Here is a 70,620-nt window from a genome sequence, read left to right on the forward strand (position 1 = left end):
CAGGCCCACAGCCTCCTGGGTGCTCAGCTTCTGGCGCCCTGCAGGCACCCAGGAGGGAGCGACCCAGCCAGCTGTGCAGAGGCCCTGACATGCCAGCGGGAGGTCTTCTCCTGCCCGCCCTCTCCATTGTACCCCCACCCCCAGCCCTGAGTGAGCTGGAGGGGACTGGGGGCAGCTCCCTTCCTGAGGACGGAAGAAATGGAGAAAACCCGGGAACCAGAGGTCGTGCTTTCTGGAGAAGGGTGGCTGGAAAGATCCATTGCCCCATCACCTCGTGACCTTCTTCAGAATCCTGGTTCCCTGGGGATTTCCCCTGAGAGTGCTCAGGGGCGACCACCTGTTTGTACCCGCGTGGGGAGGGGACACGACTGGAGCCGCCTCCCTCTGTCTCCACCGCTCCCCACTGCCGTGCGCGCCGCGCAGCCGCCAGCTCAGTGGAGGCGCGAGGAGCCGGGAGGGCGCGGGCGCGGCGGGAGGTGTGCGGGGCTGGGGTGCGCGGAGAGCGCTAGTCGGGAGAGCGAGAGCGAGTGCGCCCTGCTCGGTGCCACAGGCTCGCTCTGCGAAGCCTAAGCCCGGCTGGGCGCTGTCCTCGGGGGACCGCGCTGCTGCCCAGGGGCCCAGGGACCCGCAGAGTCTGGAGATCCGAGGCAGCCCCATTCGGGGCTAGGCGCATAGCTCGGAGGGAGCCGAAAGAACCGCGCAGTCTGGAGCAGGAACCCAGACCCGGGAATCCGGAGGTGAGCGGAGACTGGAGCTCCAGCGCTCCGGGGCGGCGCGGTCGCGGTTCGGTGCTCTCGGGCTGGACGGCGCGCCCCCTCGCCTTCCCGCACCTCATATCTGCACCCCATCCCCAGGCACGCCCACCCTCACTGGGACTTCCAGCCCCGGAGGCGCGGGACAAAGCCTCCCAGCCCGGCGCCGACCATGCGTCTCAACAGCTCCACGCAGCCCGACATCCCCGGCGCGCCAAGCGCAGACCCCTTCCCGCGGTCGCAGTCGGGACTGGAAGCGGTGCTTCGGGCCCCGGGCTTAGGCAACGGCTCCAACGATGAGTCGGAGCGCTTCCTCGCGGCGCCCAGCAGCGACCTGGACGTGAACACTGACATCTATTCCAAGGTGTTAGTGACTGCTGTGTACCTGGCCCTCTTCGTGGTGGGCACAGTGGGCAACTCGGTGACAGCGTTCACACTAGCGCGCAAGAAGTCACTGCAGAGCCTGCAGAGCACCGTGCACTACCACCTGGGTAGCCTGGCGCTGTCCGACCTGCTCATCCTGCTGCTGGCCATGCCCGTGGAGCTGTACAACTTCATCTGGGTGCACCACCCCTGGGCCTTTGGAGACGTTGTCTGCCGGGGCTACTACTTTCTGCGAGATGCCTGCACCTATGCCACAGCCTTCAATGTGGCCAGCCTGAGCGTGGAGCGCTACCTGGCCATCTGCCACCCCTTCAAGGCCAAGACCCTCATGTCCCGAAGCCGCACTAAGAAGTTTATCAGTAGCATCTGGCTGGCCTCTGGGCTATTGGCCGTGCCCATGCTCTTTGCCATGGGCCAACAGAACCTCAGCGCTGATGGCCAACACCCTGGCGGACTTGTGTGCACACCCATCGTGGACACAGCTACAGTGAAGGTCGTCATCCAGGTGAGAGCCTCTTCCTGATAGAAGGGCTGTGGGGTGGGGGCTGTGCTCAGGAACCACTTCCTCTTCCCTTCTCCCCACAGTTCCCCACCTCCATGCTGGGAACTGAGAAAGACCATTCCTATGAGGTTGGGGAGGATGGAGGTTCCTTGGGGGCAGCCTGACCCCCTTCTTCTCACCTTTCACCCTGCCTCATCGGCTCCTTCTGTCAGTTCCTCCCTGGGGTGCCAACTCCCTAGGACCTAGTGTCAGCCTTAGCATGCTCTCAAAGCGGGTGTCTCTTCAGCAGCTTCTCAAGAAGCTGTCGCCAAAAGCTGCACCCTGTCCTCTGTACAGAAGCCCTCTGGCTGGTCTCCCCCAGTGCCACCTGGCTGCCCTGCCCTGGCCTGGAGCTGGGAGTTGGTGCTGAACCTAAAGCTGTATTGGGCTGGTTTAGCAGTTTCCTGTCTGTGATGTGGAGTGACCATGACTTTGGCCTGAGAATGAAGAACGTTGCAGGGCGAGTGTGGAAGCACCAAACCTCTCACTGCTGCTGCTGCTGCTGCTGCTGCTGGTGCAGATTTGTCTGCTGGGAGTGAAGTGAGGTGTCTGGGCCAGGAGGTGAATAAAACTGGAGCCAAGTGTCTCAAGGTCCTCCTGCCAAGGGCTCCATAGGAGTTCAGCACTGGAGGGAGTTTGTCAGGCAAGCGTCCTGAGGTGGGAGGAGGGTATCTGCAGAGGAAATCCAGGCAGAAATAACACTCAAGCCGGGCATGGTGGTGCACATCTGTAATCCCAGCAATTGGGAAGCTGGGAGGCAGGAGGATGATAAATTCAAGGCCTGCCTCAAGTTCAAGTTTGAGACAGGGTATGCAGTAAGACCCTGTCTCAAAAAAAAAAAAAAACAAAAACAAAAGAGAGAGAGAGAGAAAGGGAGGGAGGGAGGAAGGAAGTTAGTTTAAGTAGTATCCTGGTCCTAGGACCTGAGCAGCTATGGAGATATGGGGTCTCTTCCACTCCGGGGTTGGTAAGCAAGGCAGAGAATGGAAGGGTCTAGGCAGGGTCTTTGCGCTATGCCTCATTAAAGGGGATACCAGGGCAGCTGGCTGCCCATTTGGCTGTCCCTTCTGCAGTCACCTCTGGAGCCCCAATATGATGCTGCCACTTCAGGGAGACAGCAGTGCCAGGATGGAGGCTGTTGTCTACCAGACTCTGAGCTGTGACAGTGTCTCCACCGGCCACTTCCGAAGTGGGCCAGTCCCCAAAACTGTGTAGAACTTGTGATACAGGTGTCCCCTCATGGGACTCTCCTGAACGGCCAGTCATTGGAAGCAGGGGGTGAGTCAGAGCTTGGCTTATTCCAGCAAGATCCCTCCCCACACCAGAGATGGAAGCAAACAGGGCGCCGTGTGTGGTAAACAGTAAGAAATCACGCTGAGGTCTCATTTTTCTTTCCCCAAGCTCCTGTCTTTGATCAGCTTTGCTGGGAGAAGGGCGGAGAGAGTCTAGCCTGTCCTGCCTCCTGAACATTTCACCTGACAGGTTGGGTCAGTGACTGCCTCCCAAAAGCCCCTGACTCTGGCCCCTGGCTGTCAGGAGAAATGTGGCTGTTTGCAATCATCATCAACAGAGCAGGGGAGGGGAGGACAGCTGGCCCTCATCCCCCAAGAAAGTGTCCCCTCTCTCCAGATTCCTGCAGCCCCTCTGTTAGGTCCACAAAATTGGACTCCTTTGAAACATCGCTTGACTCATAAAGTGCTGTCGTCTAGTCTCGTTGCTTGGCAGCTGTGAGGCCCATTTTGTTAGTTCCTGGTCATTTGTCCACTCAAGGATGCCTGTTGAGCATCAGCCCTGGGACAGTCTCCTTTCTGTATCAGATGTGGTGCTGGCCGAGCATTCACCAAGTGCTTGCTGCCTTCCTTGGCACACTTGGAGAATGTTACTCCCATTTTTCGTTAAAGGAGGGACGATTAGAAGGACAGTCTTCCAGAGGTAAGAGCTCTGACCAGGCTTCTCAGGGTCCAGACCACAAACTACTCGGAATGCTTGACAAGAAGGTTCCCACCTCCCCCTCCTTCCCGCACTGCCGCCAGCCATGTTAGGAGCGGTTTTGGGGGGAGGGTGTCATAATGGACCAGCTTTGGTCATTCTGGGTGAGCACCTCTGCTCTCAAACATCTGGCCTGAGGAGCTGGGCACCCTCATTCATGGTCGCCCTCCTGTTGTTCACATTTGGAAGTGTTGAAGTCTTGGCCAAAGTAGGGGTCTCCCAGCCAGCCCAAGCATCCCTCACAAGGTCTGCAGTCCTCACACTTAGGAGACTGCCCCAGGCACTTACAAGCAGAAGTTCTTTGAATTAGCTGAGTGTTGGTGGTAACACTTCTGAGTAACACAGAGCAGTCACCGAGGAAGAGATCAGGTGTTCTGAGAGCGTAGCCCGGGGAAGGGGCGGAGGAAGGGACAGAGGGCAGCAAGTGGGACCAGATGTCCAGCTTTCTCCCAATGGTCCCAGACCCCAGACAGCAAGGTAGAGGAGGAGCCAGAGGTTTGGGGACCTCAGGTGCTGGAAGATTCCTCGGAATTGTCACATGTCCCTGTCCACATGGATCAACCTCCAGCCATGTGTGGTCCTGCTGCAGCCCGGGCCAACCTACTGCTCTGACCTCAGGTGTCACAGCTCACTGTTTTTGGCCTTAGGGCTGGCAGTGGACTATAATTCAGGCAGGTCCTGTGTTCACAAACTCAGGGAGTGAGGACTGAATGTGTCCTGCATGGGGAGATGGACAAGCTGGGAACTAACAGTATAGAGGCTGGGAATTTGGGGTCTGGTTCAGGTTGATCTAGGTCAAGCTTGCTTCACCCCAACAGACCCCAGCCACAACCCAAGACCCAGAAACATCTGTCATGTACTCAGGGCAGTCACAGCGTGGCTGCCAGCTCTAACATCCAGGGCCATACCAGTCCAGCCTGGGCTCCAGCCCTACCATCCTGGAAACAAGTTCTGAGGTGGGTACCAGTTGCAGAGGGAGAGGCATCTCTCCAGCTGTGTTCTGAGGCCTGGGGGACTGTGTCCACATACATGGTGTACACTCACAGAGACACACAGATACACTTGCTCCTGGAGGTGCATAAACATGCCTGTGAACACACAGACAGACACATATACGCACATAGAGAAGCACACACAGAAGCATGTGTACACACGGACACATGCACACACACATGGAGTCACACCCACGTATACTCAGAAACACACATGCACACAAACACGTGTGCAGTGACACACAGTGTGTGCCTGGCCGTGGTCCTGCGTGGCCTCCCGTCCTGTGGGAGGCTGTCTGCACAGCTCAGTAGACAGAAGGAGATCAGGGTTGGAGAAGGCTGTTGTCCCAAACCTAACCTTTCCCTCAAGAGCATGAGGGTCTGTGCCAGTGGGGCTGCGGAATATTGGGTGCTGTCCTTGAAGTGGGCCAGTGAAGGGATCAGAGTCCAGCCCCTGAGGCCATGGCTTGACTTCTCTAACCAGAGGCCTAGAGCAGAGACCCTGCAGGTCAGGGCGCCCCCGTCCTCTGCGCAGAGTGCACACAGGGGCTTTGAGCAGTCAAAGCCGGGTTCTCGGAGCCTCTGGCTCCCCTCCTGCACACTGAGGTGGGATGTTTTTGCAGCAAATTCAGTCAGTGTGCTTTTCCTCCTGAGAGTCTGTTTGCTGTGCTGGCAGGAATGGAAGGGTTGGAGCAGGCGCCCTGTACACAGCCATGCTCTGGACACTAGAAGGGTGGAGTGGGCTGGGGGAGGGCACTCAATTATAGTTGCATCCTTTCAAACTGTTTCCAGAAATCCCATGGTCACACACTAAAGTAAACTCTTGCCTGGCATGGTCAGGCACGAGGCCGGGCTGCAAGGGCTCCTTTCGTGGTCACTACTTCATTATCCGTGTTTTCAATGCCGAGGGACCCTGCTCCTGGATCTAGCCTCTGCCCCACTGTCTGCTTTCTCAGGAAGCATCTTTCTTAGCTGATGCAGAAGTGTTCCTCATTGGGGTTGTTCCTGACTTCAGAGGGAGCAGCAGCCTGGGTGGGGTGCAGGCTCCCTCCCAAGGGCAGGAGAGGCCAAGACCCGTGCAGGGGGAGGTGGTACCTGCAGCCACTGCCCGGGGTCCGTGAGAGATTGATGGTATGGTATGGTGATGTGGTCTCCAGGCCATTAAGGGTTGACAGGATCGCTAGGAGGGAGAAGCAGCTGAGCCCTGCTTCCACAGGAAGAAAATTGGTTCCAATAAAGTCAGGCCGCGGATTACTTTCTCAGTGTTTCTGTGCTGCGCACAGAACGATGTCCAGCAACCCTCCACAAGCAGCATCCTTGTTCTTAGGAGGTCACAGAGCAGGGTGTCCGTGACTTCCTCGCAAATGGATGAGAGAGAAGTGTGGCCGAATTGTAGGAGAGTAGGTGGATGATATGTGTGGAGCAAAATTCCAGCAGGCGCTCAGGCAAAGCAGGTGGACTCGTTAGATCTGGAGAAAGGGTGGGGTTTCTGCTGTTGGGAATTTTTTCAAATTAAAAAGTTGCAAAAGAGACAGAGATGATTCCAAGGAGGCAACAATGGCCCTGCCCAGGCCTGACCTCCTCACAGAGGCAAGAAGGAGTCCTACATGGTGGGGTTCTGAGGCCGGGGGTTAGCAGACCTGACAGATGACTCCATAGTCATGATGCAGAGACCCGACTCCGTGACACTGGTCCTTTTTCCTGCTAAGAACTGTTAAAATTTTGAGAGCTGTTAAAAAGTTGAGAGGCAACAGGGATGGAATACCAGATGGGGGCCAAAGGCTGTGAGTTTACCCCTGCTGTCAAGAAGCTACTCAGATTAGTTTCTAGGTAGTCCATGGAAACATTTACTGCAAAATGAGTCACAAAAACGCAGAAACACAATTTGGGGAAAGGGACAAAGGTGGGGTGTGGGTGAAGCAAGACTGACCACAAGTCAGTCGTGGTGAAGATTGGCTATTGATTTTTTTTTTTTTTTGTATGTTTGAAGTTTTTCCATGGTTAACAGTTTTTAAAAGACTGAGATGCTGGGTGTGGGTGGCACATGCCTATAATCCCAGCACTTGGGCATCTGAGGCTAAGAACTTGTGAGTTTGAGACCAGCCTGGGCTATGAAGTGAGACTAAAAGCAGAAACTCCACATATCAGGAATATAGACTTTGGCTTTTGAAATCTGACATTCAAACTGGTCTGGGATTGAAATCATGAATGTGACTCTGAGACTGTGGAGAGGGAGAATAACCAGGAAAGGGTTCCAGGAAGAGGCAGACCATCGCCACGGGAAGGAGTTGAACTTGGCCTTGTAGGTGCTGGTCCTGTCCTGCTGGCCTGCTGGGGCCAGGTGGGAGACACAGGGTAAGACTGTGAGTCAGCGGAGTGGGATCCACACCTGTATCTTCCCAGAAGGCCAAACAAAGGGCAGCCACCTGTGCATGGCATGTGGCTGGAGAGAGACAGGGCCCCAGGAGCTTGACCAGGATGTCCAGTCTGAGTGTCTGGTGCTTCCCCTGGGGACAAAGGTTGTGATCTTGGGTGAGATGGGTGAGGACTGAGGGAGTACGAGGTCCACAGCTGGCTAGGGCTGGCTCAGGCAGCCCTCAAGGAGTGGCTTGTCCCAGAACCCAGAACGGCTCAGGGGGCACGTTTGCAGCTCTGCATCAGGTCCCAAATACCAGGGCTTGTCCTGACTCAGACTGAAGGCATTCTGTCACAGTGCTTGGTCTGCAGCTCTGTGGTGGGCCGAGGGCAACTAGGGAATTCTCCCAGCAGAGCCTCTCGTTTTCTGTCATTAAGCCCTGCAGAGGCACTGAGACGCCAGCCGATGAGATCTGATGACGAAGCGGCACAGTGACGTCACTAGGCCAGGCTGGCAAGGGGGGCACAGCAAGTGCGTCAGACCTGTGTGCTGAGATTGGGAGGCCAAGGCTGCCTGCATTTCCCCCAGCTGCAGAAACACAGTCTCCTGTGGTTATATAGCTGTTAGCGTTTGAGAAGAGAAAAAAAAATTCTCAAGCTTTTTTTCTCTTAAATTGAGATAAAATATACATAATCTAAGATTTGCCTTCCTAACTGGAAGTGCACAGCCACGCTGCTGGGCAGCCATTACACCGTCCATCTCAGGAGCTCTTCATCTTCCCAGAGCACCACTGGCCCCATCAGACACTGGCCCCCCGCCCAGCCCTCGCCTCCCTCCAGTCTCTGGATTAGAAATTGCATCCTGCCTTTGGGCTTCACGAAGGGACATTTCATGATGAGTGCAGGCCAGGCTCCGAGGCTCTGTAAATCCCAGTCATGTGACGTTCTGGAAGAGGAAGAGTCAGGGACAGGAAGCAGATGGGGGCGCTGGGGGAGTGGGAATGCCTGTGATCTGGCCGTGGTGGGGACTGCAGGACTGAGAAGTTATTAAGACTCATCACACCATAGGCTGAGGAGGTTCCGGTTCTGGGTGAGTCCGTAGATAACAAAAGTAGCATGAGCCCCTGGGTTTCCCTGTTCTGAGAAGGAGAAGCAGGGCCTTTGTCTACCTCATGGTCCCTTCTGCACCAGATGACTACAAAGGCTCAGTGGCCAAAAGGACCAAAGAAACCTCCTTGCCACTCCATGCCACTCATGGCTGCTGTCAACAGCCAGGGCACAGCTGTGGGTCCGGCCAGCCCACCTGAAGCCACTCCCACCTGCTCAGGGCCTGACACCCCGGGCCGTGGGAGCTGCTTCTTCAGTTCAGAGCTGAGCCCAAAGGTGGGCGGGGGTGCAGGACGGAGACTTGCGACTGCTCCAGAGCCAGAGGCGTCCCTCGGGATGGGTGGCTTGGGCTTATCCTCAGGGTCCAGAACAGCAGCCATGAGCCAGGTTCAAGTCTCAGCCTCATGGTTGGGCAGTTGCTGGACTGGGTACTGTGTTTCCTCACCTTAGTCTCTTCACCTCCAGCTGGACATGATGGTTGCTCTGTGAACTAATGAGTTCATTCACAGTAAAGGGCTCAGTTCCCACATGTAGGATTCCTGCTGCCGAGTGGACAAGAGACAAGGCAATGTGCAGGACACAAAAGCTGGTCCCCTTGTGGGAGCCAGGGACCACTTTCATCACCACCCTCAATGCCCCTACAGGTCCCACACTACTCAGTTAGGGAACCACGGCCAGCTGGCCAGCGCCTGTCCACTTCCTTTGAGCAGCACCAGTTGCCTGAAGTGCAGCTGGACCAGGTGTCTCCAGCCCAAGGCCAAGGAGTCTTGAGAGTCTGGGACCCTGTCTTTTCCATCTTCTCCACAATCACTCATTAGTCAGTTGCTGAACATCTACTGTGTGTTGGGTATATATTAAGCAGTAAGCAAAACCGGTAAGTCTGCAGTCCATCAGAAAGACAGAAAGGCTGACTGTCATAAGGACAGCGAAGATGGGATGGAATGTGGGGACACCCCTTGGCAGGTCGGAGATCTCTCTGAGGCTCTCAATGCAGTGTTGGGAAAGAGGCCTCCGGCTAGAGGGAAGAGCACGTGTACTGGCTCTGGGACAGGCCTGCACTTGTGTTTGAGGAACTGTGAGGAAGCTGGAGTGGCCAGAGATTGGCCAAAGGGCCACTGAAAAGCAGCAGGCAGACTAGAGAGGGCTTCTACCCCTCACCATAGCTTCTATGTTAGGAAAATGAGTACCCGTGCGGCTTCTGAGCAGAGCAGTGATGTGACTTGTGTTTTAAGGGGGTGGTTCTGACTGCCTTTGGGGAAACACTGTCAGCAAGAATGGGTAGGAAACTTCAACCATATTCCAAGAGTGACTTAGATTAGGAGGCAGGAGTGATAAACAGGAACCAGATACCAGATCTGTGGGTTTCTCTCTCTCTCTCTCTTTTTTAAGCTTATTTTTTTCAGTTTCTACACAGTAGCATTCGTTTTGTCTTGCTCTTTTATATCTGAGCTTTCCCATCCCTCTTCAACTGATGGAGACGTCCTCCCCAGTGTTGCTTCTCCCTCTGCAGTCGGCCACCCCCTCCCAGTGCCTAGCAACCGCTGACCTGGCCCCCCACCCTCCCGGCTATGGTCCTTTCTTTTCCAGGAGGCCATGCACGTGGAGCCATGAGCACATGGACTCTCGAATCTGACTTTCCGCTTCTACCTGGCGTCTGAGGTCCGGCCGTGCTGCGCCTTCCTTTGTGTCGGGGAGGAGAGTCCCTTTGTGTGGCGGTGGCACAGTCCGTTCATCTATTTGCCGGTTGAAGGACATTTGGGTTGTTTCCAGCTTTGATGGCTATACACAGCCGCTCCAAGTGCAGGATTTGGAGGAATGTGCGTTTCCTTCTTTTGAGTCAATTCTTAGAAGCCACACTGCTGGCTCCAACGGGAAGTGTGTGTTCGACTTCAAGGGAAACGGACAGTGTTTCCAGCAGGATGTATCCACTGGCTTTATGCAAGTGCTGCTCTCTCTGCAGCCTGGCCAGAACACAACACGCCAGTTTTTTGGCTGTTTTTCTTTTCCTGTACCCATTCTGTTAGTCATGTGTGGTTTGTTTGTTTGATTTTTTAGGACTGCGTTTGAACCCAGGGCTTTGTGTTTCTAGGCAGGCACTCTACCACTTGAGCCTCACCTTCAGCCCTTTTTACTCGGGTTACTTGGAGATGGCATCACACTTTTTGCCTAGGGTAGTCTGGATGGTGATCTTCCTATTTTATTCTTCCCATGGTGGCAGATACATGCCACCACACCCAGCTTTTTTCCATCAAGGTGGGGTCTCATGAACTTTTTTTTTTTGGCCCTGGCTGGTCTCAAACTGTGATTCTCCCAATTTTAACCTGCCAAGTAGGCTAGGATTACAAGCGTGAGCCACCGGCGCCCAGCTCTAGGTGGTACCTGATTGTGGCTTTAGTTTACGTCTCTTGACTAATGACATTAAGCATCTTTCATGTGCTTGGTTGACATTTGTGTGTCTTGTTTGGGGAGGTGTCTGCTCCAGGCAGGCCTTGGCTGGGTTTTACATTGAATTGTTTATTTTCTTAGGGTTGTTTTGAGGGGTTCCTAGATACTCTGCACACAGTCCTTATCAGATAGATACAGTTTTCAAATGTTTATCCCTATCTTTGGCTTTTCCATACCTTCTCCTAATGTTGTATCTCATGGAGCAAAAGCTTGTCACTTGTCATAACATCTCTTTTGATATTATGTCTAAGAAGTCAGTCCCTAACCCAAGGTCACAAAGACTTTCTCTGTTATCTTCCAAAAGTTTTGTACTTTTATATTTCTGTTTATGACTTGACTTTTTCCTGCCGGATAGGCGGTATGGATTTCACATATGGACATTCAAATGCCCCAGCATCTCATGAAGAGATGGCCTTTCCTCCATGAAATTTCTTCGTGCCTTGGCCAGGACGTCATCCGTGCACAGCTGAGCACACTGTACCCAGTCACTCCTCTGATGTCCCTAGTGTCTCCAAGTCTGGATTCCTGACTCTCCCTGATTCCTGGAGCTATGTAGAAAATCTTTTAGGTAACCTGGGCCTTGTAGCTTTTTCTTTTCCAGATTTGTTTTGGCTATTTTAGTTCCTTTGCTTTTACATAGTTTTAGAATCATCTTTGTAGAATATCTACAAAGATCCTTCTAGGATTTTCATTGGGTCTGTACTAATCTGTAGCGTAGACTTGCAACTTAACATTGAGCCTTACAAATCCATGAACGTGGTTCATCTATCTGTTTATTTGGGATCCTTTGACTTCCTTCATCAGTACTAGTTTTCAGCATGCAAATCCTACCCAGATTATGTTAGATTTATACCTGAGTATTCATGTCTTGATTGCTGTTATACATGGTACATTTTTCTTAAATGTTCAATTTCCAGCTTCTCACGACTAGCATATGCAAATTTCATCATTTCATGTATATTAGCCATGTATCTTACAACCTGACAAGTATAGTTATTAATTATAGAAGCTCTTCTAGGTTCCTTGGGGTTGTCTGAGCATTTTACCTCCTTCTTCCAGTGCTTGTAATTCTTCTTTTTCTTGCCTCCTTGTTCTGGCTGTGACCTCCAGGTGGTGGTGACTGGGAGGGGCAGAAGCAGACCTTACCCTGTTCCTGACCTTAGGAGAAGGTCTTGAGTCTTCCTAAGTATAAAGTCCTTTCTAGTCTTAGTTTGCTGAGCATTGTTTTTATCATGAAAGGATGTTGAGTTTTGTGCAATGATTTCTGTGTCTATGGACGTGATCATGTTATTTTTCCTCATTACTCAGTTAATATGGTGAATTATATTGATTACTTCTTATTGTGGGAATGTGTATGTGAAATAAACTTTACCACTGTAACTGTCGTAAGTACACAGTTGGGTGGCGTTAATCACACTCACATTGCTGGACAGTAATCACTGCCATCTGTCTCCAGAACCCCTCTATCATCCCCGGGGAACGAGGCACCATGTTCCCATTCACCCATTGTCCCAGCCCCTGGCAGCCACCATTCCATTTGTCTCCATGAATTTGACTACTCTAAGTGTCCTGAGCGGGAAACATTGGTTAATTTTTGAGTGTTAAACCAGCCTCACATTCCTACACACTAGTCATGGATTAGCGGGATTTGATTTTTTTTAACATTTCATTGAGAATTTTTGTGTCTTCATTTTCAAAGAACATTGGTCCAAGGTTTTACTTTCTTGTCTTCGTCTAGTTTTGTGATCAGGATAGTACTGGCATCATAAAATGAGTTGGGCAGGTTTTGTTCTTCTTGTGTTTTCTGGAAGAGCTTATATAGCATTGGTATCTCTTGTTTAATGGTTTACTAGAATTCTTCAGTGAAAACATCTGGGCCTAGAGAGTTGTGAGATTCTAGTTCCTTTAAAAGATGAAAGAATAGTCAGATTACTTCTTCTTGAGTAAGTTTGTATCTTTTGAGAAATGTGTCCACTCAGTCTATGTTGTCAAATTTGGGGCTTAAATATGCTTGTGGTACCTCCCTTAGTCCTTGTAGCACCTGTGGGGTCAGTGCTGATGGTGTTAGCATTCTAGGCTTTCTCTCTTTCTCCCTGGTCAATGTGGCCGTGAGTCTGTCATCCTGGTCCCTGGTTTCATGGAGTCCCTCTATTGGTCTTCTGCTTTCGATCTTATGTGTTTCTTCATTTCCTTTTCTACTTGCTTGGAGTTTAACTTGCTCTTCTTTCCCTAGATTTCTTAAGGTGGAAACTTAGATTATTGATTTGAGATCTTTATTCTTCTCTAAGATGAATAATTAAGGCTGTGAAATTCTTCCTAAGTACTTCTTTAATTGCATCTCAAAAATTTTGAAATATTGTATGCCTTTTAATTAAAAATACTTTCTCATTTCCCTTGAGAGTCCCTCTTTAATTTTCAGATTATTTAGAAGTATGTTTTTTAATTTCCAAATTTTGGGAGATTTTCCAAATATCGTTTTGTTATTCATTTTTAACTTAATTCTTTTGTGTTGAGAAAACACACTTAACTGACGTGGACTTTTCAGGTTTTTAGCAATTGTTTTATGGCTCAGGACAACAGTCTATGTTGGTGAATAGGGTGCGTACTTGGGCAGGATGCACTATTGCTCATGGATTAGTGTATGAAAGTCAATTTGGTTGACAGCATTGAGTTATTCACTTCTACTGTTTTTATTGGTTCTTTTCATGCAGTTTCTTTTTCTCTTTTAAGAGCGTTTGTCTTTCCATTCATTTCAAGAGGGTGACCATACCTCGTGGAACATGGTCCCAATGCCTGCTTTTTTGCTTTTGTTTTTGTGCTTGCGTTTGTTTGAGACAGTGTCTCACTATGTAGCCCAGGCTGGCCTTGAACTTGCAATCCTCCTGCTTCAGCTTCCTGAGTGCTGGGACCTTAGTGCGTCACCACACCTGGCTCTGAAGTTCTTGGTCTTTCCTTCCTTGGAGTCATCCTTGGGTAAAAGGGGTTGTCTTCCCTTAAAATTATTGTCTTTCCCTTGTTCTGTCAGAGGAGAGTAACTTTGGGCTGCTTCCTGAGCATTTCAGTTCTGTCATGGTGTTTTAGGGTATGCTAAAATCCTCTGGAGAACCTTGGTGTTTTTCTTACAGCAGGCAGTCTGCCCAGTGAGAACTGCCACTCTGATTTACAATCTGCCTCTAATGTTTCCAATGTCAGTACCATTTTCAAGTCCTCTGCCAGGCTGTGAGCTCCTCCTAAGCTCCCTAACATCACTCACAGTTGTTTGGGGTCTTGCCAGGGGCAGTTTCAAACCCTTTGCTATGGTCCTTCAGCTGTGTCCCATACATGGGCCACTCAAGCACAAGCCCAGACTCATATGGGTTCATACTCAGAATTAGGAGTTCCCTTCCCAACTCTCTCCTCTTGGAGGTGCCTCCCCCCACCCCCCCGTACTCCTCACTTTCCAGGATCCTTTACATCTGTGTTCATCCTTTTTTAATTTTTTTTTTTTTTGGTGGAGGTACTGGGGTTTGAACTCATGGTCTTGCATGTGTTAGGTAGGTACTTTACCACTTGAACCACACACTCAGTCCTTTTGGCTTTAGTTATTCTTTTCCAAGGTCAATCTGAAACTGTGATCCTCCTACCTATGCCTCTCACTTAGCTGGGATGACAGCTGCCTACCACCATGTCTAGCTTATTGATTGAGATGGGGGTCTCCCTAACTTTTTGCCTGGGCTGCTCTCGAACCACAGTCCTCCTGATTTCCACCTCCTGGGTAGCTGGCATTAAAGGCATGAGACACTGTGCCTGGCCTCAGTGTACATCCTCATGTGATTGGAGTCATGAGGGTCACATCTGGCACCACATTACCCACTGCTTCACTTTGGGGTCCATTCTGCTTGCCTGCTTTATTTTTTGTCAGTTGGCCACATCTCCTATTTCTTTGCATACGTGATTTTTTTTTTGGTGATACTGGGGCTTGAACTCTTGAGCCACTCTGCCAGCCCTTTTTGTGAAGGGTTTTTTGAGATAAGGTCTCGAACACTATTTACCCGGGCTGGCTTCAAACTGCGATCCTCCTGATCTCTGCCTAGGTAGAGGCCTAGAGTCGGGAGCCATCAGTGCCCAGCACAATTTTTAAATTTGTGCTGGTCATTATGAATGACACATGATAGAGGACTCTGGGTTCTTCAGCTCCCACTGAAGAGTCTCAGCAGGCACTCAGTGGCAGACTGAGCCTGGTTTCATGCTGTATCCCCTAAGGAAGATCCTGTGCTCCATCTCCTCTGTGAATTTGGGGTTTGCCGCAGGGTTATTAGGGTGGGTCTAGGGCAGGCCCGACTCTAGGCCTGACTCGTAGTGAGCCTTAAGCTGTAGACTTTCTGCGTTTCTGCTGGAGGCCCATGTGTCCATAGCCCTCTCGCCTCCAACTCCGTAAGTCCTGCATGGCCTCTGTTTGCACCCAGCCCAGCCAGCGATAACTCACGGGAAACCCCTCGTGGGCTGCTGAGGAGGCCCCAGGCAGGCCTCCCTCTCCAGCATCTTGCTCTGCAGATTTCCAGCCCAGTCTCTGCCCTATTAGCTGGAATAGCCATGTTCTGCTTTGACCCCAACTCCTTATGTCTCCATCCAGAAAATGCCATCAAGGTGAGGATGGGTGAAGGGAGCTCGCCTTGCGACCCTCCCTGCTGCTGGGGAGCATGGTCTGTGTCTGAATACATCACCTGATACACCGTGTGCAGTTTTATGGCTGTTTATAGCAGGAGAGCTAGTCCAGTGCTCCAAATGATAGTCCTCTGTAGAGTTTAAACACTGCCTACTTTCAAAAATATCTGAGGCAGCTTAAGATAAAAGACTTTGGCTCAAAGGAATTATTAAAACAATGTTGCAAAAGAGAACATAACAAAGAAACATAATTGCCTTAGAAACAGTGGAGGATAGTCACTGTGTTTGAATAAACCTTATGCTAAGGCTTATAAGAAACAGCAGCTTTATTTGGACTTAAACATTTTTAGCCCGTTGTCTGTGAAAAGGTGAATTTATTGTAAATTTCAATAACTCTTCTTTGACATATTTAAAGGTTAAGAGCATTCTTGAGAGAGCTTGGTGTTCTTGTATCTCAAAAACAGCTCCTCTATTTAAAAAGATGCCACACTTCTAGCCCCTGAAGTTCTGAGAGCCCTGAGCTGTTTAGGAATTGTCCAGTTTGGGAATTATGAAGTTGTAAGTACTCGTGACAAACTGTGGGATACTGTCATCGGGAGTAATGTTGTTTGATAGGACCATGCAACTCCTAGCTCCTGGGGACCACGCAGGGATACAAAGCATGTCTGTGTCTTGTCATTCGGGAGCTGAGCGTTGGCTGTCCAGAACTTTGAGCTGGTCTGGAGCCAAGCAAGGGCTGGCTCATTTGTAAGTCTGTCTGCCTCCAGCTGTGCCTCCAGCAGGATGTGCACTGTAGGAACTGGCTGTCGAGGGTCACTATTTATTGCCTGGAGAAAAGGGAGGAGGATCACATCTCATCTGAGCTGACCCTGTCCTCCAGGATCTGCCTCTGGGATCCCTGCACCCCCTTTCACTGGCAGCCCCACAGCCGCTGGCCCCTCCTGGGCACTTTTGAGAGACAGAAACAGCCCTCGTGGGCGGGGATCTCTCTCGATTAGGGACCTTTCTTGGACAGTCATCAGCATGGGAGCCCCAAACATTGCCCCACTATTTCCCCCTCCACTGATGAGCCTAGGGGCTGGACCACACTGAGGGAAAGCTCTCAGATTTCTTCAAAGCCAGCTTCAGATGGCCATAGCACTCCCTGCATGGTCTGTAGGGAATCAGGAACAAGTATGTTCTTTGTGAGAGATAGTAACTAAAGGACGGCTGGAAAGCCCTGGACAGGAACTGGGTGGTACCAGGTCCATGATCCAGCAGCTGTGCTTGTAGGAGGCAATGAAAGGGATGGCCATCCCCAAAACCTCCTCTGTCCCCACAGGTCTGGCACAAGTTTGAGATCCCAGATTCTACCCAGCCCCAGGGTCCATTTTGCTGAGATTGACTATCCTCCCAGTGACCTGAGGACTCAGGGGTGGACTGTCCACCAGGGGACCTGAGCCCCCTGGGCTGGGCTACATTCACAGACATGGGTCAGGTGAGGTACCAAGGCCCTGGCTCAGAGGGCTGGAGTTCTGACCCAGGCCCCTAAAGACAGTGGGAACCTCTGCACCTCAGAGGCCCAGAAGGCTGGGGAGAAACACCAGATAGCCACTCAGACATTCAAATGGTGATCTGAGGTCAGGATGGGTACCCCGAGTGAAAGAAAACCTTTCTGGAACAGTGAAGCACCTCTGAGGCTCCCATGCTATCAAATGTGTCTGCAGACTGGAAGCCGGTAATTGCGGGGCTCTTAGGGCTTACTGCCTGTTAAACTTCCTGCAACAAATTTTCCTGACAGCTTGTTTAAAAGGAACTCTCTAATGTATTAAAAATACCTGCATTTGTGTCAGATCAGCCAAGCGACACTCAGAGAGCTTCCAGTTAAAACCATGTTTTGAAAAGCCTAACCCCAAACACCTTTGCACCTATCCTCAAGGGCCCCAGAAACCTCTGAGGGTCTATAGAGCACACATGTGAGTCTAACACATGTGGTGTAACAAAGTGCCTCACACCAGGAACTCCAAAAATGGGAATTTATCCTCACAGTTCTGGAGGCCAGAAGTCTAAAATCAAGGTGCTGTAGGGCTGTGCTCCCTCCAACGGTTCTAGGGGAGACTCCCTCCTGCTCTTCCAGCTCATGGTGGCTCCAGGACTTGTCGGCTCCTGGCCGCACCCCTCTAGTCTCTGCCACCTTCTCTTCTGTGTATCTGTCTTCTGACATTTATCATTAGATTTAGGGGCCACCCCGAGCCAGGATAACTGCATCCCAAATCCTTAACTACATCTGCCGAGACCTAACTATTATCACACCCACAGGTTCACAGGATGTATCTTTTGAGGACCACCCCCTCCCCAGTCACTTCACTGCAGAACACTTTAAGGCGAGACACAGAAAGTGGGACCAGCCATCCCTGCCCGGGGCATGGGAACTTGGAAGCTGCTCTTCCCGAGCACGTGCCTGGGCCCACAGGTCACAGTGCAGCAGTGCTGGGAACCTTGATGACTGCAGGAAGAAACAGAAAGGGACCCAGTGTAGCCCTTGAGCCCCAGTCCTGAACACAATTGCCTATTACAGCCATGGTGGGTTAGAAAGGGACGAGGAAGGACACAGGTCCAGCAGGCTGGGAGTCCCTGTCATACACTTAGCCCCTGTGTGACCACGGGGAGCGGACGACACCCTCATCCTACTGTTCCATGAGCACTGGCAGCCCGCCAGTGAGGCCCACAGGAAACACAGGAAAAACTCCAGGAGTTCACCTTTCTCCTCCCCACTGCGCCTTCAGTACCATCTTCCCACAGCTGCCTCTGGGTGCCATCACTGCCCACATATCTTACTCCTTGGGCCTGGGGTATAAAGGGCTCCCCTCAGTTTGAGCCTCAGAATCCTATATCAGACCTAACCAGCTTCCCTCCATGCCCATACCTAGTCAGCGGTCCTGTGGCGGAAGGCCCTTCCAGTTGTCAGTTGGAATGTGCTAAGTGGTTCCCATGGGTCCTGTCCCACAGTATACCAAAGTCCAGTGCAGACTGATTTGGTGACCACACAGGAGATTGTCAGCCACAGCAAGGAGGGCATGAAGACGGCTGTGGCTTCAATCCTTCCTGCCCACTCCTGCTGTCCTATAACCTGAAACACATCCCAGAGCAACCCTGTGCCCCAGGGGCACCACAAAAACCAACAGCCCTGGGTGTCACCAAGATTGGCTCCCACCATGGGCTTCACCCTGAGATCTGGCAGAAGGAGTGAGGAGTGAGGTCAGGCTATGGTGCACCCTTAGGTACTTGCTAGAGTGCCAAGCCCCAGGAGGGTGTGCCCTGGCCAGGACACCAGAGCCTCTACCTCGCATCCCCAAATCCTGCCCCATCCGCTTCACATTTGTTCACAAAAGAGCCAGGACATCCACTGCCCTCTCACAAGGGTAATAAAATGGACATGCCTGACCTTCCCTGGCCTGGGACCTGCTGAATTACAGGCAGACTTGAGGAATTGCAATATCACTGCACCCCAGCCAAAGGCAGAGCGGCTGTGATTGACATCAGAACTAATTTCAACCCTTTCTGTGGGCCTCTTGCCGAGTTTTAATGGCATTTTCCCCTGACCTTTGTAACTAATTCACAGAACACAGGGCATCCCTATGGGCCACTCGTGGGCACTTGTCTCAAAATTGTCACCTGGGTCACCTTGTAGACTCTGCAATTAAAATGCAAGCACAGGAATGGAGGAGTCAGAACTCTCATGGGCTCCAGTTTCCAGGCACAGTAGACCAGCCTGCGCCTGTGCCTGCTGAGGGAGCTACCATGTCTGTTGCCAACAAGTGAACCCCAGTTCATCCCTCCTGCCTTGGGAAGCAGCCAGCATCAGAGAGCAAAGCCTGGAGGATAAATGCCTTCATCCTTAAGGACACTCCAGAGGCACCATGGACCCCACTCTGCCCTCCCTATAAGCTGGAGTCAGAATCTGCCATCTACCTGCATGTTCCCGGAGAACCAGCCACCCATGCACTGCAGGCCTTCACGACACAAAACCACCTCACGCTCAGGGCTTTCTTCATCGCTTTGCTGTTTGGGGGTCAAGCAGTACTCCTTTTCGCAAATAGCGGGGTGCCCAAGGCAAAAGCTAAGCTCCCTGCTGCCTCAGGGACAGCATCTTTCAGGCCCAGCATCCAAATGCTACCATTATCACTGGGATTGTTTTGAAAACCAGATCCCTGTACATGTGTCTGTCCCTCCAAGTTCCATTGAGGAAACCAGGTTCCATGGGGAACAGGTAGGTCTAAGTGCCAGAGCTCAGCAAGGAGCAAACACTGAAAATAAACAGAGCTGCCTTCCCTGGAGACAGGGCCCATCCAGCAGGCGGGTCTGGAGCCAACTTACGCAATGCACGAGGCTGCCAGCACTCAGTAAAAGTGGCCCTGACAGTGTCCACTGCAGGCTGGCAGCTGGGCAGTGGCTGAGTTCCCAACTTCAGCATCGCAGTGACTAGGGCAGCTGGTGACTAGGAAACACCATTGCCCTCACCCATGCCTAGCAGAACCAGAAGAGCGTCATCCCAGGTTCCAGTGGCAAAGCTGGCCCTTGAGGGACCTGCCCGGCACACCCAAGCAGGCCAGGGCCTGAGACACAGCAGTCTTCATCAAAAATCTGGATGTACAGAGTGGTTGGTTCTCTAGGAACCATAGGCAGGCTACTGCCCCCATCTCATAAGAAGGGCAGGGAGGGCATTGGGGGGTATCTGGGATGGAAGCAAGGCCCCTGGCTACATTTTACATTCAATGGTCTGGCCTCCAGAATCTCCACTGACACAGCCCTGGTCATACCTCAAATTTTAGGAGTTCCCCCTAAGGGCCAGAGTAAGAGCAGTCACCAAGGTAGACAGCTGTGGGTGCCCAGTGAGGTTAGAACAGGGGAAAAAGGGATAGGTCCTGTACCCACACTTGGCCAACCCAGCACTCAGATGCCTGTGTGCACTCACCTCGTGTGACAACAAACCCACCAGCAAGGCCAGAGAACTGAGCGGCCAAGGCAGGACAGTCTGAGCCTGGCTCCCACACTGGCTCTGTGCACCTCCCAGGTTCCTGATGAAGAGGAGGAAGAGCCAGATTGACTGATGAGCCCTGTGAGCTGGACAGCATGGAGGGCTTTGTGGAGGAGGTGGAGGGGCTTCTCTGAAGGCTGGAAAGGCTTCAAGGACCCCAGATTACCCCGGTGTCTGAGCCTTGACCCAAGAAGAGGGATCTAAGCTCTTTGGGGTTCACGTGCTCCCCTTCTCCCAGACACCCATCCCCTCACCTGCTCAGCTGGGCCCCAGCTTCGCCTCCCCCCAAAGTTCCCATTTTCCCAGCATATGGTCAGTGTGCTCCTGGGCTCCTCACATACCTCTGACTCACCCAGTGCTCCCAGGACTGATGTTCCTCACCAAAGGAACAAACAGGACGACCCACCATGCAGGTGAACACAGTTCTGTTTTCAACACTGGCCTCACTGATGGTCCTTACTGCTCTATGTCTAAAAATGGCAGAGAGCTCATTTCTCAATGTCCCCTCACCAGACCCTTTTAATTTTGGTACAAACTAAAGCTATTTGTGGTCTTAATTGTCTGCTGGTCCTGGGCCATTTCCACAAGGTCAGACAAGTACCCTACTTGTGCCGCTGTGTGAGTCTTGCTCACAGAGGTGAGCTGGTACCAGGAGACCGGGGTCTCCCATCAGGCAGATTCCAAGGCAGTCCCTTCAGTCCAATGAACATCAGCTTCTCACTGAAAATGGAGGCAAGTCCAGCAGGCCACCAGGACAACCTAGCCAGGTGCTTGACCAGATGCCCACCTGGGCTCTGTCACCTGCAGTCAGAATCAGAACTCGGAAGGTCCTCAGTCAGGATAGAGATGCCCTTGGGCACTAAGGGTCTTGAGTGGTTTCTGTTTTGATGGAACCTGGAGCTGCTCAGTTGAAGAGGGACCCCAAGGACTCTGCAGACAAACCCCATTCCTTCCAACTATAGCCAGAGTAAACCAGCTGCAAGAGCAAGAGATGGGTGCTCGGTCCTTGGTCCAACCAGGGTTGGGGGCTCAAGACAGCAGAGTTGACCTTGAGATGTTGGTTGGTCCTGAACACACACACACAGTGCATTCCAAGTGCACTTCCCTGGCTGGTTGACCAGTCACCCAAGCTTCTTTGCTGTGCTGCTGCACTAGGAGTAGCTGTTTGGGTGGTCAAAGCGGCCAGTTTCAACTCAGGATGCTTGGGGAGGGGTCAGAGTGGGGTTGGGGTTTCCAGCCCTCAGAGAGGAAGAGTACAAGGAAGCACAGAAAGAGCTGGGTTCCCTCTGTTCATGTCTCAGAGCACGGGGTGTATTGAGGGGGGCCTCTGGGGTGGGGCACTCCAGATGAGCTAAGAGCCTGAACACCAAGGAGTTTCACCCAGGACACCTTGCAGTGTTCCCAAGGCTGAGCACAGACCAACTGGGCCAGCATCTCCATGGCAATGATCTGAGAATTCTGGGACCTGGAGTTCAAATTATTAATAGACTAATATTTAGGATAGTTTTAAATGGAGAAAAAACTGAGCACATAGTTCAGAGTTCTCTTAAGTCTGTGCCCTCCCAATTTTCCCTTATCACTAACATTCTGCGTTTGGTGTGGTGCGTTTTTACAACAAATGAACCAATATTGCTGCATTATTATATTAACAAATGCCCACAGATGAACACTAGGGTTTATGCTTGCCATTGTACACTTACTTTTCAGGTTTGGACAAATGCATGATGGCCTTATCCACCATCACAGTACCGTGCACAATAAAAAACACCCTATGCTCCACCTGTTTACCTTGTCCTCCCTCCTCACCCTACAACCGGTAGCAACCATGTATCTTTTTACTGTGTCCCTAGTCTTTCCAGAATGTCATAGAGTTGGAATCATACTGTATACAGCCTTTTCAGATTGGCCTCTTTCACTCAGAAATTTCAGTTTCCCCTGTCATTTCATGGCTGGAGATCCTGTTTCTTTGTCTTGCTGTATTAGAGTCCAGTGTCTAGATGTCCTACACTTGTTATCACTCACCTCCTGGAGAACAACTTGGTTACTTCCATTTTTTTGGCATTATGCATAGAGCTGCTATGAACTTCCCTGTGCAGGTTTTTGTGTGGACCTGAGTTTTCAGCTCCTTTAGGTAAATATTAAGGAGTGTAATTGCTGAGTTGTGTGGTAGGAGTAGAGGTGACCGCCAACTGTCTTCCGAAGTGGCTGGGCCGTTTGCATTCCCACCACATTCTCACCTGCATTTGCAGCAAGTTTTTTGTTTTTGTTTGTTTGTTGCTTTGTTTGATTGTGGGGGGGTTGTTTGTTTTTATCTGGGGAAGTACTGGGTTTTTGAAATCAGGGCCTTGAGCTTGTTAGGCAAGCGCTCTACCACTTTTTGCTTTTACTCATTTTCAGATAAGATCTCATGCTTCTTGCTCAGGGCAGGCCTCTGACAAAATCCTCTCTGCCTCAAGTTTTCTTGTTTTATTTGATTGTTCTTTTAGTATATAATTGTGTAATTATATGTCGAGTGAAGCATCATTGCGTGTATTTTTCCATCTATGTATCTTTTTAGATGAAGTTGCTGTGGAGATTTTCTTAACCTTTTTTTTTTTAATTAGGTTGATTGTCTATGTATTGTTGAATTCTAAGAGTTTTTGAATATTTTGGATCACAGTCGTTTATCAGATGTGTCTTTTGCAACTATTTTCTCCCAGAATGTTTTCCATCTTCTTTTTCTTTTAACAGTGTCATTCATTTTAATAAAGTCTAGTTTATAAGGTCTTTTTTCCCTCCCAAGCATCATGTTTTGATGCCTCTAAGCACTCATGGCCAGGCTAAGGTCACCTGTGCATTTCTCCTGTCTCGTTGTCTAGACGGTTCATTGCCTTGCATGTTTGGGTCCATTCTGAGTTCGTTGTTTTTGAAAGCTGTAAGGCCCAGTTTTTACACATGGCTGTCCAATTGTTCTAGCACCATTTGTTGAAAAGATGACCCTTTCTCCATACATTGCCTTTTCTCTTTTGTCCAAGATCAGCTGAACATACTTGTGTGGCCCCATTTCTGGGCACTCTATTTTGTTCCATTGACTCCACCATCTTGATTCTGGAACCTTATGAATCAGTGGTGTCGGTCCTCCAACTCTGCAGTATTGTGTTGACTGGTCTCAGTCTTCCGCCTTTCCACAGGGACTTCAAAATTGCTTTGTTGATACCCACAAAATAACTTGCTGGGGTTTTGATTAGGATTAAGTTGAATCTATAGACCAAGTTTCAGAAGAATTGATGTTACTTAATGATACTGAGTCTTCCCATCCATGAACATAGAACAGCTATTCAGTTATTTAGAGCTCTGTTTTTATGTCATCAGAATATTGTAGTTTCTCTTCCACATAGACTCTACATATTTTGTTAGATTTATGCCTAAAGTGCTTCATTTCATTGGTGCTAATGTAAATGGTATTGTATTTTTAATTTCAAGTTCCTATTGTTGATAAATGGGAAGTCAGTTGACTTTTGCATTTTAACCTTACTTCTTACAACTTTGCTATAATCGCTTGCTAGTTCCAAGAGTTTGTCTATTTTTTTGTTATTTTTCTACACAGACAATCAGGTCAACTACAAAGATCTTTCTTTCTTCTTTCCCAATATGTCTTCCTTCGGTTCCCCTTTCTTACATTATCTCACTGGCTAGGAGTTCCAGTATGAGGTCAAGGAGGCAATCCATGCCTTGTTCCTCACCTTGTGGGAAGCTTGGAGTCTCTTGCCATTGGTGAGATGTTGGCTGTAGGTTTTTGCAGATGTTCTTCGTCAGGTTAAGGAAGTCCTCCTCTATTCTTAGCTTGCTAAGAGTTTGGTCATGAGTGGGTGTCAGTTTTGTCAAATGTTTTTCCTGCACCTACTGCTAAGACTGTGTGATTTGTCTTCCTCAGCCCATTGATGTGATGGATTACAATCAGTTGTAGATGCTGACCCATCCTTTCATATCTGGAATAAATCCCAAACGGTCAAAGTGTATGTATAACTCTCATTGTGTTGTTTGAGTCTGTTTTGTGCTGCTGTAATAGACTTCCACAGACTGAGTAATTTATAGTGTTCAGGAATTTACTGGGCTCGTAGTCCTGGAGGCTGGGAAGTCCAAGATCAAGGGGCCACAGTTGGTGAGGACCTTCTGGCTGTGGCAGAAGACATCACATGGTGAGATGGAGCACAAGAGAGAGGGCAAAGGGCCAAACATGCTTTCGTGACAAACTCGCTCTCGAGACAATGACGTTAAACCTCATGATCCAGACACCTCCCCTTAGGTCCCACCTCTCAACATGGTTGCATGGAGGATTAAGTTTCCAACACATGAACTTTGGAGACACGTCCAAGCATATACACTGTTGGATTTGATTTGCTAATATTTTGTTGAGAGGTTTACGCCTGTGTTCATGAAGGATGTTGATCTGCAGTTTTCCTTCCTTATGTCTGGTTCTGCTGGCTCACTGGTTGAGTTTTAAGGTATTCCCTCAACTTCTGTCTTCTGAAAGAAATTGTAGAGAACTGTTATCATCTGCTCCTGAAGCGTTTGACAGGATTCACCAGTGGGTCATCTGGTCCAGTGTTTTGTGATCTAGGTTATTAATTATCAATTTATTTAATAGATAAAAACCTATTCTGATCATCTGCTTCTCCTTTGTGAGTTTTGGTAGATTATGTGTTTCAGGGAACCAGTTGGTCCATTTCACCTAAACTATCATAACTATGGGCTCAGAGTTGTTCAGAGATTCCTTCGTCGTCCTTTCAATGTCCATGGGATCTGTAGGGATGGCACATCTTCCACTTCCAATTCAGAAAGTCTTTCGTCTTCTCTCTTTTCTTTAAGCCCGGTTAAAGGTTCATTCATTTTATTGATCTCTTGAAAGAACTGGCTTTAGGTTCTGCTTGTTTTCTCTATCAACTTCAGTTTCAACTTAACATGCTCCCCAGGTGCTCTCCATCAGGCAGGCCTGGGGACAGCAAGTTGCTGACATGCCTCCTGCAGTTGCACAGTTCCAGGGAACACTGCCCACTCCTGTTGGTCACCTCCGGGGGCACGATGGGTCCTTCCCTCTCCAGGCGGGGAGCTTGTGCCCTGGGAATTTAAGAGGAGGATGAAGTTGTGCTCACCAGTCAGATCGGTGTGGGACCTGCCAGAATGCAGCCTCTGTTACTCAGAGTCTACAGAAAGCATCTTCCCCTGACACTGAAGGAAGCACCATGTGCTGTGAATGCCCTGCATGTGCCCCAGCAGCTGCAGGGGCTTCCTCAGGCTCATTGGCAGAAAGTGAGCTCCATCCCTGCATTTGGGGAGCGTCACCTCCAGGATTCATGGGGCACACCCTTCTGAAGAACTGAAACTGGAAATACCCACTGGTTCTACTGTCCACTTGGCCTCAGAGCCTGGCACACAGGACAGCAACCCAGGGACCAGACCCTTCCCCATCTTCCCTCACCACAGCTGGGATTCTCTATACTAAAAGGAACCAAATGAATCTGGTAGAGCAGCTGGGATGTTCTGGCTCTGGGGCTGCCCAAGACTCTGCAGGGAGGGAGTTTTACTCCCTCTCCCCCAGATGGACTTGAAAATTGGATGGGTTGGCATTTGCGGAGCTCTGAGGACCACATGTGGCACCATGTGGGCACCATGGCCGCATTTCTAAATAAAGATCCACAAGCTCCACGGGAGACTTCCCAGCGTTCTCAGCTTCCTGTCTAAGGAAGTTCGCCTCGGGCTCACCAGTGCCCTTGCTTTGGATAGAATGGAACATCTTTAATTCCTGGTAGCTGAGGTTTTGAACTGGAAACACATGCCACTGTGACCCTCACGGACAGGACAGTTTGGCCCTTTGTTGGAGCCCATAACATCTGAGGAGAACATCTGGAGTTCCCAGGGAATCAAGAAGGAACTGGCACAACTTACTATGTGGGTAGTGCCCTGGGCAAGCCCAGGCCTCATCCCAGGGCCACAGCCAAGGGGAGGGAGCCTTCAGACAATACCAGATCCCAGAAGAGCCACCTTTGGTTGAAGAAAAGAGCCTAAATCCAGCCAGAGGTCCTGCTCTTTCCTTTCCAGGTTTGCTTCTCTCCTGCTGGCTCCTTCATGTCTCTGCCCAAGCCCTGTGGGGTCACCTCAGGCCCAGAAGGCTGGTCCAAGCCTGAGTGTCTGGGACAAAGGCAGCTTTAAGGTTCCAGAATGCTCTTTGGTGAGAAGCCAGCACAGGAGTCTTTGGGACTTGTCACCTCATGGCTGAGAGGCATGGCACCCCAGGCAGGCCAAGGCTGGTGAACTGCAAAAAAAGAGTCCTATGCTTCGCAGAGGAGCCGTGCTGTGAATATGTAAATATTCACGAATATTCACGTAAACAGTGGACTTGCAAATGCCAGCAATTTGAATGCCACAGGGGCCTGTGGCCATCTTTTAGAGAAGACCTGTCAGAGAAAACGCATCCCTTATACAACAGCAGCAGAGGAAGGCAGCACCCAGCCCTAGGCACGCCCAGCCAGGGGGCCTCTCACCTTAGTCACAGCTCTGGAAGCGTGAGAGCTAGCGCTAATTAGGTGAGAACGGAGCTGCTGGTTCCCTCCAAAGCAATTGATGTTGCTGCCACCCTCCTCTCTGCATCTCAGGGACTCTTGTGTTTCCCTGAGCAGTCGGCTCCTCCATTTTCAGGAACCCCCAACTCCATCCCATTCCAAGTCAGAAGGAAGTTCTAGGAGGCTTGCTGTGATGGGGCTCCCAGGGCTCTCACCTGCAGCTCAGGGTGGGCCTCAGGATCGGGCTTCTGAGGAGGGAAAGGAAGAAGAGAGAGGAAGAGTATGAAGGGCACCACCCTCAAGGCAGGATGTACCCCGGTCGGGACTACTCACTAACTGGAGACTCCATGTAGCTCTGGGTAGCTCTGGGACAGGCCCTGTCCCCAGACAGCCCTGGGGGAGCATGGGCAGTGACTGAGATTAAACCAGCCTCCATGGTACATGTGAAATAAGGAAGAAACTCAACTCCCTCTCCTGCTCTGCCAGCTTGGTGCAAATCCCTGCAAAAACGCTAGCATGGTGGGGTAGAGGTAGATACCCCACCCTTCCTCTAGGTACTCAGGTCTCCACCTGGCTTGCAGGGGGCCTCAGCAGAGCCAAGAGCCAGCATCAGACTCTCAGAAGAGACCATGCAGGAAGGTCAACCTGTCCCCACACAGTCGTGCCAAACAGCCCCATTCACAGTCATGTAAATCCTTGATTGTGAGGAGGTGGGGTGGGATGGAGGCCAACAGGGGAGGATGAATGCCTCATTTGCTTCCCTTAAAGCTGGTGGCATTTGGTTTGTGCGTGGATTGAGCGTCTCTACAACAAAACCCCAATGTACAGCCTGGAAACACTCAGCCAAACAAATGAATCAATTATGTCTTTGCGACAAACTTGTTATTAGGAGAAGATCAGATTCCTTTTGTAGGTGGGGGAGGAAGCAGAGGGAAGGGTCCCAGCTCCAGGGAACAGCCATTCTTCTGGCTCTCAGTCCCACATGGCAGGCAACCGGGTGGGCACAAGGCCAGTCCCCACCTGCTGCATCACTGCTGAAGGTGGATAATGTGGAGTGTCGGCCCCTGCAGTTGGAGGGTAGAAGAGGTAACAGGCAACAACACAGGACAGAAGAGACACAGGCTGCAGGTGGGGGAGTAGTCCTCACCCTGAAGGCCCATGGTGAGGGAGTGAAAGAGCTCCATGACTAGTCTGAAGTTTCTTTCAAAGGGGTCTGGTCTGAATCCCAAATCTGGATCCTGTTTCCGGGCATTCCTTCATCACAAACAGTGCACGAAAAGGTCACAGGCGTGGTCGCTGTCTAGATCTGCTAGTTTTCATCCCTCCATAGGAGTCAGTGTGTGATGAGGACAAAGGCCAGCACTGACTCAATGGAAACTTTGCTCCGTGTCTCATCCCTGCAGTGCTGGGGTTGGGACTGAGGTGCTTCTCTTCAGCACCAAGCCCATGTGGAGCCAGGTAGGAGGGGAGACCTGTAGTTATTCCCAGCCCAGGTCTGGGTGGCTGGGCTTGGCAGTGGGGAGGCCCTGACAGCCAGAGGCAGGTCTCACTCCTTGGACCCAGTCAGTAGGAGAGAGCTGCTTTTGTCCTCAGGAGGCCAGACTCCCTCTCCTGGCTCTGTTCCAGCCCCACCTGCAGTGTGCATCCAGAGTCTCCTGTGTGGCTGTACCTTGGGCAGCCAAGGGTGAGGGCTGGGAGAGCAGCAGGGATGAGGACGGGCCCCAGTTGCTGAGGAGACTCCTTCCCATAACGAGGTGGGGGACCCTGACCTGAGGCTCTCAGGGAATGCCCTCATCAGAGGGGTGCGTCATATACCAGGGTGAGGACCGCAGTGGATGGGGGCTGAACCAAATGTCCTCCCCATGGCCACAGGTTGGGGCCCCAGGTCCCAGGACCTCTCAGGGTCCAGCAGCTACAAGCATGGCAACAGTGGTTGTCATGGTTCTGGATGAGTCAACAGCAAAACAGAAGCAAAAATGGAAGCTGCACACACGCTCACACAAAGAGGCACTCATATGAGTGCACACAGACACACACACATACAGAGATGCACACACGCGCACACAGACACAGGGGCACTCGAAACAGAGACACATGTGCACATGTACACACAGACACACTCATGCCAAATGAAGCGAACTGCAGCTGAATGGCACTTGCTGATTATAGTGACCAAGGAAAAGCGTGTGGACTCCCTCCAGGAGCAGGAACACCCTGTTACCCAGGGCCAGGGCCCAAAGCTCACTTCTGTCTGACTCCACTCTTCAGAGCCAGCTCTTCCGGCCTGTTGGTTCTGCAAACAGCTGGACCTGAAGGCTGGGCTCCTGACCTGAAGGCTGAGCCTGAGAGAAAACTGCCCTGTGCGCAGGAGCTGCAGTGGTGGTCAGTCCCAATCCTCAGGCTAAGGAAAGCAGGGACTCCTGCCTGTCACCTCACTGTGGCCCCTCCTGCCTTGTAGTACTTCTTTTCAGCTCTTGGGGTGAGGCTGTATTTTATTTGGGCAAAGGGCCTTCCTCTCCAGGGAGAACAGGGAAAGGTGGGACAGACAAGTAGGACACCGTACTCTGTTCCAGGGCAGTGGTCCATCAGTCTTTGGCATGTAATGAAACAGCCCAAACTACATTGACTTAAAATGGAGGCAGCAGATTTGCTCAAGTGCTTCAGATGGCAGCTGTGCAACTCAGCTGGCCTCCTCCTGGGTCTCTGTGCAGCTCCACTCGTCCCAAGGTCGTCTCCATGATGGTTCAGAGGTCCTCAGCACCCTGGGAGCTCCTGGTGTTTGGGGTGGGCTTGTGACTGCGTGCCCAAGTGTGTCCATGTCTCTCTGTGTGTGTGAGCAAGTGGTGTTTGCAGCTTCAAGGACATGTGCCATCACAGTGATGTGAGTGAGCGAGCATGCCACTAGCAGCATGGAGGGCCCATGTACGGCACCAGTCAGGGGACAGGGCAGGTATAAAAGGACTGGCGTGTTCCAGTGTGATGGGGAGTTGGCCAAATCGATCATCTCCCTCCCCACTCACAGCGTGACCTTGACTGTCTTTCAATCATGAAATTTGCTATCAGCACTCGGTCCAGCATTGTTGTGAATTTTCCCTTTGTAGCCACTGTGGTCCAGGAAAATTCATAGACCAAGGCCTGAGTGCCTTCAAGTGGCCATTTCAGACCCATCAGAGGAAATTCATCTCTCTGCACAGGCATGGTATTGACAGGGCAGGGCCTGGCTGTACTGAGGGAGCCTGACTGGATGTAGCCAGTCCATTCCCTGCACTTGGAACAAAGCTTCCTGGGGCTGCACTTAGCATCCAGGCTGATGGTGGAGACACAAGTCAGCAACATGGAGCGCACACGACTGACACCCATTGTGTCAGGGTGAATCAACCTGTGGGGACATTGCAGCATTTGCCTTCATGACAATCAGAGGTATCTAGCTCCCCCTCCTCCTCCTTTGTCCTTGCAAATTGTGCTTGTTTGAGCAGGGAGTCTGGGAGAAGGCTCTGGTGCCATGGTTTACTCTGACTTCTACTGAAGTGGAACAAATCCCATTCCACATATACCTTGGACGTTCTTGACAAGGCGTCCTAGTGGAGGTGACTGACAGCCCGTGACTTTCAGGGGAAATTAGGATGCTGAGTGCCTGCAGAGGAGGAACCTGTTCTGCAACAGACACAAGAACATTTCCACAGGGAAAGAGATCTAATTGTCAGATGAAAGATGCCAGATAAATAAATAAATTCCCCTGCCCCAAAAAGAAAGATGTCCAGAGTCGCTGCTGGCTTGGGACATGGTTAGCACCTGTGTGGAGAGTTGTGTGACCCGGAGCTGACTTCCTGCCATGTGCACAACTGTAGGGGGCACCACTCTCAGAGGACTCAGGAGTGAGCTCAGGCAGGAAGGGCTAGATAAACCACAGAAGAGAAACCCTCCCTGGCCTCCTCCAAGGTATTCCATGATTAGGATTGGTTTAAATCACACTGGATAAGAAGGAAATGATAGCAAGAATGGCTTCTGCATTCCAGAAATAGATTCTGTCACACCAGGCTCCCTAGGAATGGGCTGGTGTCCCCAGTTAGCCAGAAGGCCAAGGCCTGCAGGGCACCCAGGAATCAGAAGTCAGGACCAAAGGCCTATGGTAGGGAGGAGAAAGGTGGGTGTTGGGAGAGTTTCCTGCCATCCCTAAAGGGTATCTTGCTCTTTACTCTCAACAATATGACTTGGTTCCTTTTTATCCTTCCATACACTGGGCATAGGCTACGTACACACTCCTTCTCAGTGATTGTTTCAGTCCCAGTTTTTCCCAGACTGTTGTCAGGATCAGCACACAGTGAGTGTGTCATTGAGATGAGCAAAAGTCTTTCCTACAGGGGACAGCACACTGGGGGCCTGTGAGTCAACTCACAGGTGTGAATAAAGTTTCATTGGCACACAGTCCACCTGCTCACTTACATGTTGTTTATGGCTAGGTTTGGATTGCAGTGGCCAAGCTGGGCACTTGTGACAAAGATCATTTGGCCCACAAAGCTAAAGCCATTCTCTCTCTGGTCCTCTACAGAAAACACCTGCCATAGGACATGTGTCCAGACGTGGATGGGGGCTCAGGGCGAGTGTCCAAATGGTTCCCACTGACAACCCACTTCGCCATGACTCAGTCCAGTGTCTTAGTTTTGTGGGCAGAATAGCAGGAACATGGCCTCTGAGGTGCCTCTTGTACCCACTCAGTGAGAACTGAATGCTAGACAGAGTGACTAGTCACTCTGCTGAGCAGAGTGGACCTAGCCCCATGGCAGGGCCAAGGAAAGGCCAGAGAGCTGTGCACCCTTGCTCCAAGAATTGGGATCCTCCTCTCAGGCATCACCCCCATACAGCCATCACCAGGTCCATCCTCAGTCCTGGTCCCCCTCTGCCTCCACTTGTGTCTGTAACCAATGCAGGCCACCATCTCCGTCCCTTGCTTCAGGCTCTGCCCACCCTTCAGGAAGAGCACTCCAGATGTACCCATGATTGCACTGGCCCTCTGCTTCCCAGCAGCCCCAGGCCCAGCCTCTTTCCCCCAGGCCCACTGAGCCTCTGTCCTCCTCTAAAAATAGCCCAATTCCCTAGACTGTGTCTGGGGCTTGTCTCTGCTTCCCTCCACAGCCCATGTATCTCTCATTGTCATGGTCATCTGCTCGGCTCCCCCTCACTCTGCATGCAAGGCACCTTGTATACAGCAGATGCTCAATAAGTGCCTGAGAAGGTGACTAAGTGAGCCTGGGGCACATGGTACTTCAGAGGACACCAAAGGGTGGAGGATGCAGGGATGGGCTGAGTGGGTACAAACAGGAGGCAGTTTCGGCCTGTAAGTTCTCCCATCCAAGTACTAACCAGGCCCGACCCTGCTTAGCTTCCGAGATCAGACGAGATCGGGCGTGTTCAGGGTGGTATGGCCGCAGACCCGCCTGTAAGTTCTGAAACATTCCAGGGAGAGCCGGGCAAGCCTGCTCCCTGCTCTGTCTGCAGCCTGTGGCCAGGACCTGCCTCCCAGCTGAGAGCAGTAATCAGTAATCGCCTGATCTCAGAGGGGGTCCATGCTGTACAGCCTCCTTCCTGAAACTGCCTCTCCTCCCTCTGCGCTCCTGCAGAGGGAAAAGGACACTTTGATGAATAGCCAGGAAGAAGGCTCAGCAAGACCCGAGAGCCAGAGTCTGGCCTCTTGAGAGAAAGCCTTCCTAAGGGGGTCATCAATTCCTCTGGCTCTCAAGTCTCAAAATGTCAACACCTTGCAAGGCGATGGGGTGTTGTGCCACCCAGAGGCAGGTGGCACAGGAGCCAGGCAGTGGCCAGAGCACCCTAGACTCATGTTGGTCATCAGAAAGTAGCTCAGCCTTTAAGCTGACATTGGCAGCAGTTTGCTGAGGGTCAGGGCCAGCCCATCTCCTCCCTCACAGGGAGGGAGCAGGCCCAGCCTGAGGCGGGAAGATGCCCAGGGTCACTCTACAAGATAGACATTCTGAGCGGCCTTACTCTTCACTGTCTAGAAATTTAGGACTTTCCCACCCACCGCATCTGTCTCCCACACAAACACTTGCCTGAAGAAGCAGAGTTTGTGCACTGTGCCATTCATAAAATTGCTGTTGTAAAGAAGAAGCCCCATGTGACAGTAAAGGACAGACAGGTGTGAGACCCAACGTCGGGGTGGAGAGGGAAGAAGTGCCTTCTTTAATGAAGAGAAGCACTTTGGGGCTCCTCTGAGCAGTGTGTCCCTTATGGCTGGCCGCACACAGGTCACTGCAACCTTAATTTACAGTGGACCCCTGTGTCCTCACAAGCGAGCCAGGGCTGAGCGGGGCCAGCAATGCTCCCGTCATTCTTGCTAAGGGCGCTCTTGCTCCTAACCACCTTAGGGGCAGGAGCAGATGCCTGCAATCCCAGTCCTACCACCCAGGAGGTGGCCTGTTGAGGCACAAAGTGTCACATATGGGAGGGGGCCACAGCCCAGGAAGTGACAAGGGCCCACTTTTGTCAGAGTTGGGGTGAGTTCCCTCCCATACCGGAGGTTCTAGAGAGATATGGGTAGCTTCTCCCAGCCCCTCCCTTACCCTGTCCCCTCTGAAGCCCCTTCTGGTGGGTGAAGACACTCAGCTCTGTGTCTACCATAATCAGATTTGCTAAGCAGGGCCCGTTACTAATTGTATTGAAACGCGAGACATGGGTAGGGCCAGATGTCCACAGGGAAGCACGGTGGCCAGCTTTACTGGTGGATGGTAATTAGACATTGGGAGGAACAGGATATTTGCTAAACTGCCCACATAATTACATGGCAGGAACATACTGAAAATTGTGGGGCTGGAGACTCAGCTGCCAGCAATGAGAACAGGGTGGCTCAGTGGCCAACGCGTAGGGATGGAGCCAGGAGTGCATCTTGCACATCGAGCACCAAATGTGTGTTCTGAAATTCACAGTGGAGTCCTACTCAGCACTGCCGCACCCCAGCAGCCCAGCCTTGTCCTAGCCTGGCAGGTCCTCAGCTCCTTTGGACTTTGCACACACCTTGGAAATCCATAGCCAGTGTCCGCAGGTCTCCAAGCCTTCCTGGAACAGAGCAGAGAACTTCCTGGGATGGCTCAGCTTCTGTCAAGGGCACAGGCTAAGGCTCCAAGCACACCGTGCGAAGTGAGTTGGCCCCATGTTTAATCCTTCAAAGTCAAATTAGTGCCCTGGTTTTAGACAAGTGCAAACAAAAGGCTCATTAAGAAGCCTGATTGACACATAAACACATGAAAATTCATAGATTATAAAGTCAGAGAAACCCTGGTCAAAATTATGGATGGCTCTGTAGTATACTAGTTCCCTGAAAAAAAAAAAAGAAGCCTGATTGAACTGGCTCACGTTTTAGAGGCTGGGGTGCAGCTGCAGGTTTTACAAGATGGGAGCTGTCAGGAAAGACACACTTCTCTACGAGGAAGAAAACAGCACTGCCCCTGCCTAAGGTGGAGAGGACCGTGGACGCAGCTTAGTCAAGCATGGTGTGGGCCATGGTTTCCTGATCTGAGAAATTAAGCAAGTGTCCAGGCTCCTGTCCTGCTCAAATGCACAGAGGAGGGACATTGCCCAGACAGAGCCCAACCCACTGCTCTCAGCTCTGAGCCACCACTGACCTTGTCAAGGATTTCGAAGGCCCGATTGCTTCGGCTTAGCAGACATCCTGCAGATTTGAACATTCTAATGGGCTTTTTGGCCAACAGATATTTTAGAGCACGGCCGAGAAACCTTCAGCCACCGCCCCGATTGCTGGCTTCTAGGTGTGAATGGCTTCTGTCCATCTTTGAGAGTGCTAGAAAGACCAAAAAACAAAAAAACGTACTCACTGCCCCAGTGCTGCACTCAGTAGCTAACAATCCCCTTCCCAGCTGTGCTGAGGGCTCTGGACCAAGGCCAGGCCTAGACTGGCCCTGCTGTGCTGGGCCAGGGAAGTGAGAGGGGGCTACACAAGAGCCAGGAGGTCAGGGCTGTTGGGAAGGCTGTTTCCCTAATCTGATTGAGGACTCTGAGCTGAGTTAGTGGCCTCCCAGCAGCCGGACTGGTGCCAAGCCTGCAGCAGAACCAGGCATAGACAGGATGTGGTCCTGAGGATTTTTTGTTCTGCCAAGTTCACACTCAGCAGCCTCTGTGGCTCCGGCCATCAGGAGGGGAAAGGCCGACTATCCCACCACTCAAGGCTACAGGCTCAGCAAGGGGCGAGGTTGGTGCCTGCAGAGGTCACCACTGCTCACCTGCTCACCTCGGAGGAGAGGGAGCCTCTGCTCCAGCTAGTAAAGGACCCCCATCCAGTGCCCTGCCCTCACCCGATGCCTCTACCCTCAGTGGCTCCCTTGGCACAGCTGGGTGCTGTCCGTGGTGCTGACTTCCCAGGGCTCTTTGGGGCTCTGGCAACCTCTTGACTCTAGTCACTATGGTCTCACCTGTCCCAGAGATTCCAGTGGAAGGACAGGAACCAGGTTTGGGAGAAAAGGGTAAAGGAGGAAAGTGGTAGAGGCTGTCAGGCAAGTGCATCTCAAGAGATACCCAAAGACTCGGCCTTTAGACTGGATGGTCCCCAAACCTGGCAGCTGCCTAAAGAGAGGCGCCCCTGGAAGGAGGAGATCGTGCTCTTCCCCACTCACTCCTGAGGACAAAGATCTTCCCTCGTCTGGCTCCCGCTCTACAGTCAGAGGGTGCTTCTTGGGCTCATGTGTCTGCTTGTAGACTGGCTCCATGACACAGGCAGTAACAACTCTGTAAGCTTGGATCCTGGTCTCACAGCCGGGCCTGGTTCCTCTGTCTATAAAATGAGGGAAACAATAGTTTCTATCTCACAGATTTGATGTGTGTCCAGTGAGTTGGTCTGTGCAGGGCTGAGCCCATGTCTGGCTCCTACAAAGTACCCAGAATGGTCACTAAGGGTGTGAAACTGGAGAAGTCAGAGGAATTCACTGTTTCCATAGTGAGCCAGAGTCTATAACCCATACCTCTCTGACCACGAATGGACAGGCTGTGATAGGCCAAGGGCATGTCAGAAGCTGCTTGTGCCTCTCAGGTTTCACCAGGGTGCCTCTCAGGATGACCACATGGCCCCGCAGGTGAGATACCCATCTTCTCCCGACTTCTCCATGCCTCAGCTCAGAAATGCAGCAGTTTCTGTACCTTCCTGACGGGGAGAACTGGCTGGGCTTCTCCTAGGCCTGGGCCTGGGTCTGTAGCCACTGCTGACCACAGAACAACTTGACACTTCATGTTGTCCTGTCCTGGTTTCAAGGCTCTTGCCCACTGTGGGTGTGTGTCTCCTTGCTGGGTGGCAAATCCCACAGCTATACCTGAGCTGTGCTGTGTATGGCCACTGCTCCTAGATGTCTAGCAAGGTGCAGCACAATATCCTAGGTTGACCACTCTACAGAATGTTCTAGAACAAAGTCACCCCATCAAATTCCTTATGTCTTAAGTCCCCTCCTCCCAGATACCAATTTGCACAGGATCCTAGCTCTCAAGTGTCCTGTAGGGTCTCCCTGGAGGCTGCTACTTCTCCTCTTCCCCAGTCCTTCCCAGAGGACTATCATTGGGCAGAGTTGCCCTGGACGCTCTTGCTCATGGGAAGTTCTGGGCTGTGTCACCTTGAGAGACCCCCTTCTGCTCTCTGGGTCCTGGAATCCTATCTATGAAGTGAGAAAGACCCATCAAATACTGGTCCCTTTTGCCTCTAACATTTCCCCAGGTCCAGGACAGAGAGGTAGCCTGGGTGGCGTTGGTGAGAAGTAGGGGCTCTTGTTCATCTTGTGGGTCCTATCTCATGACACATGCTCAGGAGAGGCAAGATGGACACTTCTGTGGAGGGTACTCCTTCGTGGGCTAATTTGAGAGGACATCTGGAGACCCTTGGCACCACCAGTCAGCCCATTGGGTTTCTCTGCAGAACCCAGTTGGGTGCTTGAGAGGAGCCCTGCAAAGCAACCCATCTGTGAGCATGTCACAGCTGACCAGCCAACCCCCATGGTGGGCACTGAGGATGTTCTAGGTCTTAGCTGTTTCAAACAAGGCCACACTGACAACCTTGACTGGAATTCATTATGTCATCATTCCCAACCTCAGCAGTGGTGAAGAAAGGAGGGCAGAAGAAGAAAGGAGGTTTGAGAACCCCAGGAATTTGCCTGTTAGCTTTGGTCAAAGGCCTCTTCCATCTGGAATCTGTCCAGGGTTAGAAGAGGGCTGTCAATGAATCTGGCCTGACTGGGGCTGGCCATTCACTCTTGGGGAGGGGAAGTCCCCTGCCAAGGCCAGGCCAGGCTAGTCTCAGTGGGTACAACATAGATTGGGTTTGCACAACTGGCCTCTTCTCTCACCTCCTACCTCTGTCTTATGAAGTCTGTGGATTTAGCAAACCTCTTCAGCAATGCCCCACACCTTCCCATAGGCTGGCTGCTGGGCACTGTCTGTTTATCTAAATGCAATGGAGTTAATTTGAGAGGAAAAAGGCCCCAAGGCAAAATAAGCAGAGTGCCCTTCAGCTCCTGCCAGCCAGATGTGCTCTCTCCTGTTTGCAGACATGCTGTACACATCCTCACCTGTGCCATGCATGTGGGGTGGGGGCCCCCCAGCAAGCTCAGACTCACTGCCCAGTGGTTGTGCTCCATTCCTAAACAAAATTCCTTTTTTACTGTTTAGCCCTTCACTCTGCCTCTTTCCACCCTGCAAAAGCACAAATGCAGGGAGGGCAAAGGCTGGCTTCCCCTGTCCTTCAGGAATGAGCCAGACCCAGCTTCCTAAGCTGCAGCCTCATATTCTCCCTTTGCCTGCCCAATGGTGTGGACTGGGTAAGAGAAATAAGAAACCTGAAGCCTAGACAATATTAAGGACCCACCCAAGGTCACATGGCAGGGCTCTGTCTGTCTGAGGTTCAAGTCTACACCCCAACTGCCAGTGCCCCAACTCCCAGGTACTTTCCTGCTTCCCAGAGGCCCCACCTGGGAATTTCCAGTCCAGAGTCCAGTCCAGATGGTAGGAGATGACAGCCACCATGGAGTGGATTCAGAAGCTGTGAAGAGCTGGGATACCCTTGGGATTGTCATGTCCAAGTGGTGCTCCCTGGGGTCTTGTGCTGGGTTCATTCCACCCAATTTCACAGGCATGGCTGCTGAGGTCCATACCAGGGAATCCCAGCATCCAGCTGGCTCCAGTTTCTGCTACTTATAGACATTCCAGACACAGAGGGAGAGGGGAGAGAGAGAGAAAGAGAGATCCAGAAGGGGAAGGCAGAGCCACAGAGACCCAGGACAGATGGAGATGCAGAGAGACTCCTGCTGTTACTCCCTGAGGCCCGTCATGTCAAGCGTCTGGCTTTCTGACCCCACAGCAGTGTGTGGACTTCATGCTGTGAGCAGACACCCCTTTCCCCAGCTGGTCCCATGGCTGCTGTCTCCACCTGCTTCCTTGCTCTTGCTTCATCCTTCCCTGCTGTTTAGGGTCACAGATCAAGTCATCACGTCATGTCCCCTGAGGTGCTCAGGGCTGGGAGGGAGGTGCTCTGCTCCTGCTGGCCACACACATAGCCTGGTTGAGTCCAGGAGACACCGTCTCTCAAGGCCACCCCCAGGGGTGGCCAGGGCATGGATACCCAGCCGAGTTTGCTGGACCCCATGCTAGAAAAGCTGGGGATGCCCAAAGGCTCCTGCATGTCAGAGTCAGAGGTCATTGCAAAGAGGAACCTCACCAAACTGCAACACTCACCCAGCCAGGCAGGCTCCAGCATTGTACTGCGTTTGTAACCCATTGGCCTGGAAATCACTGCAGGTGATTCTGCTTCATTGGCCTCTCCTGCCCTGAGGGCAGGGCAGGTAGAAGGAGAAAGGATCAGCTGGAGGAAAAGAGAAAAGATGCCCAAAATGCTACAGCTGTTGCCTTGGTCTCAGAATGTGAGACCGTGTAAGAGAAAGACACAAGCTGTCAAGACGAGCCATGAGAAAGAAGCCCTGACAAGTCCGGAGGAGCTGAAATGAAATCAGTAATGAGAAACTTCCCAACAAAGAAAAGCCCAGGACTGGTGGCCTCACCGGGGAATTCTACTGACATTTGAAGGCCAGGCCTTGTCAAATGCTTCCCCAAAACTGAAGAGAACAGAATACTGTCTAACTTATTTTACAAAGTCAGCATCACCGTGACACCAAAGCCACACAGAACGCTATGAGAAACGAAAATTACAGACCAATATCGGTAATGAACATAGATGCAAGAATCCTCAACAAAATACTCACAAGTTCAACCGCATAGTCCAGAGGATCAAATACCATGAACAAGTGGATTTGTCTCTGGCGTACAAGGACAGTTCAACGTCACAAATCAATAAATTGATACCAGCTGTTCTGGTGGCTCACGCCTATCATCCCAGCTAGGCGGGAGGCTAGAACTGGGAGGATTGCAGTCCCAGGCCAACCTGGGCAAAAAAGCTTGTGAGACCCCATTGCAACAGAAGAAAACTGGGCATGGTGGCCTGCTGTCCCAGCAATAGTGGAAACTTAAACTAGGAGGATCCAGGTCAGCATGGGCAAAAAGCAAGACCCAGAGCAAAAAAGCTGGAGGAGTGACTCAAGCGATAGAGAGCTTGCCTAGCAAGCATGAGGCCCAGAGTTCAAACCCCAGTGCTGCCAGCCAATACAAATGTGTAGATAGCTAGAAAGCTAGATGATAGATAGCTAGGTATAGATGTAGATATAGATATGTATATATACACACACATATATAGTCTCCGCATTAATAGAATGAAGGATAAAAATCATAGTATCATCTCAATACATGCAAAAAAAACATTTGACAGAATTCAATGTCCCTTCATGACAAAAAAACTCAGCAAACTGGGAAGGAATGCACCCGCGCACAAGTAAACACATGACAAGTCACAGCCGGTATCATACACAATGGTGAAAAGAATAAAAGCTTTTCCTAAGATCAGGAGTGAGGCAGTTTGCCCCTCTCACCACTGTTCAACACAGCCTTGCAGAAGAGCAGTGAGAAAGGGGAAAGAAGAAAAAGGAAGCAGGGAAATTGTCTCTGTCTGTTGACAGCATGATCCTATTATAAAGAAGCCTCAAGACTTCACCAAAAAGCCATTAGAACTAATGAGCACACGGAGTGAAAATTCAAAACACACAGCATTCTGTCTGCCGCATACAAAAATCGGTTGTGTCTATACAAGAATAGTCTCACAAAAAAGTCTGTTGGATGGCTTTTACCCGCCTGTAAAATCCATGCAGAGTTTCCAGATACAAATATTCCACACCATACCATTGATTTATTTATTAACTTTACCATCAATCTCATCACAAGTCTTTAACAGACACAAATTTTCTTAAAATTCCAGTTTTCACGTGAAAACTGGAATTTTACCAGCCTTTGGGTTTTTTTTTTTTTTCTTGCTTTGTTTTGTTTTTGAGGCAGAGTCTCACAACGAAGCCCAGGCTAAACTTGGGATCTTCCTTCCTCTGCCTCCTGAGTGCTGCAATTATAGGAGTGGACCACCCCACCCAGCTTGCCAAAGTAATATTGAGAACGAACAGAGCTGGAGACATTGCCCTTCCTGATTTCAAAGTATGCTACAAAGCTATAGTAATCCAAACAGAAAAAAGGGTGCTGCTGGCATAAAAACAGTACCAACAGGGAGATTAAATGGTGGTCACCATCACTAACCATCCAGGAAACGCAAGTCAAAACCACAGTGAGATGTCTGTCACCTCACACCCAGGACAGCTGCTACCCAAAGGTCAAAAGCTACCAGGTGCCAGGAAGAATGTGGAGAAAAGGGAGCCCTTGCTCACTGTTGATGAAAACATAAACTGGTATAGCCATGAAGGAGAACAATATGGACACTCCTTAAAAACGTTAAAAAATTGCACCATCCTTTGATCCGGCAAATCTCCCTACTGGCATTCCTTCTGGTAGTCCTCTGAATAGTCAGAGGAAATGAAATCAGTGCAGTGAAGACACATCCGTCTGCATTCCTACCCTCATTACAGCTTTATCCACAACAGGCAAGACGTAGAATCGAACTATGGCCAAGAATTGATGAATGGGCCAGGAAAATATGGAATGCTTTCAGAGTAAAAAGAAAAAGGAGGACTGGAGGTATGGCTGAAGCTGTAGAGCACCTGCCTCACAAGCGTAAAGTCCTGAGTTCAAACCCCAGAACCACCAAAACCGAAGAAGGAGGAGAAGGAAAACAGGCCAGATGCTGTGGCTCACATCTGTAATCCCAGCTACTTGGGAGAGATTGAGATTCGAAGTTGGCCTGGGCAAAAAGTCCTGCAAAACCCTGTCTGAAAAATACCTAAAGCAAAAAGGACTGGGGATATGACCCAAGTGGTAGAGCAACTGCTTAGCAAGTGTGAGGTCCTGAGTTCAAACCCCAGTACCACAAAGAAGGAAGAGGAAGAGAAGAAGAAGGAGGAGGAGTCAAAGATGGAAGAGGAAAGCCACCATTTGCAGTAACTGTGGATGAACCTGGAAGATAATACGCTAAGTGGGATATGCCAAGCACAGAAATAAGTGAGACGCATGGCCTCACTGATGTGTGGAATCTACAAAGATTATTTGTAAAAACTTCGAGTTGAACAGAGGCCAGTGGGAAAATGACACCAGCAGCCACAGGTGCACTTTCTATTCCAGCCCAGGGCAAAGCTGTTGTCTAGCAAAAGCGTGTGCAAACCCTCAGCAGAAAAGTGGTGCGGATGAATGTGTGGCCTATAGTCATCCAATGAGGGCCACCCAGGCCTCTTGGAATGTGCTGATTGGCCAGGTCAGGTCACATGCCACCCTTCCTTCCCAGAGTGGGCGGCTCCCCAGGGAAAGGATGCTGTAGTCCAGCCCCTTCATGCAGGCTGGCCAGCACTGTTGGACCCCACCCTCTCCCAGCTGACGGGAATGCTGGCTTTATCACAAACCACTGTTCGGTCTGATTGGTGGGCGCCCTCCCTGGCCTGTGCCCTTCCACTGCCCTCTGTCCGTTCATCAGTGCCACAAGGTTCCCACTCAGTCACTTTTCAGTGTGTTCCAGCTGGTGATCAGGTGATAAGGTGCTGGATTCGGGGCACGTATATTAAAATTGGAATGATACAGAAATGAACTTGGCCCCTGAGCAAGGATGACAGGCAAATTTGTGGAAGTTTTCCATTTTTTTTTTTTTTAAGAAAAGATGATAAAGTCAGTGCTTCTCCATCACCCTTCCTTTCCAGAATGTTTCTGGATATGCTTAAGGTTTTTTTCCATTTGAATTTTGGAACCAGTGTGCGTCTTCAGGACTAACTGACGTTAGGATTCCTCTGTCCTGGGAGGACCCTGTCCTTCTCCCAGTCAAGCCTTCCTGGAACTCTCCTGGTACCATCCTGACTTTCTCAGGGATCTCTCATGTTGTCTGTTGGATATAATAGCTTTTTCCCGTGCTCAGAGTGGGGGCAGAGCACAGCAAAGGGGACTGGTCCGTGCAGACTCACTGGTCCAGTGAGTCTGGACCAGAGAAGACAAAGCCCAGGAGTCAGGCATGCACCCCCCCACACACCCACCCTTGCACCCCCAGAATCCATCTCAGTCCCCAGGATGGAGGCATGTGGGGGAAGCAATTGCTGTCTGCATGGCCATGCTGGCCTCCTACACAGACATGGCCTCCATCAGGGGGCCTGCAGGGTAGGGGACCTGCAGGGTTGGTTCCTCTGGGAGCCTCAGGATCAAGAGCCTGGACTTCCTCCAACTGGGCACCATGGGGGCGGGGAGAAGGCCGGGCCCCACATTCACTGCTCTGCTGTGGCCCCTGCTGGCTCCCAGAGGTAGCTATTTGTGCTGCCTGTGCTCAGTGCGGTATGGTATTTTAAATGTTTTGACATTTAGAATCTGTGCTGGATACATTCACTCTGTTAAATCCTACCCGGGCCACAGTGACTCACTTAGCCTTGGTTTGTCCCCTGAGACAGGGCCCAGCTGGCCTCTGGAGCTAGCAGAGGGTCTCTCACCTGGCCTTAACACCCTGCTGTAGGTAAACTTAAAACAAAGCAAGCACCAGAAAGCAAGGGAGGTGAGTGGGCCCCAAACTCCAGACCTACCATTTGGGGGAGGGCAGAACAGACCCTCTACTCACCAGAGCAAAAGGAACTGCAGTCCACTGAGCTGGCACTGGGCTGGCAAGTGCAGAAGGGCTGTCCCCCTGAGTAGCTTGTCCTTGGTCTGGTTAGCAGAACTTTGTGCAAATGGGACTTGAAAGTGAACTCCGGTCTCTTCTTCCCTGAAGCCTTCCTGAGTGGGGTCTGGAGTTGCCTGGGGGGATGGTGGGCAGGGTCTTCAGAGGTGCCTGGGCCAGTGCCAGGAAGAGGCCCAGGAAGCAAACCTGACCATTTTCTGGAACTTCTGGGTGGCTGCCTTGGGTCTCCATGGCCACCGCCCTATTCAAAGGATATGACTTGACTATCCTCCCCTCAGAGCATGTGGTCCAACCTACCTGCCATAGGCAGCAGCCATGCTCTCCCACTCTGCCCACATGTTTTGCTCCTGTCCTGAGCAGGGGCTGCAGCTAGGGGCGGTGGCTAGGGGCGGTGGCATGGCGCTGCTCCCTGTACACACCCTCTTAAGCAGATGCTTTGGAGACCAGTCTCAGCTTGATATCACCGAAGGAGACAGGTCTGTGTTTAAATGCATGTCCAGCCATTTCAAAGCCAGTGGCCTCTGAGACTCAGTTTCCCCAGATGCAGAATGGATGTGGAAGGTGGAGGTGGGGGTAGAGCCCAGGTGCTAATGAGAGGGGCGATGCTGTCGGTGCCCTGAGAAGCAGCTGGGAGACGAGGTCCATGTGAGCACAGATCCGAACCCTCTGCCTACAGGGAGAGCTGTGGGCTCAGCCTCCCTGGAGCAGCAGTGAGCTGGAGTCCTGGACACTGGACGCCCAGACTTGGAATGTGTAGCCCAGCCCTTCTCATGGTCAGGACACCTGGGGTTAGTGTGTCTTGGTGCACACAGGTGGGACCTTGTTACTTTGAGGTGGCAGAGAGTCCAACCTCTTCTGAGCTGGGTTGAGGTGGGTGCCAGGGGACAGCCTGGTCTGCTGGACATCCTGCCTGGGCTGAGCACCTCCCCTACCTAGGCCCTGAGCCCATGACTGACAGCTCACAGGTCAGGTGGGTAGGGGCTCCTGCCCTGGGTCTGACAGCTCCTCTTGCTCCCCTGCAGGTCAACACTTTCATGTCTTTTGTGCTCCCCATGGTGGTCATCTCAGTCCTGAACACCATCATCGCCAACAAGCTGACTGTCATGGTGCACCAGGCAGCGGAGCAGGGCCGGGTGTGTGCGGCGGGGGCCGAGCACAGCACCTTCAGCATGTCCATCGAGCCAGGCAGGGTCCAGGCCCTGCGGCACGGCGTCCGGGTCTTACGTATGTAACCTGGGGCCCTGGGAGTGGGGGGAGGGCAGGCCAGAGGGCAGCAAGGGCAGCCAGTGCTGCAGGACCCAACCTGGAACGAGGTGTAGCGATGTGAGTAGAACACTGGGACCAGTACCAGGAGGGGCAGTTGCACCAGGGCAGTGCTAGTCTTCATCCTCTCATTTACTCAGTAAGGGTCCTGGGCGCTGGGTCTGTGCCAGGTGTCTTGCTCACAGTCAGTGACAGCACAAGGAAGAAAATAAAGCCACGTGACAGAACTGGAGTTGCTGGGGGAGTGACTCTGGGAGGTGACATCACTCTTCAGGACCAGCTGTCTCAGCAACAGAGGTATAGACAGAGGGCATGCCATGCAAAGGCCCTGTGGTCATACAGTACGTGGTAAGAAAGCTGGGCAGAGGGTAGGCTGCAGTCCATGCAGCCTTGGCAAGTGGTAGATTTTGTTCCACATGTGACAGGGAGAAACTCAGAAAACACAGAACTCTTTTCATTGTTGAGACCCATTCCCTGTGGCATGGGTCTGGACCTTTCCGGGCTTTTTTAAGGGTGGCCTTCCTGCTGCTTGTGAGGCTCAAGGTGCAACCCTGCAGGACGATGTGTCTTCTAGTAGGGAATCCCAAAGACCAGCCCCCACAGAGCCCCAGAGCAGCTGGACACACGGAGCCCGGGATGGAGCCCATGTTTGCTCCCAGCACTGTCCTCCAAGGTGTCCTGCCTCGGCCCTCTCATGGCATCCTTGAAAAGGTCTCATTATCCAAACACTTCACCGCCCCCCCGCCAAGGCATTGCCTCCAGAGCACCCACCTTGTGCCTCCCACCAGCCCAGCAGCTCTCCTGGTTACTGAAAGATAGCTTGGTCCTGAGCAGGGCCTGAGGGCTGCGGTCAGCTGCAGACAGAGGGGCCTGGGGCTGAGAGTAGAACAGCTGAGGCCCCATGTAAAGCTGTCCCTGGTGATGTTGGCAGTGGTCAGTGCTGCCTGCTGGGCTCATCAAGCCCAGGCACCTGGCCACTGCACCTGTCATCCTGCCATAAAGTGCCAGATCCCACCCTCCAGAGGCTGCTGCTATCCCCTGGCCTCCCAGCCCATTGCTGTCCTGACCAACACCCTGCTGTCCTTATCTGGCTGTCTCCACAGCAACAGAGGTCAGACAAAGGTACAAAGACCCAGAGAGGCCCAGGTTGGCCCTGGGGCTCTCAGCAGGTAGCTGTCCATCTTCTCTCTGGGCAGCACAGGAGGGGCAGGAAGGTGCCCCCTGGCTGGACGTCTTTGAGCCTATTCACTGCTCCAGCCCGAGCAAGTGGTTCACGAGACCCCATCTTGAAAAGGGTTGATGGTCTTCCAACCCCTGAACTCCTAATGTCTCCCCGAGTGCCCGCATCTCTCTATCTCTGTCTCTCAGGTGCCGTGGTCATCGCCTTTGTGGTCTGCTGGCTGCCCTACCATGTGCGACGCCTCATGTTCTGCTACATCTCGGATGAGCAGTGGACTCCGTGAGTTCTGGTCCCTGGGTGGCACCACCCAGCAGGGGGCTTCTGTGGGGAAAGGGGAGGTTGCTGAGCCCTACAGTGGCCCTCAACCCCAGCGAAGCTCTCTGGACAGAGAAGGTAGTGGGGGGACAAGGTGAGAGCAGACAAGGCACTGGATCCCCAGGGCCTGAGCAGGGATTCCTCACGCACGGGGAGCTGTCCTCGTCACAGTCACCTGAGGCAGCGTCACACTCAGGCCTGCGATTTGTCACAGCAAAGTCAACAAAGGGAAAAGCCACATGGGCAAAGTCAGGGGGAGGCCGGCACTTAACTCCCCAGCTGGGAAACCGCTAGGAACTTGGTGCCAGTTCTAGGGGCTGCCAGGTGAGGGAGACCACTGCGGGTGGAGGCAAGTGTGCACAACCACCAGGACCGCCGAGGCTCCTGCCCGATTGTGTGGCTCAGCCAGGGACCAGCCAGGCTCTGCCGCCCTAAGGTGTTAGAATCGGGCCCAGGCCTCTGCAGGGCAGTCCGTGTGGGCTGAGGGAGAGGTGGACTGGGACAAAGACAGAGGCCATGCTGCCCTGTCTGAAGAGACACAGTTGAGGCGGGAGTACGACAGAGCCAGCCCCGGGTTTGTTACCAAATAGCTCCATGGAGAAAAGCCCCAGGGAGTGCGCTGGTAACCCAAGCACCATGCTGCCGCTGGCCACAGCTGGCCTCTGTGGCCTCTGACTGGGTCCCCGCGGGTCCTGGGGGCTGCTGGGATCTGAGTATCTCTCCTCCCCCAGATTCCTGTACGACTTCTACCACTATTTCTACCTGCTGACCAACGCCCTCTTCTACATCAGTTCCACCATCAACCCCATCCTCTACAACCTCGTCTCCGCCAGCTTCCGCCAGATCTTCCTGTCCACGCTGACCTGCCTGTGCCCCGAGTGGCGGCGCAGAAGAAGGAGGCCAGCTTTCTCACGGAAGCCTAACAGCATGTCCAGCAACCATGCCTTCTCCAGCAGCGCCACCCGGGAGACGCTGTACTAGGGCCCCAGGAGGCCGGCCGGTGGGCCAGTCGGCCTCGCCCTGATTGTCAGGGCGACAGCCACACCTGAGCCTCGATGGCTCAGCCGTGGCCACTGGCTGTGCAAACGAAGCCAAGGCCATGCCCTCAGCCCAGAGGCTGTTTCGTTTCAGCTTCTCCCTCCAATCGCTTCTCCTCTCTTCTTCCTTTCCCCCTTCTCCCCCTCAAAAGCCAGAAAAAGACTGCTCCTCTCCCAGATCCCAAAAGGGCCTTTAACAGGGACAAGCTAATGCTCGGCAAAGGTGGCTGCCTTTGTTCCCAGACTAATGAACGTTTTACAGAGAGGAAATGAAAGCAGTGTTCAGGCTGGACCCTTGGGCAGCTGGGCTATTGTTACCCTGACCAGCCCTGCCAGCAGGGCCACAGCTGTCCTGATCACCAGTGACTGAGGAGAGGACTCAGTGCCCCCAGGCCCCATCCCCACCTCCCTCACAACCTCTGGTCTAGCTCATGGGCAAGTTCAGCCTCAGCCAGGTCTAGTGACCTTCATGGCTCTGGGCCTCACGTCTAAACCCATCCCTGGCAGGCCATCAGGCCACCCCTCCCAGGGTGACCCAAAGAAGGCCCCAACACTCTCCTTCAGGCCTGGGATCCATGGCAGGGGGTAAGGGGGTCCATCTTCCCCACTCTGACATGCCCACAAAAGACAAAAGGGGACTGGCCTGGAATTGTCCAGAGCTGGGCCTTCTTCCACTCCTGGCTGTCCTCACCCAGAGCAAGCCTTGGGAGGCCCTGCAGGGCCACTGTGTGGAGGTGCTCAGACCTCTGCTTCTCAGGTCCACATGGGGATTACAGATCAGCAGTACCTGGCCTCACTCAGGCAGTCTTTGCCAGGACCAGTGAATTCCTGGGTCTCTCACACAGGGTAGGACTCTGAGAAGGGGGGACATGGCTGGGGGTGACAGTGCCAGATTCCCAAGCAAGATGCCAAGTGCCCAGGACTTGTGTCACAGGTAAGGAGGGAAACAAGCATCCATGTACCCCAGCTTAACTGCAGCCCTAGGCTGAGACTTTCACTCATTTGTCATCAGCTGCTGAGTAGCAGCCCTGGCCCAGACTCCAGGTGCCCAGAAAAGCAAGCACCCTTGGTCTCTAGGAACTGTCTCCACACAGGACAGGACGGGACTGGCTCCCTGCTGAGAAGGTTGCTTGAACAGAGGAGACTGGTCCCAGAACAAGCCGTGGACAGCTGGGCAGGAGCAGCAGAAGGGTCGGAGAGTAAAACTTGGCTTTTTTCAAAGTAGGTTTTACTGTCCAGGAGGCAAGAGGGGGGATATGGGCAGCTGACTTGCAAGGGCAGAATTGCCTCAAGACACAAGAGAGGAGCAGTCCTGGTCCAGGGCCAGCACTGCTCCCTCTGGACTGCAAAGGCATGAATTGAAGGCCAGGTGTTGGTGGCCACCCTAGACCTGGCCACTGTGTTATGACCTGCTGTGCGACACGAACCCACAAAATCCCCCTGCCAGCAACCTGACCATTTGGGCCACCTTAGGACATTAGGACAATTTGCTGACCCCAGAGAGATGTGGCCAGCCCAGAGGGGGTCTTCTTCACTCAGAGCTCCCCAGTGGGGTCTGCTCTAGGCAGGAGAGCACTGCCTAGCCCTATAGGTCAAAAGTTAGCGTGGGGCCACCCTGTTCAACAGGAGGGCTTAGAGACCCCAAAGTTGGGCACAGACCCCAGGCCTTTAAAAAAGGAATTGGACTCAGGGTCAGACAATCCAGCCCCAGCCCCCACCTCCTGAGACCATGGGCACACCATGATTCCTCTAAGCCTCAGTTTACCCATTTATGAAACATCACAGTGAATCAACTAGTGGAGCACTTGCCTATCATGCATGAAACCCTGCGCTCAATCCCCAGTACTGAAAAAGAAAAACAAAATTAAGCCAATTTAACTAGAAACAGCATGGCTGTCCCCCGTCTCAGCTGGCTATGACTGTCCTGGAGGACACAGCCTGGAAAGGGGACAGAGCCAACACCCAACCACCCAGGCCTCTGTAGACACCATGGCATGGTCTGCAGGAGGGTCTAAGCTGAACCTGAAGTCTGCTTCACTGTTGTACTGTTGTCTTTTTGCTCCTGTCCATGTACATGATACAGGTAGAGACTCGTGTCCATGCACCACCAGACGTGCCCAGGCACTGACTCGGTGTCCTCAGTTCTTGGCCAGGTCATGATGGAAATAAGTCTGGAGGCTGCCCCGAGTACCACAGACACATGCAGTCATGGGGTCCAGAGTCCTGCGAGCCCGGTGGTGATATCTAAACCCATTGTGTGCTTTAAACATTCCTCACAATGCCCCCCTCCCTGCCATACTGCAGTGGAAAACCAAACCTCCCGTACCCCTCAATAAAGAAGATTGTGGACCCCCAATTTGGACTCTTGTGTTAAGGGCCTGCGTACACCCATCCATTCACTTATTCACTCACCCATTTAGACCGGGTGATGCAGCAGTCAGCCCGCCACCTGGCTTCTTCCAAACACTTGAGCATTAGTCACGCCTCCCAAAGGCTGGGGACCCCTGACCTCCCTAGTGAGCCGAGAGGCCTCCACCTCCTTCCGCACCTACTGCTCAGCCTCAGCCCTCTCCTCAGCAGAAATCTCTCCATGGGCCAATAGCTGTTTTTAAACTCTGGTTAAACTTTTTAAAATAAAATTTTTGGGGTTTATACAATATAATTCTCCACAAAGTTAGCTGTCTACATGCAAGACCAGGAGGACAGGGCAATGCTGCACAGCCAAGGAGACATTTGAGCAGAAACTGTGGGCTGAGTTGCCCACTCCAAGTAGGGTGGTACAAGAAGAAGGAGAGGGAGGATGAGGAGGAAGAGGAGGAGGAGGAGATGGAGAAGAAGAGGAGGAGGTGGAGGAGGAGGAAGATAGGGGAAGGAGAAGGGGAAGAAAACACTTTTCTGTCCCACTTCTAGGACAGCAAAGGAGACCAGCCTCCCTGTCTCCCAGAGTACCCCAACTCCCAGCCTGCCTGGCTTTTCTGTTTCTCCCTGACCCTTGCTCTGCTGCCTGCCATGCAATATGGGGTCTTCTGTTCACGTTCACATGTTCACACACCACAAAGACCCAGCTGGTCAGTCGTCCCCTCCTTTCGACCTTCCAGTTCTTCATCAGCCCTGCTCCATGGAGGAGAGAGAAGTCAGCTCCCAAGGGTGGGCAACACAGGGGCCATGGGACTGTGTGTGCCTGGGGACACAAGGGGAATGTTCACTGGCGTAAGTGTCCAGTGGTGTGGTGGTCATACACACACGTGCACATGCACACATTACACACTCGTGCACATGCCAGATTTAAATGAGCTAAAGACCCAGTGCCGTTAGCTCCAGAGCTGCCCTGCCCAGCTCCCCAGGGGAAGCAGGTGGACAGGACACTCACCTACAGGAGAAGCAGATTGGGCTATGCCCCACCTCATCCGCTTTTCTGCCCCAACCTCTGCCTCTTTCTACCACAGTGGGTCCCCTGCTCCCAGCCCAGCCCAGGTCAACAGGTAGAGGCAGGGCCCTGTCTATAATCTAGTGCTTTCCTCCACGGTACAAAGACAGGTCTACCAGAATGAGGCTTCACGATTCCTCTGCTGACTCCCAGGATCCTCAGCGGGCAGAACCACCAAGACTGCTGACACGACACCCCCAGGCCATTGGGTCCCATGCAGCCAGCAATCCCAGGGCCTGGAATCTGCACCCTTAACACTGCACCAGCAAAGTCAGCCACTCCCTAAAGCACAGAAACCTCCAGGTGATCCCACTTGCTCATTCACAGCTGCTGACCAGTGCTCCTTGGGGCCTGGCCTCCTTGTGCTGACTCACAGCCCCCTTCCTGACCAGCAAGGACGTCCTTCCACTCCCATTCACTCCCAGGGGCAACACACTAATCTGAGAGGCACGTAGACAAGAACCTCAAAGGAATGAAACTCTAATGGAATTCCAGGCCATGGTACTTGTTTCAGGACCTGGACGGAGGAGTCCTCTGGCTCCATTGCTGTCACCATTGCTAGACAGCGGGGCAGGACTTGGGAGAGAATTCTACATGTTCTAAATACACTTTAAAGAAGAAAACACAGCCTGAGCTTGCCGTGTCTGCACAGCGCCCCCCCCCCTTCCACACCTCACCACTCCCTGCAATTATGGTTTGAATTCCAGTTTTTATCAGGACACCATGGAAACCATGTCCAGGCTGAATTTATGAAAGGAATGATGTCAAGGGAAGGCAGGAGCCCCAGTCAGAGGAAGGGACGGGAGGTAGACAGAGGTGGCCAAAGGAGGCCATCAGCACCTGTTCCACAGGGCGAGAAGCACACACTCGTGCACACAATGTACACGTCATACACATATATGTGCACACACTCAGCCTCCTCAGGGCCTCCCATTCCATCATTTGGGCCTCCACTCCTTGGATATGAGACTTGCCAGTTCTCATTCTGTTAGTTCTCTAATGAGGTGGTTAGCAGAACCACTGGGGAGCCCTGGAAATCCCCAGCCAGGCCCAGAAGCAGCCAGTTCCATAGAGCCTCAAGCAAGGACCCCTCAGCTCAGTCCCTACTGCCCCCAAATTCAACACTGTCAGCCCTTGAGGGCCAGAGGGCACCTGGGCCAGATCCTCTGTGAGGAGAACAAGAAGCCCCTGCTCCCAGCCATGCAAGGCCCCACAACAGCCCTGAGCCCTCACCTACTGCAGACAGTGTCTGTGGCATTGACCAGCTGCCTCAGCAGGGTACTTGTCTCCACCCCTGAATGGCTCCTCTTTCCCCACTGCCTTCTTGTGGCTTACACTTAAACACTGCTTTCAAAGTCTGTTGCCAGGCAGGGCAATGAAAGGACAGGGGCCCAGACATCAGGACCCCAGCCTAGACTTTGGCCTGGAGTGTATACAGCAGGGTGGGAGGGAGGCAGGAATGGAAGGAGAAGGAGAGGGAAAGAGGGAGGGAGGGAGAAAGAAAGGGGGGAGGAGGTTAGGACAGGAGAGAGAGGGACAAGAGCCAGGAAGATGAGGCACAAAGGAGAAATGTCCTCTGGGCTGAGGTCACCTGCAGAGCCTCCACAGGAGATGAGAAAGGGGGTGGCCTCCTACCTGCAGGGCAGAAAGGGAACACCTGGGTCCTTTCCTCCACCCACACAGGAGCTGACCCTGTGCACGTCATGCCAGACAAGGACAGAGGCTCTGGGGGCACTTCACCAACCACGGTACCAGAGCCCAGGAGCCTGCTTTCCACACTTGCCTCCCTGGGAATGAGCCCTCCGCCTGCCAAGCCACTCCTGCCCAAGCAACCCTCTGGGAGGACCAGCAGATCCACAGCTGCAGCCAGGCACCCAGTGGGGTCCTGCCACCTGAGGGACAGGGTCTCAGCCCACACAACCACCACAGGAGCTTTGCTCACCTAAAAGCCATGATGACAGGTGCCAAGGTTTTGGGAGCTGATTATGCCAAGAAGGTCCTAAAGCCCACAGGAAGGGAATGGAACAAAACCCTCTGATGGGACAGGAAAGGAAGCAAGGATGCCCTGGAGCCTAAGCAAATGAAGGGGGTCTCTGTTCTCCACTGCTGGGCCCTCGCCACCCTCCTCCTCTGGTCTGTTCCTCCTGCATTCTAGGACCTAAACTGTCCTTGGAAATGAACAAGTCAGTCCCCCTCTCACACATCTCAGGGCACTTGGGTGCCAGCAGGGATTCCTCAAAGGAAAGCTCAAACTGCTGGGCTCCAGATGGGGGAACTGTTTGGCCAGACTGGCTTCAAACCGCAATCCTCCTGATCTCTGCCTCCTGAGTAGCTAGGATTACAGGTGTGAGCCACTGGTGCCCGGCCTCTCTCTGCTTTGGGGGTTATTCTCCCCCACTCTACAGACAAAAAAAAAGGAGGCTCAAGTTGACTGATACCTGCCCAGGCTCTGCTGTGTGGGAGTGGGGAACCAGGATTCAGGGCAGGGTGGATGCTGCTAGGGGAGGCCCGGAAACCCCTAAAGGACTAGAGAACCCCCCACTGTAGAGACCCCTGGGGTTCTGCCACAACCCCCAGCAGCCTGCATCTGAAAAAAAGATGCCCCTCATCTAAGGTATTGGTCTCAAGGGGCATCCTCAGGAAATACACCCAACCCACCTCCTCCAGCCCTTCCCATCTGACCATTCTTCTGGCCCAATCAGCATAAAACTCTGCTTTACTCTCATTATGAGTTCCCAGCCACCATTCATGGGCATTTATGCAGCACCTACTGCACCTACTGCATGCTTCCTCCGAGGACAGAGGGGTACAACTCAGGAAGCCATTGACTCAGAATCCTAGACCCTGGACTCCAACCATGACCAGAGGGTTGGACAAATCACACTCTGCACAGATGGGGCAAGGAGCCCCAGGGCCTGGGGGCTATTCAGTCCAGTCCTCCTGAGCTCCCACACAGATAGGCTAGCATGTGGGAAACCCTTGGTACTCAGGGCCAGGGGATCCTGAGTCCTGTCTCTCTGAAGTGGGAGGGCTTGCAACTAGCCACAGTAGGCCCACCAACATGGGGAAGGGGGACAGTGTAAATGGCCTGGAGCTCACAGCACCTGAGGAGGATACCAGGAGAGGGGTGGAGAAGAGGTGGCTGCATTTCCGCTAGCTCAGCGAGGGCAGCTGCCAGGTACTGAAAACCCCACTGTCTGGAGTTTCAGGTCCGTCAGGAGAGCTGTTGAGGGAACCTCTGAGTGAAATCCCAGACCCCTCGCCCCTGCTGGGCCCTCTGGGGCCCACCAGCTCGGGTCTCTGCAGACATTTACTGGCACGGATATATGATATATGCAGGGCTTTCCAGTCAGAACCAACTCATCCAGGGCCAGGTTCCTACCCACCTCCAGCCCATAGGCTGTGGGTAGCAGATGCATAGCATTCCTCCTGGCCAGAGCAAGGACAGGAGGACTTCCCGGGGAACAGGAGGCCTAGAGCTGGGCCTCACAGGGCCAGGAGGAATACTGGCAAGTTGGGAGCCAGAGGGTGAAAGATCGGGAGGGTCCCGGGATGCTGCTTTGGGGATTCCAGTGGATGTCCCATCCACAGAAGGAGGGGAATTTGGGAACAGCGAAGCTGGAGGAGGTTGAGAGCTTAGGAAGAAATGGCAGGACACTCCTGTATCCTCTGGGGAAGCCCTGCAGGAAAGACATGGCAGTGGAGGCGGGGCAGGGGGTGGGGCTCACTGGGACCTGTGACCCAGCTGAGTTGCCTCATTCCCCTGAAAAGGTGTCCTTGGATGACCTGAGAGTGAGATGGGGTGGGGGGTGGCAGGCAAGGAGGTCATTCCCAAACACCCATTACTTCTAGCCACAGAGTCAGGCCACGTCTCACCAAATCCACGTCTACCCTCGCCTGGCTGCTTCCACCAGGGAAGTGGGGCACACATCCCAGCTCTGAGCCTCAGCCTCCTCATTCCCAGCCTTGCATCTGAGCAGAAGTCTCTGCACCCTAGGAGGCCGTCTATGGTGTCTGTGGCTTCCTCTCAAACTCAGTGTGTGCTCCTCTGTTCAAGGCCATGACTTTTCCCAGTCTACAGCCTACACCATTGTGTGCATTTCCACAGCCAGGTGACAGGATGCTCACTGGCCACCAAGCAGGCTGTGCTCCCTGGCTCAGGTGGAACTCAGACAGGAGACAAAGCACTTTCTGCGGCCTCTAGGTGAATGAAAAAAATGCAAACCCATCCCCTCCTGCTGAAAGCAATTCAACCAAACAGTCAAATTCCACCATAATTTGCTTACACCCTGATCACACAACACCTGGTGCTACTTACAGATACTCAGAAAATCTATTGAACAAATGAAAGAGTGAGTGGAAGTCCATTTCCTTCACCAGTTCCTGGTGGGTAACCTGGCACTGTGTCCCTGATCAGGGATCACTAAACACATGGCAGGAGGAGTAAGCTCCCTGCACCATCCCTGGCACCTCCTAGGACAGGTACATGCCATCCCCTAGATTTGCAGCATGCTGCCTGGCACATTGTAGACGCTCCAGACAAGCCCAGACCTGTGTGACATCCTCTGAGCACAGGTTCCCATCTTCAGAGCTGCAGCCATCTGCCCACCTCCAAGCAGAGTGGACAGCAAAGCTTCCTGCCAGTTACACACCTGGAGCCGGCTGGACATGCAAGGAACCTTCTGCTCACCTTCCCGCTGAGAAGTACTTCTGCTGACCAGGATGAACAGAACACAGGATTGCAGCAGGTTCAGATGCCATGGACAGGGAAATGCATGTGGCTGCAATTCCTCCACCTTTGATGGTCTCCTCCAAAGCACCACCCACTCTTTGGAGAATTCAGGTGTTTCCTGTCAGTGGCACCAACACCTTCCCAGTCCCAGTGCCAGGGACACTCAAGTGTACACGAAGACCTGTCAGGCTCCACACTCCCTGTCTCTCCAGGGTGGGCAGGTACCCAAGTAGAACAGTTGCTTAAAGGCTGCTTTTGGTGAGGACCACTGACTCCTTACTTGGGCCCATGAGTTAACTGAAAGCAGGATAAAAGCGAGGTATGCCAGAGGCATATCTGTGCTTTGAGCCATTGTCTCATGCAGTCACTTTACAGCAGTCTTGGATTCCAGGAGGACCAACAGGAGACAGAACACCTGCCAGGCATCAGTGACTCTTATTGTGGCAAGGCCCTGCGTGACCTGAGACAATGAGCTGCCAGACCACCTGTGACTGCCACCTGCCACCTCTGACCACCGGGACACACCCTTGACTAGGACTTCTGGCCACTGGGAAGGAGGAAACCTCTGTAAAAGAAGACGTACGACTTCAGAGATGCGCCGATGAGCCAAGAGATAAGAACCAAGGACCCCATCTGGTCTGGGGATGCACTCCATGTCCAAGAACCCCAGAACCAAGCTCCTGAGCTCACCCTTAAAAAGCAGACACTTTCTCTCAAGGGCAGGGCGATGCAGCTTTGAGAGGTTGACTCTCGCTGTCCTCCTCTTCGTCTGACAAATAATAAACCTTATTTCCTGTTCCTCAAAACCCTGCTCTCGTTGTTCGTTGTTCGTGAGTTGTGAATTAGCATTGAGGCCAGGGGACTTAACTTCTGTAACGCAGGGCTCTGCCTCCTGCTGTCCACACTGAATGAAACCACTGGTGACATTTTACCAGCTGTTCACCCAATCGGTTTCATCAGAAAGCCCAACGTTCTGCCTCATTTGCCCCCAAAGCCCATGGTACTCTACCAACTGGTGATTCTGAGGCTGCCAATGTGGGGTCCAGGAAGGTATCTGTGCTGGAAGTGAAGACTGTAGGAGGGTCATCCACAGACCCCCCCACCTCCTGAAACTAAGCTGGGGGAAGGAAAGTCACCCAGGAATTTATGCTTCCCCCTTAACTGCAGCGACCAGGGACTGGGAGTGGGGGACACCAGCAATGGGAAAGTCACTGTGGGCTCAATCCATTCCAGAGGCTGTCCATCTGCTCCCTGCTTTTTACACTTCCACATCTTGGAGACGACTCCTGACCTGCAGCCTGGAGCTGTGTCCTTTCTCCCCAGCTGAAGAGGAAACTCAGGGAAGAAGAAAGGGACAGGCCAGTGCAGTAACAATGGCCAGTGGCCATCTCCAATCTCCACTTCCCTAGCAGGGACGTGAGAATGTCTCAAGCAGTGCTCAGCATGCCCTGTGACATCAGTCCCCAAACTGGAATTTGTATTTCTAGGTCACGGGACTCATGCATTTATGATTCTGCTGCAATTGCCAAATGTCCTCTGTAGAGCTGTGTCCTTGACCCGTCCACACATTTGCAGATGTGCCAGCTGTCCTGGGAAGTTGCTGGCAGAATATTCCATATTTTTTCCTTGCTATGTTAACCACCAGGAGCTCGAGGAAACCAGGAAACCTCGGGCTGAGCCTTTCCTGCTGTCTGTGAGGTGAGCCTGGCACCTGAACACCAGCACTTTTGTGTTGTCACAGGCATTCAAGCATGTCCAACTTCCACCCCCCCACACACCAGCCCCGCTGCTCAGTCGGTTACACTCAGAGCATTTATCTCTGCTGTGTCAGGAACCAGAGGAGACTGAATTAGGTGTGTCATGCATTGCACAGACAAGAACCATGGCTCCAGCCAAATCATCTGACTCCACTTGAAATAACTCTCTTGCCTTTACCCTTCCTACCTAAGGCTCCACCCCTGAAGACTAGACAGAGTGGGCTCAAATGCTCACCTGGCAGGCATGGTGTCTGTGTGTTGGTAGCTGTCAGCTCTAAAATGCTAAAGGAGGCTGGAGGACTCCAGAAGTTTTGAGGACACTGAGCCTAGAGAGGAAGCTAAGGCTGGCAAAGGCTGTAACTCCCTCCGCTGCCGAGCCTACCTGGCCTCCCGGGGTCCCAGCAGGGACATAGGTTCCAGTGACATTGTTCTGTGCCTTCACACATATGCCTGACAAGGAGCTCGACTGCCAGGTGCTTCCTTTGCTGCTTAGGTGGTTCCATATGTCCACTCACTGGCCACTAGTGGCCTCCTGGCTCTTCCCTTTGGTCAGGAGCTCATCACTGTACCGGGCTGAGGGGTACCTGGGTCTACTTCCCAACCCCTGTCCTCCCTGGCCTTCCAGCTTGCTGTGTGCACATTAACTTTCAGGACAGAGAGAGGCTCATTCTTTTATCGTGAAAGCCTGCATTCTCCTGTGAAAATTTAAATATGAAAGAGTAGAAAGTACCAGTGAAGTCTCACTAATCCCACTCACGGCTAGCAGATGGGCGAACATGCTGCCTGGCTCTAAGCTTTGCAAGCAGCTGCAGAAATGTATATATATCCCGTGACCAGCTCGTACACACATAGGCAGCTCGGACCGTCTGTGCTGGTGCATGTGGCACCTCCTTCCCTGGTGTGCAAGACCCCAAAGCCTCTTTCAGATTGGGAGCTGAAACAGTTTTGTGACATTTTAGACGTTTGTCTAAAAGAAAAATGGCATGTCTCATGCAGAATGGAGGCCCCTGTCCCAGAGGTGTCCTCGCAGAGAACCACGCTCTATTAAGGATACATTAGGGGACACAGTTGGGCAGGAGGCAGATCGAGAGACCCCAAGGTCCTCCTTCGTGGCAATGTGTTCACCAAGAAGCAACAAATGGGTGTGGCTCAAGTGTCAGAGCACTTACCTGGCATACTTGAGGCCCTGGGTTCCACCCCAGTACAAAGGAGGAAGAAAAGGAGGAGATCAAAGGTGGGGGGAGATGGAGTGGGAGGGAGGAGAAGGAGAAGAAACTATATCCTCTCAGCAGATGGAGCCAGACCTCTGCATCTGAAGACTGGTGGAGTGGCTCAATTGCTAGAGTGCCTTCCTAGTAAGTGTGAGGCCTTGAGTTCAAACCCCAGTACCACCAAAAAAAGAAAAAAAAATCATGAACAGACCTCTGCATCCTGCATCCCTCCCCTGTCCAGTGCTAACTCTCAGAGATCAGAATTTGGGGTCAGTGTAAGGAGACACTTCTGACTGCCCACTCCTGCCTCTGCTCCATTTTTATAACTTTTTCTTTATTACAAGAATTTTCAAACACTCGAAAGTAGTCCCAAGTCCTACCATCTGGCTCAGCTGTCTATTCTTCCCCGCCACTTCCTCTCCCATGTCCTTTAAAGTGACCCACTGAGTGATTATTTATTGAGTACTACCACGTGCCAGGTGCCGGGCTCTAGACTCACGAACGAAGCAGAATGGTGCCTGCCCTCATGACACCACGGCATCTGATGGTGTCCCCTAAAAAGATATGTCCAAGTCTTAACCCCCATACCTGAGACTGGAACCTCATTGGGGAAAAGAGTCTTTGCAGATGTAAAGTTTAGGATCTCAGATGAGGTCATCCTGGGTTAGGATGGGTCCTTATTTGAAAAAGAGTGGACACAGATACATAAGGAAGTAATGTGAAGACAGAGACCACAGCTACAGTGATACACCTACAAGTCAAGGATTGCACCCGCCTTCCCCACTGTCCCCTGAAGAAAACAACCCTGCCTCACCTTATTTGGGGCTCCTGGCCTCCTGAACTATGGGAATTCATTCATTGCTTTGTCACAGTGCCCAGGAAGTTCACACGAGGCTTAAAAGCTTGTGAATCAATGGTGTCTTCAGGATGTATGTCCACTCCACAACAGCCAGGACACTGAGTGACGGCTGCCCAAAGCTCATCTGACCCAGTGTGGATGCTGCCCAGAGCACACTTGCTCTGAGAGAAGGCAGGTGCCTCCTTAGCTGGTTTCCTGGCTCCATTTGTCATCCACACCGCCCAGTGGCCCTCACTGCCCTCCACAGCTCCAGGGACCCTTGCTCTGTGAGCCGGTTGGCTCTAAGCCACGAGCTGCATCAGCCACCAAAGCCGAGCCCTGTTTATTTTGGAGTCAACCCTAGGGCTAACCCAGGACTCTCAGTTAACCTGGCAACTATCACAGGGGCCTGTTTTCAACGTTTTACCCAGTGGGTTAGAGATATTGAAACTGTGTGGGGTAGGGGACACCTTGAGTCCATTATTCCCCTCCTCTCTGAGGAGGCTTCACAATAGCAGTATGGCAGAGGGCCCAATGTAAGGCCAGCATTCACAAAGGACTCTCCCACGCCTAGGCTGCAGCATTTGCCAGGACAGCTCCACGGGAAACTGTAGGGAAATTCCCAGACACGTCTTCAGAACCCTGAAAGGAATGTGAAAAGTTTTTAGATTCAAGGTAGATTCAGTTGTGTCAATCCCAACAAATAAGCAAACAAAGAAGGCCCATAGGCCAAGAAGGAAAGGTTCTTTCACACTATGCCCTAGTGGTGACCATCATCAAAGAGTCAGGCACAGCCACAAGCTTGCACAGATGCCACCACGATCTCCAGGAGATGAGCTTCTGGGGCTCCAGTTGCAGGGAACGTGAGTCTTACCCATTTCCACGGGAATGCTAAGCCTTAGGGCCACCTGCCCGTCCTTGTCCCAGAAGCCCCACCTCGTGCCCTCGGAGAACTCTCCTTTAACTTCTAAGGAACGTGTGCCTCCCAATTTATAAATCCAATCTACACCTGGCTCTAATCTTTGAGTCAGGTATGGTGGCACACCTGTAATCTCAGCCTTTCTGAGACCAAGGCAGAAGGATCTCAAATTCTAGGCCACTCTGGGCTACATAGCAAAATCCTGTCCCAAAAACAAACAAAAAACTGCTTTTTAAAAAAATTCAGTGGTCTTTTGTTTGGTTGATTTTGGCTTTTGGAGGTGAGGAGTGTTGTTTGAGATGGGGTCTCTCTGTATTGCCCAGGCTGGTCTCAAACTCCTAAGCCCAAGTGATCTCCTGCGTCAGCCTCCCATGTACTGGGACTACACGCATTACTACCACATCTAGCTCTGTCTTTGCTTTTATTTTAACCTCATTTGTGACTTTTGGTTCACTGAACCCACAGGCCAACGGCTCCCAGGATGCCTGCAGCTGGCTGAGGCAGGGTCTGTGGACTGGAAGCCTCCTAAAAGTCGCTCTCGCTTCTGTGTCACACCTGCCTACCGCTCCCTCAGCGCATGGCAGTGCCCTCACAGGAGGAGGGAGAAGAGTGTGAGGGAGTTCCTGGGAACCATGTCCAGCTCCTACAGTGCCGACTCCTGGGTCCATCCGGTTCTCCTGGGCCTTTGGCATGGGGCTAAGCAGGGCCGGGCGTGGCAGCCCCTGCTGTGGTGGCATTTCACTGGCACCCAGCCACACTCATGTGCACCAGTTCTGGTCACTTTCTTCTATAGCAAGTCATTGTGCCAGAAAGCATGTGTTCCCCCAAAAGGAAAATGTCAACCCCCAGGCCCTTTCCGAAACCGTCAGCACTGCGCTGTGGGAATGCAGTGCCACGCCTTGTCATTGAAATGTTTCCAGTAACCACCAATAAAAAGAAACAAGTAGAACGTGTTTTAATAATGTATTTAATTTAGCCTCATATGTCCAAACTGTTGCAACTTCAACGTAGAATCAATATAAAATTTACTACATTTTTTCTGCTGAATCTTGGGAATCTGGCATACATCTTGTGCTCCAACGCCTCCCGATTTAGACGCTCCATTTGCATTGGAAAGACTTGATCTGTATTTAGATTTTGTAAACTGCACAATTCAGAAAATAAATTCACATATGTTGTTCCAAACAAAGTAGTTTACTGAAGTTTTCCAATAACTGGATGGAGTATCAGTTTTTTAATTCAAGTTTAAATTATTTAAAGAATAATAAGATAAAAATTTTAAGTTCAGTGCCTTTGCACAGGTCATACTGCAAGTGCTTGGCAGTCACATGTGGCTGGGAGAATTGGTGGAAAACGTGGACGGGGCTGATTTAAGAAGTCTTGGAGCTAAACCAAGGTCCTGGGCACACAGGTCCAGGGCCATCTTTGATGTCAGATAGACAGCCTGGCTCACCCATGACCTTCTCTCCTTGATGCCAACTTCTAGAGCCCTGAAGCCCAGGCGTTCACCTGGACAGCCTCTGCAGGTAAACTCAGGTGGGACCATTACACACCTACAGTGACACCTTCCAGCACATCCAAGTGTAGCTGGTGCCACAGGCCCTGGAAGACTCTCGTGCTGCAGAAACTCTCTTCTTTCCACACACGAGAGAACTGAGGCCAGACAGGTGAGTCCCTGCCCAAAGCTGCGGGCCCATCAGCAGCTATGAGCCCAGGACCCTCGTCCCACTACAGCCGTGGAGGTGATAACCTTAGAGCACACACAGTGCTGTTGATGGATGGCCAGCACAGCCAATGGGCTAGCAGAAAAGCAGGAACTGTCAGATCCAGGAGCAGGCACTGCTCTGGAGGTTTGAGAGGTTCTGACACCAGCAGGGCTCCCAAGCAAAGTATGAACCTACCTGAAATGCTCAGAAGTGTCCACCTGCCTGCCAGACCCTGAGCTGGGGCCTCTGCTTCCCAGAGGACATGTGTGGGTTTTCCCTGCGTGCGGAGCCCCTCAGATGTGTGAGCAATGGCCTGAGTGACTGAAGAAGCAGGAGTTGTAGGCCAGCTCTCTCCCACGAGAGAGCTATGGGGAGGTGCGGGAAGCAGGACAAGGGGGTAGGACAGCCCAGGTGTGATCCCAAGGAAGTCCCAGGTACAGGCCATCCTACCAGAAGTCCCAAGTGTAAGTGACACCTCACAGTTTATCAATGGCCAAGGTTGCCCTGGAGGACAGAACCACAGAGGGCTCACATCTGGACAGTGTGAGACATGGTGGCAGCAGGGAACAGTTCTGGGAGCTGTCTGCCTGTGGCTCTCCAGAGCCAGGCTCCGTAGCCAGCAGCACCACCCTTCAGGGTGGAGGACATGGAAAAACAAGGCTTTGCAGTCTGGCTTCCCTGCCATGGATGCCCTGAGCGACATTCTTCCCTGAGCCTGGGCCCCCTCTGCAAGGTGGGACCCTAGCAGCCCCACCAAGGTAAATGAAGGTTGAGTGAATGGCTATCTTGAAAAATGGCAGAACAGAGTAGAGCAGGGACAGCAGGGACACACTGGGGCAGGGATGCACAGCCATCATCCCCTCTAGTTCCTGGCCTTGGTTCCTCATAGTCCAAACCCTGCAAAGAAAGAGTACTGAAGGAAACTTTCAGCCCTCCACCCCCACTCCAGGATCCCAGTAGAGAACCATGCAAGGGACCATGGAAGCCATGACAGGGGAGTGCCCAGGACAAGGTGCCCCCGGATCCCCACCCACTACCAGAATGGGCAATTTCAAACCTTCCTGTAAACAACAACCCCAGAAAAAGGGGTAGAGAAAGTCCCTGTTTCAGAGATAGGATTTCTACATGGTGCCAGGAGGACAGACTGACTGTGGCTGGTCATAAGAGGCCAAACCCTGTGTTTGCTCTCACTTGATCCTGTGACGCCCCACGCAAGACAGCTGTTCCATTTTACAGACGAGGAGTCTGGACTCAGAACCCAAAGTCAGAGCCACTCAACCCACAAAGCCCACATTTGTGACCCATGAGGACCAACTCTCCTGATGACTGCGGAGGGAGAGGTGAGCAGGACGGGCAGGCTTCTGCCCCACATAACAGGCAGAGAGCTCGCAGAATGGGCAGTGTCCCCTACCACCTTTCTAGAAGAGTGACACCATCAAGGGTCTCAGTGAGGGGGAGGCCCATGGGGCACTGAGGAGTGAATGAGGGCAGTCCCAGACCTGCACCCCAGCAGATAGCTGAGCACCCATCAAGTGGCCATGCAGCTGCTAGGCAGGCCAAGAGGAACCTGCAGGAATCTTGCTGCAGGACAATAGGACCCTGGTCAGCTTGGTCACAGACTCAGGGACAACTGCCCAGGAGCCCTAGGACAAGGCCTCAAGGCGAGGGGTGGGGTGTTGGCCAGGCAGTGGAGCAGGCCCTTGGCCACGCTGTGGAACAGCCAGAACAGGGCAGAGTCTCAGGAAGAGCTGGACTTCAGAGTCACCCCCATGGTCTCAGCCACCTCTGGGATGGCCCTTCGGGGTCCCCTGGGAGGGTGGGAGCCAGGCTCTATTCCCCTCTGCTTTTTCTCCTCAAGCCTGAGTGAGGCCAACAGGGACAGGAAGGAAGGAGCAGGGACAGGAAGGGGGTAAGGGGTCTTATTCTAAGCTCCTAAGAATAAGACACCATGGCCTACAGTCCCCTATCCCCAGAGTCACCCAAGTCTGTGGCTGGGACGCTGAGATCCCACAGGGATCTGGTCAGAGTGGAGCTGGCATCACTGGCTCTGTTTGTTCACATCGACCATTTCTCTTGGGCCCAAATTGCCCTTAATCACCTTGTCCTTTGCTCGGCATCCTGGCTCCTCCTTGTGGCCTAGTCATTCGTCTGAATTAGAGAACCATGTTTCCGGCAGCCTCGGAGAGGCCCGCTGATGCTGTAAGCCCACATTCCTGACTGGGATGCGCAGCCGACATCCCTCCCCTGCCTGTGGTGTGGCCCCCGATCTGACTGATGGCATAGACTCCAGCCCGACTGTTGGCATGGATCCTGGCTTGTCCGATGGTGTGGACCCCAAGCCTGTCTAATGGTGAAGACCCTGGCCTGCTACAGGTGACCCCAGGGCTGTAGAGGACAAAATGATCCTCCTCCAGACCACATGCCTCACATACACCCTATCCCTGCTTTCACTCCCTGGAGCTTCTGCACCAAGCCCACTCCACCAGTCTGCATGTCTGTTCACATCAATCAGCACACATTTATGAGCACCTACTGTGTGCATAAAGCCAGGGAGGGGCAGCAAGTCCGGGTGGGAGGCTGTGGGAGCCCTCAGTACAGCTTTACCCTGTGAGTTGTTAGTGTGTCTCTGGGACACAGCCTGGGAACCTGCATTTCACCAGTGGTATTCCATGGACTGGACTGGTGCTGCCTGGCCTCCTGGCAGCCCTAGGAGGTGGCTCCCCGCTGTCCCCTTCACAGATGAGGAGAGAGGCTGAGGCTGGGGAGGCCCACATCCTCTGGGCAGCCAGCAGAGGGAGGATCAGCCTGCGACTGGGGTGTGGCAGAGACTCCAGGACCCCTTCCTGACCCCAGCCGGAGCAGCCCCCGGCCTCATCTGGCATCAAGCATGGTGAGAGACTGGCCCTCTTGTGAGGCAGCATCTGTGGTCAGCAGGTCATCTCACAGGACTGGCTATGACTGGTAGCCAGAGGTAAGGCCTTCGGCACTCACCTATCTCACCATCGGCACACCCTTAGGCCATATGTTTCTCTGCCCCCAAAACCTGTGCTAGAACCTCTCTGCTCCCCTCAAGCAGCAGCCCCTCCTTCAGCCACTTCAGTAGTGGCCCCAGGTCACTCTCCATCGTCCACGGTCTCCAGAAGGGAGCTGGCAGCACAGCCGTCTCACAGGGTGACTGAGCTCCAGAGTATCAGCCCTCCAGATGGAAACCCCTGGCCAGAAGAATGGCAGCCCAGAGCCTAGACCCAGGACCACTGTGCCCTGGGCACCCACCTAGCAGCCGCCCACCCATGGGCCCAACACAATCTCCTTGATGCTGGGCTGGGAGGATGCCCCATTCAGGTAAACACAAAACAGAGAGAAAATAGTAATTTCCTAGTGCAAAAAGGGAAAAAAATCTCCCCTTTTCCTCCAGGTTTTACTTTACACTTGCAAACGAGATGTCCTTGACATGTAAATAAGTCTTTTTAAAAGAACAATAAGCCTTTAGCCACACATAAGCCAGGGTTTTTTCTGAAGGACCTGGGAGTCATCCATCTCTCTGAAATGTCAACACCAGGGAAGACAGCCCCCCCCCCTCCGTACAGTCCCTGTGGTGGGGGGGCAGGAGGGAAGGGACGGGAACCTCACTCTAGCCGCAGGTTGCTCCAGCATCCTGTCACAGAGACACAAGAAGTTTATTTTCCCTCTGGAGAAGCTAATTAGTTAGCACAGATGGTCAGCACAAGTTCCAGGTGGATTTGGGATGAAGCGTGTGTGACAAATGGTGCTGTCAAGTGCTCCTGCTTGAGGAGTAGGTACTGTTCAGCTTGAGAACGCGTGTGTAATCTGCCTGGCTAGAGGCAGAGTGAGATTTCTTTCTGTCTCTGCGAAGTCTGAGCAGATCGCCTGGGATGCACACTGCAATCTGCTCTAACACTCAGTCAATGATAAAACCGTTTTCTTTCTCTTCTACCTTCGTGGAGAGGTTTTCGGGCTTGGCAGGAGATTGCATTTTTAATTATATTTATCCAACACGCACAAGTCACCCCAACTCCATGTGACTTAGAAGGGGAGGAGAAGTCCTACAGAGCACCACAGGTCACGGTGCCCCTCCTGACATGTTTTCCAGATTATTCTTGGCTTTGCCATACACCTGCTCAGAGCAGAATGCTGGTGCTGCTGGGAGACTAGAGCACAGACCCTGAGACACCAACACTTGTAAAGGGAGTGAGTGGGCCCAGCCACCGGGCATCCTGCCCACTTGACCTGGCAGCAAAACACGCCTGTAAACGTTTTCCCATTCAACCAGAAAGCCCAGCTTCCTGAATAATTTAAGGAGCAATTGCAATGGATGCTGCTGGCTGCCTGCAGACTCCAGGCTGAGCTCAGGAGTTCTTCAAGGAAGTACCCGCAGATGACTTTACAAATCTCCATTCCTTGCTTGCCAGGACACCCAAAATAGCTATGAGCCTTTCTGTGAGCTCTGACCCAGACTTGCTTCTGACTGTCTTCTTTACATTATTTTAATATAAAATGATATATATCATTTTTGATCCAACCTAAAGGGAGTACAAAAGCTGATGCAGGGAAAGCCAGGGTCTCTCAAGCCCAGGCAGGATAAGGAGGGCTCTCCTTGTATTCTCAGGTACAGACAGGAGACCCCTCTGTCACACAGATGACTCGCTCGTCCTCACTGTAGTCATTAAGTCATTTACCTTCAGCTCCTGTCTCTCCATGTTGGAGCCTGAGACATGGATGGCCACTTGTTGACTGTGGAAGTCATCATGTCTACAGCCCCATCCTAGAAGCTGAGCACAGGAGCCAGCATCGTGTGACAAGGCAGAGGGGACTTTGGGATGTAATGACGGTTGCAGGCCTTACGGTGGAGGGCAGTCCCCAATTACCCTGTGGCTTGACATAGTCACATGAACATTGAGCTGGTGGCATGGCTCATGTAGTAGAGTACCTGCCAAGCAAGTGCAAGACCCTGAGTCCAAACCACAGGACCACCAAAAAAGAAATAAAGAAAGAAAGGAGAGCTATTGACAGCTTCTCCCTGGGGCAGAGGCATGGCACAAAAGAGAGTCAGAGAGATTCCAAGGTGAGCAGGACTCGGCTTGCTAGCTTTGAAGACGAAGGAAGGTGCCATGAGCAAGAGGATGGTAGCCTCCAGTGCTGGTAACAGCCCTGGCCAATAGTCAGCCAGGATGCCAGGCCTTAGTCCTGCAACCCTGCTGACCAGATTCTGACAGTCTGAGTGAGCAGGAAGCAGACTGTTTCCAGAGCCCCCACTAGGAACCCAGCTGGCCAAAAACCCCAATTTCAGTCTTCTGAGACCCCAACCAGAAAAACCAGCTGAGTCTATGGGAACCTCTGCCCTACAGAGTGGGAGATGATAAATGAGTGCTGTGACTTGTTACAGCCGTGGTAGGAAACCAATACAGTACCTCACCTACTGCAGGCTCTGCTGCAATTCACACGCTAGGGCCCTGTTTGCAGAAATGTCAAATAGTCTCCTCCTTTTGCTCTTAAGAAAGATTTCTTGTAACAATCCCTATGTGTGTCTGTGCAGACAGTGGTAAGTCCGTTCTTCAGCCCTCAGTTAAGTTCTTTGAGTCACTGCAAGATCAGAGCACCCACGTGTCAGATCCTTGAGTCCTGAAACGAAACAGGGTGTGCTAAAAATGCAAAGGAGATGGTTTGGTCCAATGTGCTGCCTTGGCCTGTGTGCCCTCTGTGCTGGGAGATCAGTTACTTTGCTCCCTTGGTTGCCCAGAACTGGTCATGCACCATCCGCTGAGCAACCCAACTCTTCCAGAGTTGGACGCCCAGGCAGAGTGCCCTTCAGAGGCGAGTTGTTGCTCCAACACTGTGAGTCAGTGCGAGAGGAAAGAGCAGGCTGTGGGGGGACAAGATGGACTCTTAATGGAAACAAAGTTCTCAACAGCCAAGAGATGGGTGGTCGAGGAAATGATGACACACAGAGAAAGAGTAATCCTGTGCACCCTGACACTGCAGTGAGAGCGGCCAACTGGGTCAACTTGGGTGGTACGATTCTAAGGAATTCTAAGGAGAAGCAGCTCTCGGACTAGAGGCTGTTAATGCAAGCCCTCCTTGGTATACTCGCTGGTGGATAGGTGGATGATATACAGATAGACGATAGATGATGGACAGATGAATGATAGATGAATGAATGAGTGAGTGAATGGATGGATGGATGGATGGGTAGAGCCCACTGCCTCTGGGTGGCTCCTCCCTGACCCTGGGGCTTCTCATAGGAGGGTTCCCTCACCAGCCATCTTGAGTGGGCAATGTGCACAGGACAGTGATGGCGGCCAGGGAGGGCCAGCCTCAGATAGGAATTGGGTCCTCCTCAGCTCTGCAACTGAGCCTCAGAACACTAATGTACGTCTGGCTGCTGTGCACCCTCTTGGCACTTCTCAGGCCTCAGGAACTGGATGAACTTGGGCTTCAGTCTAGCGTGGGAGTTTACACGAACTTGTTCAAAGTTCCACCTAAGGCTTCATCATGCCATGCTGGGGCACCTGTACATGGGGTGGGTCCTTGGAAATAGCTGATGTCCATTGCCTGGGAAGCTCCCTGGCACCCAGGAGTTGAAGCAGGGCTGGATGCCAGTGCAGGATGGGGACACAGTGGCCCCCTGCAATCCACCACTGGACCAGGTGAGGAAGCAGGAGAGATCAGATCCCGTACAGTACCTCCCACTCCTCCATCCTGCGTGGTGGTCTCCGGAGGCCCCCCCCTCTGGCTGCCGGCTCTCCCCTGAGAAGCTCCTGTGCGAGGTGATGTAGGAAAGGAGCAATGTTTCCCAGCTGCCTGCAGCCCACGCCAGCCTTTGGGGAGTGAAGATGCATCTGCTGTCTGTTGACAACTTCATGAGTCAATTGTGATGTGTCTGGGTTTGGGGGAAAATATGATAAATAACTTGTAATTTTCTCTGTAGAAGTTGCAGCAGAGAGACAGTGTGTTCATCCCTGGCTCCAGCCTCACACGCCACACTTCAAAAGCCTGGGGATTTAGGGAACGGAAGGGGCCTCTTGCCCCAGACCCTGAGGGGGCAGAAGATCAAGTCCTACAAGTGCAGCTAATGTCCCAGCCTGGGTAGAACTCTGTGGACAGCCCCAGCTCATTGCACAGGAACAGAAGAGGCTCCTTTAGGGTGTGTGAACAATCCAACTGGCCCACCATGCACACCAAACTTCCCTGAGGCCCTGGAGGAACCAGGCATGGTCAGCTTCAGCAACCAGAAACTTCGAAGAAAGAAAAATCCACCTGAGTAGATTCTCCTTGATTCTCTGATTGAGCCAGACCAGGGTAACACCTTTCATGAACCCCTAGAGAGCACTGGGTTATCCAGGCCTGCATACAGGACTCAGAGCTCAGAGAAGGACCTCAGTGGGTCAACCTGACTGTGACCCAGGCAGGCAGGGGTGCCAAATAGCATGTTTGGATTTTGTTAGTCACATGTTTGCTTCAGTTCACAACAGACATGCGAATAATACATGTCACTGTGGAGCTGATAGGTCTGTGGGGTCCTTCTGTCCTGCCAGGTGTCCAGGTGGCCCAGGATGGCTTCCAGCCCCAGCCATCCACTCCTCAGACTGAGAAACCTGTGGTTCTAAGCCACTCTGTCCATGATGAAGCAGGGAGGGAGGCTTATGAGGCTAGACAAGACTGGACAGATTAAGGACAAGAGGCTACTCGCTCTGAGCCAGCACTTGCCTCTGTCCCAGGGCTAGGGTCTGTCCCCCTGTCCCCTATGCAGAAGCTGCCACCATGCCCTGGCCACACAGACCTCAGGGAGATAAACAGGGCACTTAGCCCAGTGAATGGCAGAGTGTCTGCCCCGGGCCCACACTGTTCCTTCCAACTGGCCGAGTGAGGGGCCCAGGGAAACCAATGTACAGTGACTGGAGGGCCCAGGCCTTCAGGGCTGAGAGCTATACTCTAGCAAGATTAACAAAGAAAATAATTGCAAATATCTCTTAGATTGTAGATTTTAGAGACTATAATACTAATTACTAATTAGTAGTACTAGGAGTGAAAGAGAAGATATCACCACAGACTCTAAAGGCATCAAAAAGTCAACAATGAAAATAGTCACATACACGTTTGATAACTTAGATGAAATGGATCCATTCCTTAAAAAGCACGAACTAGAGACAAATCATTTGAAGAGCTGTGTAACTATCAGGAAACATAATTAATTCCTGAAAAGGAAATCTCTAATCCAGATGGTTTCACTGGAGAATTGTACCATTCAAAGGAGAGAAAGTCCAACTCTACAAAGTCTTACAGGAAATAGAAGAGGAAGAAAACCTTCCTCTAGAAAGGCAGTACTTCTGACCCAAACCAGAGGAAAACAGCACAAAGAGGGTAGGGGAAGAGGATGGAGTGAAAGAGTCTACCATGTTGACTCTGTGGATGAGAAGAGTTGGATAGCACAGGAAAGACTAAATTCTGAAAAGAGAAAAAGAGGAAGAGCAGCAGCAATCATGAAAGAGGTGGCAGGGGCCGGGGTCTGACTTAAGTGTAAACTTAAGTGTAAAGAATCGCCAGCAAGCATGAGGACCCAAGTGCAAACCCCAGGACTGCTGGAAGAAAGGAAAGAAGGAAGGAAAGAAGGCAAGCAGAGGGGTCTCAGATAGGATCCCCAGAGAGACAGGGAGAGACACGGTCTCTGAACAGAGATTGTCAGGGCCAGGTCAGGAACCCTGGCACAGGCAAGGCTACCGTCCACCAGTGACTCCTCAGCTTTTGTCCTGGCATTTGCTATCCAGACCCATGTCCATATGCCCCATGGTGGTGTTTGACACAGTTCAGTGGCCAGTGGCCCTTTCCTCTTCCTGGCAGCCCTCAGCTTGACTTGAGGACTCCTTTCCTCCTTGCTGGGTTGGTGGCCCCCTTATGGAGGGACAGGTGTACATAAGGGCCACAGCAACAGATTCCAGCACAGAAGAGACATGGTCTACCCTGGACCCCCAGGGTTCCTGCCAAGGACCCTAATTCCCATCAGATCCACAAGTCTTGGCACCCTCCAATTGTTCCCAGCTCCTGAATCCAGCCCAGGGCCTGTTCTGCTGCTCACCACCCCAGATTCCATACAGCCAGGAGACAGGTGGTGATATCCCCTCCAGTCAGTGGTGGACAGTAGCCTACTGTCACTCACAGCCATTGTTCACGAGAACAGAGGGTCAAAGCCTTCCCTGTTAGGGTCATTGAAAAGAAACACCTGTGTTTTATCCAACAAATGCTGAACCTGTGGAAGCAGCAACCTGACTCTG

At 52.2% G+C, this 70,620-nt stretch overlaps 1 protein-coding gene and 1 non-coding gene across 2 annotated transcripts; both read left to right on the top strand.

The window, feature by feature from the left end:
- The first annotated feature begins 509 nt into the window (after nucleotides 1–509).
- On the top strand, nucleotides 510–49,088 carry Ntsr1 (neurotensin receptor 1). Its single transcript, XM_020173765.2, has 4 exons — nucleotides 510–1,641; nucleotides 43,971–44,172; nucleotides 45,580–45,670; nucleotides 46,438–49,088. The coding sequence occupies exons 1-4, from the start codon at nucleotides 925–927 to the stop codon at nucleotides 46,685–46,687; spliced, it is 1,260 nt and encodes a 419-aa protein (XP_020029354.2). The 5' UTR covers nucleotides 510–924; the 3' UTR covers nucleotides 46,688–49,088.
- On the top strand, nucleotides 41,834–41,937 carry LOC141423613 (U6 spliceosomal RNA). Its single transcript, XR_012448456.1, has one exon. It is a non-coding gene; the product is annotated as a U6 spliceosomal RNA (small nuclear RNA).
- Nucleotides 49,089–70,620: the final 21,532 nt, after the last annotated feature.

The sequence above is a fragment of the Castor canadensis genome, chromosome 5 (assembly GCF_047511655.1).
Source record: "Castor canadensis chromosome 5, mCasCan1.hap1v2, whole genome shotgun sequence".
Lineage (NCBI taxonomy): Eukaryota > Metazoa > Chordata > Mammalia > Rodentia > Castoridae > Castor > Castor canadensis.

What these genes read in the sequence shown, in the direction of transcription:
- Ntsr1 (XM_020173765.2), top strand. Translation starts at nt 925, where the DNA reads ATGCGTCTCAACAGCTCCACGCAGCCCGACATCCCCGGCGCGCCAAGC. An exon ending in CAGTGAAGGTCGTCATCCAG is followed by an intron (nt 1,642 to 43,970) that starts GTGAGAGCCTCT and finishes GCTCCCCTGCAG; the next exon opens with GTCAACACTTTCATGTCTTT. An exon ending in TCGGATGAGCAGTGGACTCC is followed by an intron (nt 45,671 to 46,437) that starts GTGAGTTCTGGT and finishes CTCCTCCCCCAG; the next exon opens with ATTCCTGTACGACTTCTACC.